Source organism: Lactuca virosa, chromosome 6, assembly GCF_052849685.1.
Source record: "Lactuca virosa cultivar CGN04683 chromosome 6, Lactuca_virosa_CGN04683_v6, whole genome shotgun sequence".
Taxonomy (NCBI): domain Eukaryota; kingdom Viridiplantae; phylum Streptophyta; class Magnoliopsida; order Asterales; family Asteraceae; genus Lactuca; species Lactuca virosa.
Genome location: NC_136431.1, coordinates 23,219,154 through 23,291,242, shown reverse-complemented (window position 1 = coordinate 23,291,242; position 72,089 = coordinate 23,219,154). Strand labels below are relative to the sequence as shown.

At 36.5% G+C, this 72,089-nt stretch overlaps 2 protein-coding genes and 2 long non-coding RNA genes across 5 annotated transcripts; 2 read left to right on the top strand and 2 right to left on the bottom strand.

The window, feature by feature from the left end:
• The first annotated feature begins 14,561 nt into the window (after positions 1–14,561).
• On the top strand, positions 14,562–17,866 carry LOC145119924 (C3H4 type zinc finger protein). 2 transcript variants are annotated; one of them, XM_079055691.1, is made up of 5 exons: positions 14,562–14,833; positions 15,356–16,174; positions 16,266–16,391; positions 16,514–16,796; positions 17,559–17,866. In XM_079055691.1, exons 2-5 carry the CDS (start codon positions 15,516–15,518, stop codon positions 17,760–17,762), a joined length of 1,272 nt encoding a protein of 423 aa, XP_078911817.1. In that variant the 5' UTR covers positions 14,562–14,833; positions 15,356–15,515; the 3' UTR covers positions 17,763–17,866. The 2 variants fall into 2 exon arrangements, with proteins under 2 accessions (XP_078911817.1, XP_078911818.1); XM_079055692.1 differs by having other exon boundaries at positions 15,339–16,174.
• Positions 17,867–29,722: 11,856 nt separating this feature from the next.
• LOC145120710 (uncharacterized) lies at positions 29,723–31,112 on the top strand. Its single transcript, XR_013714318.1, has 2 exons — positions 29,723–30,269; positions 30,737–31,112. It is a non-coding gene; the product is annotated as an uncharacterized LOC145120710 (long non-coding RNA).
• Positions 30,773–33,986, bottom strand: LOC145120709 (uncharacterized). Its single transcript, XM_079056511.1, has 10 exons — positions 33,767–33,986; positions 33,423–33,613; positions 32,934–33,101; positions 32,607–32,721; positions 32,329–32,457; positions 32,005–32,160; positions 31,626–31,805; positions 31,336–31,539; positions 31,178–31,249; positions 30,773–30,952 (listed from the first exon to the last, which is right to left on the bottom strand). Exons 2-10 carry the CDS (start codon positions 33,497–33,499, stop codon positions 30,773–30,775), a joined length of 1,281 nt encoding a protein of 426 aa, XP_078912637.1. The 5' UTR covers positions 33,500–33,613; positions 33,767–33,986.
• Positions 33,987–34,103: 117 nt separating this feature from the next.
• LOC145120711 (uncharacterized) lies at positions 34,104–34,811 on the bottom strand. Its single transcript, XR_013714319.1, has 3 exons — positions 34,603–34,811; positions 34,277–34,440; positions 34,104–34,189 (listed from the first exon to the last, which is right to left on the bottom strand). It is a non-coding gene; the product is annotated as an uncharacterized LOC145120711 (long non-coding RNA).
• Between the last annotated feature and the right edge of the window lie 37,278 nt (positions 34,812–72,089).

Sequence of the window (72,089 nt, the reverse complement as noted above, 5' to 3'; positions counted from 1 at the left end):
TGAGAAAAAATTTCAAGAGAAACGATTTTTTTCTAAAAACGAGTAAGAGTTCTAAGAGAAAAACGAGAAACAGCGGTGTGTACAATCAGCCTGAGCCCGAACGGTGATTTCCCAAAATACCCTTACTTTCTGTGTTATGAGATATTATGAGATATATTATGCATGCTAGAGAGTAGGCTATGTATTTCATATTTTAGGACTAGAGTGGCCTGATTTGTGATGCCTTAGCCTAGGAGTTACTGCTACCTGTGATTTGCTTTGAGTTCGCGTATGTAGCAGAAATGAGCTTATGAGAGTAGTCGGTGTTCGGCAAGATATAGAGTAATTGCAATATGGAATCCTAGGAGGAGGACTTGGGGTGATTACAGATGCGGTGTGGAAGGTAATATTGGGCCCGTACTACTGGAAGCACCGGGTCAGTGAGTAGTTCAAGTAAGAATCCTTGGGATGCTAAGGAGCAAGTAGGGGGAGTGATCGAGTGTGAGTATACTCGAGCGAGTCTCTGATTATTTTATGTTGTATTACGAGAGATATCATGGTGGGTACGCGCCACAACCCAGGGGGCAGTGGTACCAGTGACGATGAGATTCGGAGGATGATTCATGAGGAGGTGGCCGCAGCCATCCGAGCAGAGATTCCCGAGATGTTTGGGTCTATAAAGACCACCCTGATTGAGACATTTGATGAGCGATACGCTGCTGTCACTGAGGCTGCTGCTGCTGCCGTCACTGCAGGTGTCGCTGCTGCTAGGCCACATGGAGGTGACTTGTTGTTGTTCCGGGAGTTCAGCATCACGAAGCCACCAGAGTTTGATGGGACACATGATCTGATTGCTGCGATGAGATGGATTTCTGATATCGAGGGGTGTTTCTACACTTGTTCATGTCCAGAGCACTTGAGGGTACGGTTCGCGCTGAACCAACTTCGTTTGGGAGCGAAGGACTGGTGGAAGTTTGTGACAGCTCATTTTACTCCTGCAGAGCACACTGCCGTGACTTAGGAGAGGTTTATTGTGATGTTCCGAGACGAGTATGTTCCCCCGGTGGAGAGGGAACGGTTGGCCCAAGAGTTTATGTCCCTCAAGCAGAGGACAGAGTCAGTGACAGTGATTACGAGGATGTTCCACGAGAGACCAATGTTCTGCCCTGAGCACGTGTCTACCGAGCAGGCACGTTGAGCCGGTATTTGAGCATTCTGAGGAGGGATATTCGAGAGTTCGTGGCGAACTCGACTTATCGGTCATTTGTTGAGCTTCAGGCAAATGCCCGAAAGAGGGAGATTGAGCTGGAGACTCAGGCCAAAGAGGAGGTGGAGTCTCAGGGGAGGGATAGGCTACCGGCACAGTCTCAGCCGACAGCCAAGTGGGCTAAGCTCGTAGATTCGAGATCAGGGGGCCAGAAGGGCCGCACTTGTGGGAAGTGCGGCAAGGGTCACGAGGGGATATGTCGAGCGGGGTCTTGCTACAAGTGTGGCAATGAGGGGCACATGGCGAAGGATTGCCCCAAGGGATTTGCAGTCTGCTTTCACTGCAACCAGACCGGCCATCGGAAGGCCGAGTGCCCCCAACTGCTTCAGGGATCTGCACCTGCTACTGTACGAGCTACCGAGAGCCGGCTCGTGAAGGCCGAGGCGCCGAAGGTTCGTGGGAGAGCCTTCTAGCTGACATCGGAGGAGGTCCGCGCAGCATCTGATGTCGTGGCTGGTATGTATTCCATTGTTTATTCTATTCTGAGATATTTGTGCTTATATTGTGATATGCGTAGGTACTTTTCTTGTGAGTTCTGTACCTGCCTTAGTGTTATTTGACTCGGGTGCGAGTCGATTTGTAACGCCCCGTTCGAAAAGTACTTATTTATGAACTTCCGAGATCAAGAGTAATGGCGTTTCGGTCTTTTATGGGCAATGGGTTTTATTCGAGAAGGTTTCGGGTCGGGGAGTGTTGCTAGAAGCATAGGGCTTCTCGCCACCTTTCCGTGGATATAAAGTTCGTCGGAAGCGGACTTAGAATAAAGGAGTTATGACACTTTGAAGATAGTGTCAACAATGGTCCCTAAAGGAAATATCTGGCAAAGGGGTCCTAGGCATGCATGGAGTGCATGTGTGTAATTGGCTGGGTACGCCTAGCGTAAGCTAGGTTACGCCCAGCGTAGAGTGGATAAATGAACGCGAGTGTTGGGGGCGTACGCCCAGCGTACGTCCAGAGTCTTTAAACCCTAATTTGAGGTTGAGCCACTATATATAGAACATAATGGCTTCAACCCTAGCCCCCATATCAGCCTCCCTAACCTCAGAAGAAACCCTAGAACGTTCCAACCTCCATTTTTAGAGATCTTGGCCTTGGAAAGCTCATCTTGGTGGTTTAAGCTTGGAAGAGGAAAAGAGGAAGTTGTCAAGGAAGGAGTTGGGTGGCTGGAGCTCGTGGATCTGGGAAGGCATCATCTTCTGGAGCCCTTTTGAGGTATAAAGTCTCTTGCTTGTCATCTATTTTGTGTAGATCTTGGTGTTATGAAGTTTTGACATCATTTCTTGTCCTAAAACCCCAAAGTGATGCATGATGTGAGTTGGTTGAGATTAGCTGTCCTTTCAGAGCTTAGGAGAGGTCTTGAGTGAGAAAAATGAGGTCCCAAGGGCTTTGGTTGTCTCATGTATGATGTAGGTGGGTCTTAATGGATTAAGACCTTGAGTTAAGAGCTTTATGGACGTCCCAAGTGATAAAATTTGAGACTTTATGGATCCTAGGCATGTTTGGTCGATGGATCTGAAGTTTGGGCTTAAGAGCTTAAGCCATTAAGAACTTGTGAGGACTTTTAGTTCAGCGAGTTTACGCCCCGCGTAAAGTGATGTACGCCCAGCGTACTCACCATTCTGCCTGTACGCTTAGCGTACATGGGGGGTACGCCCTGCGTACTCTGTTTGTATGGATCGTAAGTTTTTGGGCCGTGGTTTGGGGCATGTTTGGGTATTTGGGCCTTAGTGGGCCATCAGAAATCATATTATATGGACCAAGGAATATATTTTGGGCTTAGGGTGAGGCCCATTAAGGGATTTGGCCCAATGCAACAAATTGGGCCATTAGTGGGTCACTAGTGGGCTTGAGAAGCTTACCTAGTGTTGGGCCCTTCATATTATGGTGTTGGGCCTTAGTCATGGACCAGATTGGGTTAAGGGTAAAATGGTCAATTTACCCTTAGAAGGATATTGTTTTGGGCTAAGTGTTTTTGTGGCATTGATAGTTCGGGGAGCTAGAGGAGCAGCAGTGCGGGGATTGTCAGATAGCAGCCAGAAGGGTACCAGCAGTATTTCGGCAGTCGCAAGGTGAGTTATCCTCACTATATCGACAGGGTCTACGGCACCAAGGTCGGCCCTTTAACGGATGGAAATCCGGGTATTGATTGTTATGTGATTGTTTTGCTAGATCTGCATCCTGGTATTTAGGATGGTGTTATGTTAGTGACCTGGTTAAGGTCGGTACCCGAGATATAGGGTAATGTTATGCTAGTGACCGGTTAGGTCGGAATCTTGGTTAGGATGTTGATATGCTATGTGATCTGTTAGACTGTTGTCTGGTTGAGGATTGTTATGTAATTATTTGTTTTATGTGCACATGGTTGTTTGACGGGGGTTGGGTTGAGGCGGGTCCTGCTTAGTGCTGTAGGCCAACATACCCAGGGCGGACCGGACATTCCGAAGGCCCAGCGAGCGGTCCGGATAGGCTGAAGGCCCCGAGAGGGCGGACCAGACGTGCCGAGGCTCGGAGAGTGGACCAGGCCGACTGAAGGCCCGGTGTGGGCGGACCAGTCATACTGTAGACTCAGAGAGTGGACCAGGTGGATTGAAGGCCCGGTGCGGGCGGACCAATCACACTGTAGACTCGATGTACATGGCTAGACTCGGAGGGTGAACCAGGTGGACTGAAGGCCCGGTGCGGGCGGACCAGTCACACAACAGACCCGATATGCGTGGCTGTTCCATTTGTGATATGTTATGAGTATGTTATGTATGGTTGGTATTTTGGGGGTAACTCACTAAGCTTTTGGGCTTACAGTTGTAGTGTTATGTTTCAGGCACTTCAGGAGATCGTGGCAAGGCGAAGGCGTGATCGTACCGCTCCTCATGTTTTACGATTTTTATGATATGGTTCTGGGGATACTCTGATAATAAACTATTTTGAAAACGAGATGTATGAAGTTAATGGTTTTTGAATGAATGAAAATGTTTTAATTTGACTCAATTTTTATGGGTGTTACACGATTGTTCGTATCATTAGCGTTTAGTCACCATATCAGTATCATACGTGAGTCGTTGAGTTGACCTCTGAGAGTTTCTATAGCCGATGAGCGTGCGGTGTTTGACACTGATGTGATCCGGGGATGTGTGCTCGAGATTTTTGGTGTTGAGTTTCCGATAGATCTGGTACCGATCGCGATGGGTGATGTCTGTGTCATTGTGGGCATGGACTGGTTGAGCCGATACGGAGCGGTAATCGACTGTGAGCGTCAGTTGGTGACCATACGAGACCCTAGTGGGGGAATGCTTACAGTATATGGCGAGGGTACCCGATCTGGATCAGCTTTCTGCTTTGCTGCCCGAGCGAGACAGAGTTTGCAGCATCGTTGCATGGGTTTTCAGGCGTATGTGATGGATACGCGGGTTACTGCTGAGAGACCGAGTTCTATCGTTGAGGTTCCGATAGTAAGTGAGTTTCCGGATGTTTTTTCCGAGGAGTTACCGGGTGTGCCTCCCGAGAGGCAGGTGGAGTTCCGGATTGATTTGGTTCCGGGAGCGGCGCCTATTGCCAAGGCACCTTATCGCCTTGCACCGCCCGAGATGCAGGAGTTATCCTCGCAGCTTCAGGAGCTGTTGGGGAAGGGTTTTATCCGACCGAGTAGCTCGCCTTGGGGAGCGCCGATCCTTTTTGTCAAGAAAAGGATGGTTCACACCGGATGTGCATTGATTATCGGGAGTTGAACAAGCTGACGGTCAAGAACCGTTATCCGCTTTCGAGGATCGACGATCTGTTCGATTAGTTCCAGGGTGCATATTGGTTTTCCAAGATTCATTTGAGATCAGGGTATCACCAGATGAGAGTACGCGAGGAGGATAGTCAGAAGACAGCTTTTAGGACTCGTTATGGGCATTACGAGTTTGTGGTGATGCCTTTCGGGCTCACCAACGTACCGGTAGCGTTCATGGACCTCATGAACCGGGTGTGCAGACCCATGTTGGATCGATCGATGATCATGTTCATCGACGATATCCTGGTGTACTCGAGGTCCAGGGAACAGCATGAGGAGCATCTTAGAGAGGTTTTAGGGGTTTTGAGATCGGAGAGGCTATATGCCAAATTCTCCAAGTGTGATTTTTGGTTACGAGAAGTCCAGTTCATAGGGCATCTCGTTAATCAGAATGGGATATTGGTCGACCCGGCCAAGATTGAGGCAGTCATGCGATGGGAGGTGTCGAGATCCCCATCCGAGATCAGGAGTTTTCTGGGATTGGCCGTCTATTATCGGAGATTTATCAGGGATTTCTCCAAGATTGCGGTTCCTCTCATCAGATTGACCCGGAAGGGCGTTACTTTTGTTTGGGGGCCTGAGCAGCAGGCATCATTCGAGACTCTTCGCCAGAGATTGTGCGAAGCTCCGGTACTAGCTCTTCCGGAGGGAGTGAAGGACTTTGTGGTTTATTGTGATGCGTCTATCTCAGGGATGAGTGCAGTGTTGATGCAAAGGGGTCATGTGATAGCATATGCGTCGAGGCAGTTGAAGCCTCACGAGACGAGATATCCCACCCATGATCTAGAGTTAGGGCGGTGGTGTTCGCCCTCAAGATCTAGCGCCACTACTTGTATGGGGTTCGATGTACCATATACACGGACCACAAGAGCCTGAAGTATCTCATGGATCAACCCAACCTGAATATGCGGCAGAGGGGATGGTTGGATGTGGTGAAAGACTATGACTGTGAGATCTTGTATCATCCGGGCAAGGCTAACGTGGTAGCCGACGCCCTGAGCCGTAGAGCGGAGAGTGCCCCGATTCGAGATGTGTGTATGAGGATGACAGTGATGACTCCAGTCTTGGATACCATTCGAGAGGCCCAGTCGGAGGCCGTGAAACCGGAGAACCACAAGAGGGAGCGGGTGATTGGGCAGGTGTCCGAGTTTGTGACGGATAACCGAGGACTTATGACTTTCCGAGGGCGGATTTGGGTGCCCTATACGGGCGGAGCTCGGCGTATACTGATGGAGGAGGCACATAGATCGAGATTCTCGATCCATCCCAGGGCTACTAAGATGTACTTGGACCTGAAGAGGGATTACTGGTGGCACTGTATGAAGCGGGATGTTGCTTGGGTGGTTGAGAGGTGCTTGACCTGCCGTCGGGTCAAGGCAGAGCACAAGCGTCCACATGGTCCATTGCAGCCTCTTAAGATTCCCCAGTGGAAGTGGGAACAGATTTCGATGGACTTTATCACCAAGTTGCCGAGGACTGCACGTGGAGCTGACGCGATTTGGGTGATTGTGGATCGATTGACGAAGAGTGCTCGCTTCCTTGCTATTAGTGAGAGCTCTTCTGCGGAGAGATTGGCCGAGATTTATGTAAGGGAGGTGGTAGCTCGGTATGGAGTGCCAACCTCGATAGTGTCAGATCGAGACGTGCGTTTTACTTCCAGATTCTGGAAGAAGTTTCATGAGGAGTTGGGTACCCGGTTACACTTCAGTACCGCGTACCATCCGCAGATAGACGGGCAAAGCGAGCGAACGATTCAGACGTTGGAGGACATGCTGTGTGCATGTGTGATGGATTTCGGAGGAAGTTGGGACACTTACTTACCATTGGCTGAGTTTTTTACAACAACAGTCACCATTCCAACATTGGTATGCCTCCTTTCGAGCTCCTTTATGGGAGAAGGTGTCAGACTCCTATTTGTTGGGGAGAGGTGGGACAGCGAGTGATGAGTAGCACTGAGATAGTGCTCAAGACGACCGAGCAGATTTAGCAGGTCAGGCAGAGGCTACTGACGGCCCAGAGTCTTCAGAAGAGTTACGCAGACAGGCGACGATCCGAGCTTGAGTTTCAGGTTGGAGATTTTTTGCTTCTGAAGGTATCCCCTTGGAAAGGAGTGATCCGATTCAGGAAACGGGTCAAGCTTGGGCCCCTCGTTCAGGTCCAGTGGCAGCATCGGAGAGGGTCCGATTTGACTTGGGAGTCGGAGTCAGAGATGCGGGAGCAGCATCCAGAGTTATTTGCGGAGCATGACTTCGAGGGCGAAGTCTGATTCTAGTGGGGGGGGGGAGGAATTGTAACATCCGGATTCCCAGGTATATTATTTTAATTATTTATTTTTGAGGTTCATTGATCTACTCGACGAGTTGGTGCCATAACTCGCCGAGTAGAAGCGGGTGTGTCCACGTGAGTTTAATGATCTACTCGACGAGTCCGAGAGTAGACTTGCCGAGTAGGCGCTGTGAGTGGAAACCCTAGATCCCCAGGTTTGGGGCCTATTTAAGGGCACTTATAGCCTCATTTGCGGCCACACCTCACTGAGAAGAAACCCAAATCGCCCCCTTGAGCTTTTGAGAGAGTTTTGAGCCTTACTTGAGATTTGTGAGTGCATTTTGGTAGAGAAAAGGAGGATTCCAAGCAAGGTTTGTGAAGAGGCTGTTAGATCTGCTGCTTATACGTCCAAGAGCTTCTGTTAGATGTATCAAGTTCGAACCTTTCTCTTTTGTTTGAGTAGATCTCTCATTTTGAAGATTAGGGCTTCTTTCCTTTATATTTTGGGACTTTGAGGATTTGGGGTTCATGAGGAGGCTTGAACTCCAGATCTGGACCTTAGGAGGTCCCTAGCATCTAAAGGTTCCTGCTTTATTCAACCTTGATGGAAGTTATGAGTGAATAACCCATTTAGATCGTGTTCTTGGCATTTCATGCCCAAAATGGCATGCATGGACGTAAAGTCTATGCCTTTACATGATAAATGAGCCCTGAGAGTATGGATATGGAGTTTGGGAAATTATACTGCCTTAAAGTCGTTTGAATGCAATTTGAGTCTGAATGGACTCGCCGAGTTGATGAGCTGACTCGGCGATTAGATTAGGGTTGTCCCGATTAGCTGTATCGGGCGAAAGCTCGGTGAGTTAGGGGTTAACTCGACGGGCTGGACCTTCATGAGATTGTCGAGAATCGATGGGACTCGACGAGTCGCACGAGTGCACTCGGCGAGTCTGGTCAATTTGGGTTGTTGACTGGAATTGACTTCTGTTGACTTTAGGGTTGGTCAAAGGAGTGATGGAGGCCAGGAATGGGTAAAATGGTCTTTTACCAATTTCTAAGGCTAGAGTGTAAGAGAGATCAACGTTTGGTGCATTTGAGTGTAAGGAGAGTATTAATTAGAGATATTATCCTTGTGATAGGCAGAGACTAGATCGAGGATTTCCGAGCATGAGAATTTTACTTGCTAGCTTACGAGGTGAGTCTTCTCACTATACTTTACCTAGAGTGGTATTTATGTGTGACCAGAGGGTCTTATGTGTTTATTGAGTACTGTGATATTACTGCATTATGTCTGTGTGATTTATGCTATGTTTTATTCAAAGTTTACTGCATTATACTGTGATATTATTGCATTATGTATGTGTTATGTGTTTCAGGTACTTCCGATGATCGCGGAAAGGCCCCGACTTGATTATACACGCACTCGCTTGGAGATATATTTTGGAGGATCCTGGTTTATGTGATAACCAACTTTTGATCAATAAATTGTATTAATGTTAACACTTGAGATTTTTGGGAAAACATGACATATGGTTTTATGTTGAAATGAAAATTTTGGTTGAAAAATTTACGTCGTTACAGTAAAAATGTATTTCTCAAACATTAGAGTAAATCAAAAGTAATCAGTGTGGAAAAGTCTTCAGGAGACATGGTGCAGTCAAGCCGGACCCTTCCCTTTGGAACTGAAAGTACCTGAAAATGTTTAAACCACAAACTGTAAACACAAAGCTTAGTGAGTTCCCCAAAATATCATATATCATTCAATGGGCCCAACCCAACATACAAATGGTCCCATCCCAACATATCCATGAGCCCAGCCCAACATACAAATGGGCTTAAATTAATGTGCATACCAATAGGACCAACCCAACATATCAATAGGCCCAACCCAATACACAATGAAAGAGTTAAAAAAACTGCTAGCATCCTACACAGTATAGTAAGAAGACTCGCCTGACTCACGAAATCAGCTAAACCGCAGCTCAATGCCCTGCAACAGATGCTACAACACTCCTATCAAAACATACAAGGTCCAACATTAGTCTACACATTGAATCCAACAATCTTGACCAAAAGTCAATCCAGGTCAACAAGTCAACGGTCAAAATCAAAGGCAACAACCAACAATATCAACCATTAAGCCTCATGTCGTGACCAGCCCTTGGTCACGTCGTGAGAACATACTCAGCCCAATTCCAACTCATCTTTCCCTAACTCAGTCAACTCGGTCACGGACAAGCCACTCAGCAAGCATCACGTCGTGAACCCTCCTTGGTCACGTTGTGAGCACAACAAGACAAGATAATTGCAGAAACTTCAATCGTCACGTCGCGACATCCTCAATGTCACGTCGTGACCACATTCTTAGACAACAACTTAATGGTTTGAGTCCTTAATCCATTAAGTCTTCAAGTCCCACTTTCCAGAAAGCTTTAAGGGACTCCATAGGTTCATAAAAATGACAACTTTATGGACATGCATGCTCCATGCATATCCTCTACGCAACCTAGGTTAAAATCCAAGAAAATGACCCAAAACTCATGCAAGGCTCATAATTCATAACAAATCCTTAGATACATAAGATATGATGCTCTAGGGACTCAGAAGGACCATAAAGTTGCCAACTTTATTCCATCTATTTACTTAAATCAAAACCATGAACCAAAAAGAACCAAAACAACTTAGATCTAAGAGAATAAACCATAAAAGTATAGGCTTGAATCCTTAAAAATGGTCCCAAAGGAGATATCAAAGATGAGAAGATGATGCTTGCTTGATCCTTGCCCCAATTCTCCTTCTACTTCCTTTAAAGAGTACCAAAACCACCAAAGATGAGTCAAAACCACCAAGAGAGATTAAGGTTAGGGTTTTTTGAGGTTTGAGGGTGATGAAGGCTGACAATGAACCCTAAAATCGAGTTAATGGGGTTTAAATATGAAGTAAACCCCAAAAGACCATGGGCTTAACCTTCCTCACGTCGTGACCACATATGTGTCATATCGTGACCACAGTCCAGATAAACGTTCTTCATTTTGGCTTGTCACGTCATGACCTCCTTATATTCACTCCGTGTGTGACAACCGTGTTCCAGGTACTTTTCATTTTTGGAATTTAGTATAAAATCCTTGCAAAAACAGTCCTTACATGAGGCGTACCTTATGGGTACGTCGTGTGTAGCTCGTTAAATGAATTCGTGGATTCCCCACCGTACGTTGGGCGTACATATGAGTACGCTGGGCATACTCACGCATGTCCCAAACCCTAATTTTTAGGGTTTGTACCCTATTTAAAGGACTTTATGGTCTCAAACCCTCCCTTACCTCCAGCCCCCATCCCTCTTAGCCCTCATCTCGAAACCCTAATTCTTGTGTGTGACTTTTGAAGCTTTTTAGTGATATTTTGGTGTTCTTGGTGGTGAAGTAAGACCTTTAAAGTTGTGGTGTTGCACTCAAGCTCTTGGATCCAAAATCTACACACCTTTGTGCATCTTCAGTAGGTATAAAGTTCAAATCTTGAGGCTTGCTTTGATATATCTTGTTAGGATTGCTAGTTAATGACCTTTTGTCCCAAAAACCTTAGTCTAATGAGTATGGTATACTCCAAACCTTTTGAACTGTCCTTTCATATGATTTTGGGTGTTTGGAGACATAAAAATGGAAGCTTAGGCCTTTGTATTCATCCATGCTAGAGTTATGGGGTTTTAGATGTTAATACAAGTTAGGCTTTTAGTTTTGAACTCCTTGTAGCCATGCAAAGGCATAAATGTTGCAACTCTATGATTTTATACATTCATTAGGTTTAGATCTGAAGTTTGGGCGTTAAGTCTTTAAGCATTTAGACCTGGGCTTCTAAAGGGTACGTTGGGCGTAACCCTGAGTACGCTGGGCGTAGGGAGTTGTTGCCCTGTAATCCTTCCAAACCAAAGTTGTATGATGGGCGTAATAGGGAGTATGTAGGGTGTACTCCCAAAAAACTCATTTGGGGCATTTTGTTAGGCCTTGGGTCGTTAAGGTTTTGGGCCTCGTATTTTGGGTCATGTGTGGAAGGGGCAAAATGGTCTTTTGCCCATAGTAAGATAAAATATGATTTAGACATTTGATTATGGGTTAAAACCTTGATTATTAATTAGGGTTGTCTTTAGGTTTTGATTAGTGTGAGGAGCCATGATAGCAACAGCTTGAGTGTGTGATTCAGTTATCTTCAGTTAGAGGTGAGTATTCTCATTGTGATTGTGTGTCGAAGGCACCAATGCATGCCCACCAAATTGCTTATGTAGAATGTTATCTGTTATGTGGCTCTTAGATGTTTATATGATTGAGTTGAAAGAGACCCGAGGGCTAGGCACATTATTGTATTATTGGGTTGAAATAAACCCTAAGGTTGGGCCCCATGGCTGGGCCCATGAGTGTACGATGCGTTGAAAGAAACCCTAGGGTTGGGCCCCAGGGTTGGGCCCATGATTGTATATTGGGTTGGAATATACCCCAGGGCTAGGCCCAGTTGTATGTTTGGTATGTGGTACTTTGGGGAACTCACTAAGCCTTACGCTTACAGTATATGTTTATGGTTTCAGTACTTCCGGTACGAAAAGGAAGGGCCCGACGTGATGACACAACATCCCCCTCATAATTTTGCACTTGTTTTCATCCGTACTTTGATGTTTTGTTGACCAATTGTTTTGTGGTTGATCTTACGATACCTTATGTATGAAACTATTGGTTTTTAAAATGAAAAATTTTATCATTGTTTTTGGGTTGTTACATCGTGACACATGATTTTCCCCAAAAACCATGCTTTGGACTCCTTAATGCCCTAAACTGATCCATTCCGGAAAATGGGTGTTACACTTTAACAGCTAAATGTAAAAATTAGTAATATTCTCTCGTATTGGTAGCAATAATGTTATATAGGAGGAACCAGAGCAGTTATCATCCATGTAAAAATTAGTAACAACTAAATATAAAAACTAGTAACATTCACTTGTACATACCAGTTGAATAAATAGTGTGCTAAGGTAATCCATAAACAACATATATTACAACTGACAAAAACGATTACACCATATGATCAAAACTTGAACATGTCAATTCCTTATATGTATAATATAATCACGAATTCATGATCCATTGCATTATAAACACCAGATAGTAGCATCATTTATAAAACACACACACACACACACACTCTCTCTCTCTCTCTCTCTCCCTAGGAAAAATCATATTACAAATTCATACCAAATAGCCTAAAAAGACCTATTTGTCTTTATCTGAGAAATCTCAACTTGAACTACAAAACTGGAAAGGCACCAACAATGAAAAAAAAGTCCATAACCTCTTATTCAATAATGAGAGTCGATCAATGAAGACAAAAGAGAAATGTTGCAACAACTTGTCGTCATACTTTACAATACCAAACAATGTATATTACAAATCTATCTAACTAATTCAATAAGTAGAGATAAACAACATCTAACTGTGTTGAAAAAGGTAATAGAGGTTCTTGATGCAAACAACAAAGATATATAATAAGTTAGTGTTCATTAAGAGGATCAAATATATTTAACAATAACTTTGTCTTCTAAAAATATATTTATGTATGTAGTTTGAAATTAATATGCAAATATTTTCATTATTTGAAAATCAATATATATTTTTTCGATATATGTATCAACACAATTTTTGTTGCCTATTTTATTAAATGTCAAAGAACCTAATATCATAAAATATTATTTAAAAAATACAAATATGTAACATGAATAAAAAATGGTTATATTCTACAAATAGCAATTAATGACAAATAAAATAAACAAAATTACATAAATGGTCCCCGTGGTTTATTAAATATCACAGCTTTAGTCTCTACTAATTTCTTTTGATACGAATGGTCTTTGTGGTTTCTAAAACTTACAAGGTTGGTCCTAAACCATATGAAATGAAATTTTTACCCTTTTTAATTTCCTTTATATTTTTCTTATATAATTTCTAATTAGTTTTAATTAAAAAAAATGAAGTAAGATTGGGCCTACCAAACCCACTTCTCTTTTAACCTTTACCCCATTCCTGTTTTTCTCTCTTTTCACTATCTCTTTTCTTTCTTTCTGGATCGAAGAACAAGCATACACGGACCCCCGATGCTTGATATTTCCACTTCCCTATCTCTTATAGAAAATCTAATTTCAGTTTTGATTTTAACAGCAAGGTGATGGTGTTGGCCTCTGGAAAATACGAACGACAACTGCCAACTACCACTTGGGAATTCCCAACCCTTTCCGATGAGCGATGAATCAAGTGACGACGATTGGGTTTAACTGGTCTTCATCCATTGTAGGAGAGGTTTCATCAATGACATAGGTGGCGTTGGTTTGTGAAATTGTAGGTTGGTTAACAACAGTTAGAGAAGAAAGGAGATGAGGGAGGTGGAGGGTCGATGAACTGAAATCTGAGAACAAAAGGGGCAATGAGTTTTATGTAGGAGAACAAGCTTCATGTCAGAATAGTAACAAGATTGCATTCCAACTTGCTAATTTACCATTGAATGTTGATGGATTTAGATCAAACCTGCAACAACATTTTTTCCTGGAGCAAATCAAGCTTTCTTATGGAGCCCCCATGGCAACGATTCCACCCAACAAGCATATCAAGAATGTTGTCATGGGTCTTTTCTGATCAACTGATGAACGATAATCTTATTTCAAATGGAATGATGGGGGAATGGCCGGAGGACTTTTTTGTTTCTGTAGGATATTTGGAAGTTTCATATGATAGAATTGGAAAGAGAGATGATGTAGGTTGATGTGGTGTAATAGGAAATAGAGAGATGAAAGTGAGGATGGATTGTCAACAAATGCTAAAAGGCAGCGATTATTGACGGTTTAGACATGTTATATTCAAATGGGGTTACCGGCAAGAATGGCAGTTGGTGGATAAGAATGAAAGAAAGAAACGTGAGGAAAGAGATGCAGGATTAGGGTAATTGTTTATTTTTCTTTATAAATAAATTTTGTTTAAAGAAAAGATAAAAATAAATTAAAAATGGAAAAGGGTCATTTCATGTGGCTTAAGGACTAACCACGTAAGATTTAGAAACCATAAGGACCAATCACGCAAGTTTTAGAAACCATAAGGACCATGTTCATCAAAAAATTAACAGGAGGCCAAAATTGTAACATATTGTAAATCGCAGGGACCAGTTATGTAATTTTGTCAATAAAATATATTGTTCATGTTAATAACTATATATAAATAGATGCTACTAAAAATAAATATATACATGTTAAGAAAAAAATAATATAAAGTTAGGATTTTTTCCCCAAAATTGGACACAAGGACGATGCTACAGTGTCCAGATGGACTGTCACAATGGAGGGTCAAACTCAAAGGTGACGTTAAATAGATAATCGGTATATCCATCGCCAACAAAAAAACAAGAACAAAGATCATTTCAAACAATCAAAAAAGTTGATCACTCTGTGAATCAAATCAATTGATCCGTCGACTTTCGCCACTGCAACGAGATTTCTCCGATTTTGTTCTAATTTAATCGCCGACTCACTGGTTAGTGTTCCTTCTTCTACACTAATGCTACTTATTATGTTTTTATTTCGAGAAAACCAGCTGAAATTCGCAAGAATTTTAGTTGTTGTTTTACTGGGGTTTTAAATGTGCGATTTGATGCGAATCGATTCATTTGTGGATCCGATTGCTGAGTTTGTAGGTATAATAACGTTTTCATAAGTTTATGCAAGTGCCGTGTTGAGTTCTATTACTTCGTTACTATCGATAGACAACGAATGGTCAACTTTGTGATGCTAGATGTGGTGTATTAATCGATTTAATGATGCGATTCTTGGCCAATTTCGATCACTGCACATTTTTAAGAGATATTTAGTTTTCTTGAACAATTGTAAAGCACCGAGTCTATTTCGTGGTTTCGCCTAATTGGACTACACTGAACAATTTTCTATAGATGTTGAATTTGTTCGTTTCTTAGCGCATAATTTTGATTCCTTTTGTTCATTAATTAAGAGAACTGATTCATTTGTAACATAATCTTCATTAGATTTCGCATCTTTTCAGGTGCTCCTTTGAGTTTGATACTTCATTTTGAGTGGGTGACTGCAAAAGTCACAGGTGAGCAGTTCTTATGAGTATGATTGTGTGATTGGTTTCACAAGTGTGTGTTTGATATCTCGCCATCCCATGTTTTCTCTACTCTGTGATTTGCTGGAGCATCTAGATGGGTGTTCCTGTTCCCACACCAGGGCTACATCGTAAAATTCAAACAAGCAAAGTGCCACTACTAATGGAGAGAACAGAAAGCAATACCGAATGTGAGCATGTGATTAATATAACAACAAATAGCAATGAAGCTTCATCATCTAGCTCAACTCTCAATGGGTCAAACTTAAGACAGAATGAAGATCTCCCTTCAACAAATCCACAATCTCCAGTCTTGCAACATTCTTTATCTACTACAAATGCAAGGAATACATCATTTGCTAGGAGGGGGAATGGGAATGGAAGGCGTAGGAGTCCATTGAATTCCGGTTACTGGATATCAGTGGAATTAGTGATTACAGTGAGCCAAATTATAGCAGCCATTGTTGTTCTATCTTTGTCAAGGGATGAACACCCTCATGCTCCATTGTTCACATGGGTTATTGGTTATGCTTCTGGATGTGTTGTAACACTTCCTCTTCTCTTTTGGCGTTTTCATAACCGAAATGCTTCAACTCAAGAAGTATCACAGGCTCGCCAAAATGCGACACCTGGCAATCTGTCTGCCATTGCAAGTTCTTTCACTTCATCTTCAAATGGAAGGATTTTGGAAGGGGACAATCGGAACACTGCTGTGACATCTACAAGAAGACTCACAATGGGAGCATTGAGTTCAAGGTACGCAACTTTCTTTCTTTCTTTCCATCTTTTTATGCTTTATTTTGTGATTTTATGATACACCAAAACCCTAAATGGGACTTGTTTGCAGAGTGAAAGTGCTTGTTGAATATTTCAAAATGGGATTGGATTGCTTCTTTGCAGTCTGGTTTGTGGTTGGAAATGTGTGGATCTTTGGAGGCCATTCTTCCTCTTCTGAAGCTCCCAACTTGTACAGGTGCCAATTAATCAGTTAAATATATATATATATATATATATATATATATATATATATTTAATTTTGCCAAATCAATGAAACTACATTGCTGACTGTTGGTTGTTATATGATATAACAAACAGGTTGTGTATAGTGTTTCTTACCTTTAGTTGTATCGGGTATGCAATGCCATTCATCTTGTGCACCACAATCTGCTGTTGTCTCCCTTGTATAATATCTGTGTTGGGATTCAGAGAAGATCTTGCACAAAATAGAGGAGCCACTACAGAGTCCATTAATTCTCTTCCCACTTACAAATTCAAGAAAAATAAAAATGATAAAGAGAACAACTCTAGTAGCACCTCTGAAGGTGGGATTGTGGCTGCTGGAACTGAAAAGGAACGTGCCATATCAGGAGAAGATGCGGTTAGTCACTTAATTAATTCTTCTCCGTACATAAGTTTACAAGGGCATTTATGTCTTTTGCACTCACAAAAAGTTGCAATCTTTCTCCCATTGATATCGGTCTTAATCAAACCCTAAACCTTATTGCATGCCAAACGCAATATAATGTGGCTAAATCTGAATAAATGACCAATTTACCCTTCTGTTTAGAAATAATATTTAATAAAACGTGATTTCCATTTTTAAATAAATCACAGTTTATTTTCTATAAACAGTAATACACATGTAATATTATTTAACCACAATATGATTAATTTAAATCTTTTTTGTCATAATTATTCATAAGAATACACATAAATTTAATGTTCATTGAATTGAAAAAAAAATCCAGGAATTTGTTGTTGCACCGGTTAACTCATATATGCTTTTGCAATATTCTAATATTATTATGATTAAAAAGTTATAATATTGTATACTTTTTGTGATACATGTAAAAGATATTTATAAACTTTCAAGTGAGTACAAAGGTTTTAACTTGTAAGCAAGTAGAAATAATAATTTTTATACGCCTATAAATGTATTAAGAAGTTCATAATTATATCTATGTAGAAATAATTAAAAAAAAAAAACACGTGAGATAATAGGTAAAGGGTTAGCATCTTAATCTAAGTCAGGTTTTTTTGGCTTAATGAGTTAAGTCATTCTGTTCAGATTAAGCCCATTAAGTGAGAAAGCAAGAAACCTAACAAAGTATATAATAGTATATATTAACTTACTCAACAGGTGTGTTGCATATGTTTGGCTAAGTATGCAAATGATGATGAATTGAGGGAGTTGCCTTGTTGTCATTTCTTCCACGTGGAGTGTGTTGACAAATGGTTGAAGATTAATGCCACGTGTCCACTTTGCAAGAGTGAAGTCGGTGAGACCATTTTGAGTTCGTTAACAGAAGCAACTGCTAGTTTGAGAAGAAGCACTGTGTATTAGATTTTAAAAAGTTTTTTGTATATGTTAATATGGAAGTCTGTGTTGTTTGATAAGTGAATAGATGTATTACCACAAGCCTATATCTATCCTCTCCTTAATCCTTATTTTGTGGTGTTTTTCTTTTTTATTTTGGTAGAAACTACAGTATATATTATATCATATGGTTTTCAGCCAAGAAATTTGTTCATCTTTTTCGGCTTCTGAAATACTAGTTTACTTGTTTTAGTTAATACACCAAATCCTTTATTTTTCATAGATCCATGCCTTATAACATATTAAAATGTAATTTAGGTAGCCATTTAATATAAATACTTATTTTCGGTATGTATTAAAATGTATTTTAGGTACTATTTAATAATATAAATTAGGCCAAAAAAAAAAAAAAAAAAAACAGATTGCTCACTTTTTCATCTTCATTTTCGGTTTTGATATGAAACCATATCCCCTTCTGGGATCGGCTCCGGCCACCATACACAGCCCCAAATCGACACCAGAGGTACTACTCCCTCTTCTCTTCTCTTCTCCATTTATTTCTTTTTTACTTACTCAACAACAGAAGGTTGTAAAAAAAATTATAACCTAGTTTTCACTTTTTAATTTTTATTTTATAAACCCTAAAACTCTAATTATACGATGTTATTCATCTGAATTTGTAAACCTTAAAATTCTGATATGATGTTGTAGGGAAAAAAAAAGAAAAGAAAAATAACCTAGTTTTTTAGGTAGTCAATTGTTTCAATATGTGATTTTGTAATTTGTAGTATGTTACTGTAATTTAATTGTGTTGTGAATTGTGGGTAGGTTATGTGATTTTTATAGTTCATTGTTTATGCACTTTTGTAAAACTAATTTATTGATTTTTTATTTTTGTGCATACTAGATTCGACTTAATGTTTGTTACTTCACAAAATCGTCCGTCTTTCATATTTCACAAAATGTTCTACGTGTTTCAAAAAAACTGCAGAAATGGTCCCTATGGTTCATAAAGCTACATAAACGGTCTCTGTGTTAATAAAATTAAAGAAATGGTCCTGCCTAATAGCAAAATTACAGAAATGGTCCTTTTGTCACAGTTACAGAAATAGTCCATTCCTAAAAGTGAAAGAACATAATGGTTTCTACCTAAAAGCAAATTTGCAGAAATTGTCCATGTGTTTCACAGAAATTATATAAATGGTCCCCATGTAAGAGAACATTACAAAAACAGTGTTGATAATATATGATTAATAAGCCCGATGCAACCCTTGGGCTATCCCACTAGTTTTTATTAAATTTTGGGTTTGGATTACTTTTGTGTATAATTTATTTGGAAATCAATAAAGAGATTTACAGCAAGAATAAACATACACTTGAATTTTGTGTGCTTTAGCTTTGTATTAAGGGAGGTTCTGGGCATCTATATGTAAGTTTTTTTTTATATTTTCAAACCCTGGTGTAGTTTTTTTTGTAAAAAAAATTAACAATATATTTTTTTGGAAAAGATGCAAGCCTCATGAAAACTTAACAGTATGAGGAACTTGAGATCAGTACGTTCTGCTTCTAGACCACTGATATACAGCGTGCTCACATGATATCCTTGACTCCTTACGTACTTGATCATAGCCTCAATCTGGTGATACAATCCATTTCTATAGTCAGATCAAGCAAACCAAAATCAGTTACTTTACTGGATTTTTGGCTGTCAATACTCTGAATTGTCAAATAATGTGACATGTAGCAATTTTTGTTTTTACTAGAAGTATTATACACTAGTTAGTAGCTCCAAGAAAATCTGGTAAAAGGTAATAACATATTTGTTAGGATTTTAGAATGTAAAAATTTTGCTTATGCCTACGTACGTACATCACATTGTTGATCCAAAATAAAAACACATGAAGTTTGTTATGGATTAGTCTCGTTTTCAACAAAAATAAGTACACACAAAATTCATGCATGTACCCTTGTGCATATATAGTACGTTGTTTCTTCATCATGTGTTTTGGAACAGCAGAAGTCGATGGAGATAGCAATGAAAGAATCTGAAGATGAAGAGAGAAAGAAGGTTGACTGGTTTTACTTGCTTCCAGATGACATCCATTTAGAAATCCTCAAAAGGGTTCCTGATGCTTTCCTTCGTTATAAGGTTAAGTATGTCTGTAGACTATGGTTCGATATAATCTCCAACAGGATCTTGCAAGACCATGCTTCTTTTATCCTCCAGAATCTGCAAAACATACCTCCCTATCGACTTGTGGATATAAGAGAAGAACAACACGGGATACAAGTGAAAGAACAATATCTTGAAATAGATTCACTGTTGGTCAAGGATTGACCTGGTAATTAGGAAAAATAAAAATGTGGGCAGTCATGACCGTTAGAAAATGAACTGACCCTAGTATTTCTCTTTTCTGTTAAATCTAGTAGTATAAATAGAGTAGTTCAGTGATCACAATTCATCAGTCGAAATTTCATTTGTAAAGCAACTCAATCATTAGGTTGCTAGTAAGTTTCATTCAATAAGAAAATTATTCGGCTGCCAATTCCAGTTTTACCCCTGTTACCCCTGTTCTTGCTTACTGTTATATTGCTTGATCTCCAACATTTGGTATCAGAGCAAAACAGATCCTGATCAATTGTATGCCCAAGTATCCTCGATTCAACAAGATGACAGCCCCATCATCATCCAATCAGCCCAAAGATAATCCTTTTACTCTTCAATGTCCAATGCTAACCTCACTAAATTACAACACCTGGTCAATTAAGATGGAAGCCATCATGGATGCCCATGGGTTATGGGATGCCATTGAGCCACCAACCGGAGTGGTCGTGGATGAGAAGAAGAGCAAGCAGGCTCGAGCTTTCATCTTCCAATCTATACCAGAGGAGATTCTTGCACAGGCTGCCAAGAAGAAGACAGCCAAGGAAGTTTGGGACTCTCTAAAGTCACGGTATGTGGGTGCAGAGAGGGTCAAAAAGGCAAGGCTAAGGGTACTCAAGAGTGAGTTTGAAGCACTTCAAATGAAGGAGTCTGAAACCATAGATGATTATGCAGGAAAGATATCAGCCATGATTTCAAAGTTTGGGAGTGCAGGGGCAATATTGGAAGATGAAGAATTGGTGAGAAAACTGTTCGACACAGTTCCGGAGAGGTTTATAAACCTGGTGGCATCAATTGAACAAAGCTGTGATATGGAATCGATGCCATTTGAAGAAGCAATTGGGCATTTGAAGGCTTATGAGGACAGGCTCAGGCTCCGGCTCCGGAAGGCAAGCACACAGGGAGATAATGCCCTGCTGCTTGCCAAGGCAGAAGGCTCGTCAATCCACCGGAGTCCAAGCAAGCAAAATTCAACAGGTGGTCGAGGAAGGGGCGGAAATAATAATCGGGGCGGAAGAGGCAGCACACGAGGGCGAGGCTCGTCTCGTGGCAGAGGTGGGCGCTGGGGTGGTGACTCACGACAGGAGGCGAACAACACAAACAAAAAGCCACGAGACAAGAGCAACATCAGATGCTATGAATGCCAAGAGCTTGGTCATTATGCATCGGAGTGCAAGGGAAAGAAGCAGCAGGACCAAGAAGTAAACTTGGCTGCTGATGAAGAAGAACCAACCCTATTGCTAGCTGTTTGTGGTGAAGAGAATAGCGAAGTAGTCCTATTGAATGAAGAAAAAGTCTACCCAAACCAATTCAAAGAAAACAATGAAGAGAACATATGGTATCTAGACAATGGAGCTAGTAACCATATGACTGGATGCAAGGCCTTGTTTGCTGAGCTTGACGAGAAAGTAACGGGGCAGGTTCGATTCGGTGACGGGGCCAGGGTTCCGATCAAAGGAAAAGGTGCTCTCCTATTTGATTGCAAAAATGGTGATCAATTTGTCATCCCAGATGTGTATTATATTCCTGCCCTGCACAGTAATATAATAAGTCTGGGACAAATGACCGAAGAGGGGTATGATATAGGGATGAAGAAGGAGTTCCTAAGAATGTATGATGAAGCAGGAAGCTTGGTTATGAAGGTGCAGAGATCCAAGAACAGACTTTATAAAATTAAGCCTACACCTGGGAAGCCTGTGTGCTTAGCCATGAGTATAGACGATGACTCATGGTTATGGCACGCACGCATGGGACACACTAACTTCAGAACACTCGAGGAGATGACACGTAAGAATATGGTATTAGGCATGCCCCAGGTGACTCATCCATCACAGGTGTGTGAAGGATGTATGCTGGCCAAGCAACCAAGACAAGCTTTTCCAAAGGAAGCCACGTGGAGAGCTAAAGAGCCACTACAGCTAGTGCACGCAGACTTATGCGGACCCATCACCCCAGCAACTAAAGGAGGGAATCAATATTTCCTCTTAATCGTGGATGACTACTCACGGTATATGTGGGTATACCTTATCAAAACAAAAGATGAAGCGTTGAGCATGTTTCAGAAGTTCAAATTGCAAGTTGAGAAAGAAAGCAGCCACAAAGTCAAGATGATAAGAACTGACCGTGGAGGTGAGTTCAATTCGAATCAATTCCAGTTCCTTTGTGAGCAGGCGGGAATCAAGCGACAATTGACAACACCACACACCCCACAGCAAAATGGGGTTGTGGAACGTCGAAATAGGACGATCTTGGAGATGACTAGGGCACTACTCAAGGCTATGGGGATACCGGATCAATTTTGGGGAGAGGCCGTGAGACATTCAGTGTATTTGTTGAACAGAACAAGCACAAAAGCGCTCAAAGACGTAACCCCATACGAATCACTGAAAGCTTCTAAACCCTCGATCGCACACTTGAAGATCTTCGGTTGCGTGGGATTTGTGAAGAAATTGCGAGGCCTGAGCAAACTAACTGATCGAAGCGAGCCAATGGTGTACCTGGGAACAGAAGAAGGAACAAAAGGGTACCGTATGTTTAACCCCAGCAGTCGACGGATAGTGATAACTCGAGACGTGATCTTTGACGAAGGAAGGCCTTGGGCTTGGAATAATGAAACGGGAGCCACTTTCAACGCCTTACTGGACCAATGTTATTGTCCATGAAGGAGCCCAATCCCAGCCGGCCCAAGATCCTGATCAGTCAATTAACACTAACGAAGACCCTGTGACGCCGTTAAACGATCTCTACGGAAACATTGGACTGGATGACTCACGACTTGAAGACTCGACACAGTCGTATGTACCTGGTACCAACTCGACACCTCCCAGTCGAGTATCGACGATCCAATCAAGAAGCGGGTCTGTAGCTTCATATGACGACACACCAACAAGGGGCTTTCGCTCAATCAACGACTTATATGAAAATACGACAAGACTGGAGGAGGAGCAGATACGGGATCTGTATGAAAGTAATCAAGAATTAATGTTGGTTGATGATGAACCCACAACCTACGAAGAAGCATCAAGTGAAGAAGGGTGGAAACGAGCCATGGAAACGGTAGTGAAGTCAATTGAGAAAAACAATACCTGGACTTTAACTAGGCTACCCCCAAATCGCAAGGCGATAGGGGTAAAGTGGGTATTTAAGGCAAAAAAGAATGCAGCCGGGGAAGTAATCAAGCACAAGGCTCGTTTGGTCGCCAAGGGTTACGTTCAACAAAGGGGTGTCGACTTTGACGACGCATTTGCACCGGTGGCCAGGCTGGGGACGATAAGACTGATCCTCTCGGTAGCGACGAAGGAAAATTGGCTTGTACATCACCTGGATGTCAAGTCAGCATTCCTACACGGTGATCTTAAGGAGGAAGTCTACGTAAGTCAACCCATTGGATTCATAGTCAAAGGCAAGGAAGACTGGGTATATCGCCTTCACAAGGCCCTGTATGGGTTGCGACAGGCACCAAGGGCATGGAATACAAAACTTGACCAGTCACTCAAGTCACTCGGATAGTTGGAGTATATGTAGATGCGTTCAAGAACAGGCTGTCTACAAGGTACACAAACCCAACTTGACTCTCATAGTTGGAGTATATGTAGATGATCTCATAGTCACTGGGTCAAGTGAGAAGGGAATCCAAGTATTCAAAGATAGAATGAAATGTTTGTTTGATATGAGTGATCTGGGATTGTTATCATATTACCTGGGAATTGAAGTAGTACAGGGTAAGGATGGTACAATGCTCACACAGAAGGGGTACGCTGAAAGGATCTTAAAGACTTCAGGTATGGAAGGCTGCAATAGTTCCCAGTACCCAATGGAGCCAAAACTCCAGTTAACCAAAGATGAAGATGGTGAACCAGTAAATGCAACAATGTACAGAAGGCTTGTTGGGAGTTTGAGATACCTGGTCCACACAAGACCAGACCTCAATTACAGTGTTGGAGTGGTGAGCAAGTTTATGCAAATTCCCAAACAAAGTCACTATGCTGCTATAAAACATATCTTGAGATATGTGAAGGGAACAACCCAGTATGGGCTAAAGTATCACAGGGGAGGCGATGGAAGACTTGTGGGATACAGTGACAGTAGTTACAACAGTGATTGTGAAGATAGAAGGGGAACCACTGGAGTAGCTTTCTACTACTCAGGAAATCTCATAACATGGGCATCGCAGAAACAGAAAACAGTGGCACTTAGCTCATGTGAAGCCGAGTATATGGCTGCAACTGCAGCAGCATGTCAAGGACTGTGGTTAAGAAATTTGTTCAGTGAGCTGATGGGAAAGAAAGCACAGAAGGTGAAGCTGCTAATCGACAACCAATCCACCATTGCACTCATAAGAAATCCGGTGTCTCACGGTAGAAGCAAGCACATAGACACAAAGTTCCACTTTATTCGTATGTGTGTTGAAAGGGAACAGATTCAAGTGGAACATGTGAGTGGAGATCAACAGAAGGCTGATGTTCTAACAAAGGCAATGCCAAGGATAAAGTTTGCTGAGATGAGAGCACTAATTGGCATAGAAGATCTGAAGAAGAAAGGTCAACCTTGAGGGGGAGAAATGTTGGTCAAGGATTGACCTGGTAATTAGGAAAAATAAAAATGTGGGCAGTCATGACCGTTAGAAAATGAACTGACCCTAGTATTTCTCTTTTCTGTTAAATCTAGTAGTATAAATAGAGTAGTTCAGTGATCACAATTCATCAGTCGAAATTTCATTTGTAAAGCAACTCAATCATTAGGTTGCTAGAAAGTTTCATTCAATAAGAAAATTATTCGGCTGCCAATTCCAGTTTTACCCCTGTTACCCTTGTTCTTGCTTACTGTTATATTGCTTGATCTCCAACATTCACCAGGCGGGATACGTCATTGGTGTAACGAGTTTCTTCTGATATCAATTCCCTTGTCAAAAGTGTATTTGTATGTTTTAAATCTAACCACCAATGAAGGATCATATCTTCCCAATTCGGAAATATCTTGTGCAGGCCACTATGGTTTTAATCCAATCAGCAAGGAAGGATCACATCTTCCCCGGCGTCCAACATCTTCTGCAGTCTATGGTAACACATGTGGAATAGCACTTTCTTTCAACAGGTTTGAGGGAATATTCAAGGTTGTTCACGTGGTAATGGGCCCACCAGTCGAATGTGAAATTCTTGTCTTGGGAAGAGATATAGGTATTGTCTCAAAGTGGAAAAAGATCCAAGTGCCTTATATGGATTTAGGGGAGCATATTTGGGGTGACACAGTTTCAGTTGAAGGCAGGTATATGCATTGGAGAATCCAAGGTACGAATGACCTGGTTTCTGTGGATATGGTAAAAGAGGAAGTTTTCCGAATCAACCTACCTGTATCTAGTGATTGTGGTAGAGATGTCTATTCTTTTTTCGAAATGGATGGTTTCCTCACTTTCTTCGATGGAGTTACTACTAAGAATAAAGCTGTGATATGGGTTCTTAAAGATTTTCATAGGGTGAAGTGGGAAAAGTTGCAGTCGATAACTGTCGATAATTCTTACTTTGAAAGGTATCCTCGTAAGCTTTGTATGTATCGCTTCTGTTGCATGATAAGAAAGAGATATATTATTATGGAATCTATAACCAGAGCCGAAGATGGTATGTATAGTTATGATATGAAACATGGGGTCATGAAAAAACTAGACATCCACGTCAGCTTCTGTGATAAACGTCGTGTGGTTCATTCACTGGTACCAAGTTTTTCATAATTCATGCTGCAGATGGAAGTGGGAGAAGTTCTGGTCGAAGAAGGGTTCATAAATGGAGATGATTAGACTCTTAATTTCTTCCTGTTCATCATATGAATTTAACAAAATTCTATGATGGTTGTTTGGGATTTGCTTGTTTAAAGTAATTTATGTTTTTTTTAATATAGAAATTGGAAGAAGGTTCAGTAATGTTTTTATATTTTCACATCATATTGAGTTAAAGTTATAATATTTTATTTTTTAGCAATTATATAAACCCAAAACACCCTCAATTGTTTAAATTAAGATTTTAATCCGGTAAACAAGTTATCAACCGAATATGAAAGACTTTTTACAAATATAAGCAAAATTTAAGGGTTTTTTAAAATTATTTATATATTTTATATTATTATTTTAGTATTTTAGTATTTTTTTTATGTATTAACGGATTGTATTATCTTAATTTACTTTTATGGTATTCACTTCGTCTAACAGAGAATATCCATTCTAAAAATAATTGTTTTTTTTATAATTTTCTAACAAAGGATATCATTAAAGGTTGTCAAGATCGGGATACTATGAGTATGTTTGGCAAAATTAGCCCGATAACGGTTAGCAAGTAGCGGTTAATTGGTAGCGTTTTGTTAAATATTACATGAGATAGCTTTTAGATTTGAAGTATTTTGGAGCGTTTTGTTTAAACTAAACGCTAAAAGTTGTAGTGTCAAACGATGATTTTGGTTCAAAACAAAGCGCTTTGTCAAACGCTAGAAGCTACAATCTCTCAAACGCTCTCTGCCAAACATGTCCTATATATGATCATTTTACGCTTTGCAAAATTGTGATCGTAAGATTGAATCGGATCACTAGATCTTACCAAAAGCATTTTAAAACATAAAAAATATATTTTCATCCATCATAGTTAATAATAAATAATTTAAAACATGACATATCCAATGCATCATTTAACAATAACAATTTTAAGGGTTTTTAGGGTTCTTACTCGATGCAATTAGTTAGTCCAAAACAAAATATTAGAAATTTTTTTAAAAAAATAAATAATAACGATTTTACGAAGATTGTATAAGATCGTTACTATTTTTTTTTTTAAATTCTAATGTTTTTTCTCGGACTAACTAAATGCATCGAATATGAATCGTAGAAAACTCTTTTGATTTTTTTTTTGTTAAATGATGCATTGAAGATGTATTTTTCATGTTCTAAAGTAGTTATTGTTGAATAAATGGTTAACTATGACGAATATATATATATATATATATATATATATATATATATATATATATATATATATATATATATATATATATATATATATATATATATATATATAGGGTCCGACTCGTGATAACACCTTAAAAAAACTGAAAAAAAAAATACAAATCATAAAATTGAATATAGTACTATGTTGAAGAGAAAAAAAATTGTAATTTTTTTTTTGTACTACATAAGCACGATTTATAAGTTTAGAATGTTATACCAAAAGGCTTATGATGTAAGTATGTACAATTCTTGCAAATGCGTATCAAGAGTTAATGAGGTTGATGGTTTAAGTCATTTTAGAAACAAATATGTAGAATTAGAGGTGCGTAAGTTAGTTGTTAAAAAAAGTTTAGAATATTTTTAATATTAAACAAAAAGAAAAAAGAAATAGAACTTATAAATCTATATGTAAAGTGTTTGTAAATGTACTGGTAACATGAAAAAAAAAATTAGAGTGTCATTTAGGGTTTAGTATTCAAGTTTTATGTTTTATTTAGATTTTCAAATGTTTTAGATAATAATTATAAAGATATGACTAAAAATATAGAATATATAGAAAAGTACTCATTTAAACTAATTAGTTGATGACCTAAAATTAAACACTCATGCAAAAAACGTTATAATATCCTTTTCAAGGACCAAAAATGATAAATACAAAATAGAACTTAATTGGTAAGTTTCAGCATTCCACGGGGTGAAAACTTCTAGTTCTTTGTAAACATAAGGGTTGGCTAAAAAGACATTTTATTTTACCACATGGACACTCTACCTAGTTTTTGGAGTATTTTTACTAAATAGTTAATTATAGGTTGACTTTTGATAAAGGTTTTTAAGGGGTGTCCATTTAGTAGCACCCAAACATAATGGTATTTAATATGAATAATAATTACTAGATAACCATCCCATAAATTGATCGGTGGCAAAGGAACTTTGGGATAAAACACTTAAAAGAAGTTATCACGTATTTTGATTCCCACAAGCTAACTCTTGTCGCTTGGGTGACCAACATGCCTCCCTTTGATGTTGAGGATGTTTGTCCGATCTATGCGGTTTATAGCGATACACGAGCTCAAGGTTTCACATAGGTCTAAAGAAAATACTTACTTTTTTTTTTAAACGGCAAACTATCCTACTCCTAATCTAATCCTAAACACCACATATGTGTCCTAGTGAGACTTGAACCCATGATCTCTCATTTGAGAGAGTCACTCCTTACCGCTAGACCAAAGGCTCTTTGGTAAATACTTACTACAATGTAGTTATGTAATTTTGTATTATTATTTTCTAATCTTTTTATTTATTATAATTCATAATAAACTGTTATTATGTCTTTTTTTTGTGAATAGAATTTATGATGGACCGTTTAATCTGAAGTCGAATAAGCGACTTTGGGTGGGATTAATAGGTTGAGTTAACATTTGTCAACTCAATCAAAAGATATTGTAGATGCTTTATCTCATTACCAGAAAAATTACAAGTCCACCAAAAGAATTCAGTTTCAGAAAATAAGGAACACGTTAAATGTATAATTCAGAAACGTGATGTGAATTGAACTGACATATCTGGAAAAATTAACAAGAGACGTGTGAATTGACATATCATAATAAATCGGGTGAATCTTCCAAGCACTAGTTTTGGGGAAGAATATAATAATTTTACACTTTGGTCCCCAGAGTTTCTAAAATGTTGCAGCTTTGGTCATGTGATTTAAACCATAGCTGGTAAAGAGCAACTGCAAAACAAATTTAAAGCATAGGGGCCATTCATGTAATTTAAAAAACTATTTAATGGATGAATGGTTAAAAACTAACGATAATGACCTAATTAACATGTACAATAACAATTAAATGACCTATTGTGCCAAAAAATAAATAATAATAATAATAATAAAATAATAAATAACTTATCAAATCGGACAAAACACATATGTTAATTGTGCTACAGTGACATTTTCTCTGGAAAAAAATCACTTTGTTCTTTTTAGTTCACAGCCCATGCAAGCTCCAGTCTGTAGCATCTGAAATAAAAGTTTTGTATCTTACTATCGATTGGCAATGTTAACACTGCGAAAACATTGCAAGAAACAAAAGGGTAGTAGTCAGGGGCGGAGCTTGAACGTATAGTTTGGGGGGCCGAAAGTAATAGAAACTAAAATTAACGTTACCTAATTTCAGCAATTAAACATCAAAATACCTAAAATTACCGTGATTGTATCTATAAAAATCAAAATGGAGGAAAAATTCATTCAAAATCAGCCCTCTAACTTAAATCAAATTTAGGACAATAAAACTCAAATATTAGATAAACAAAAGCAATGCTCATCACTCGTCAGCTCAATTTAGACAAAACATTAGCAGATTTCTACAAAAGAGAACATTTAACGGTGTGTGAAATCCTAATTAGTTGATTCCTAAATTCCAATAACAAGCAAAAGGAGGAACAATTCATATTACTCATCAATCAAATCATTCTAGACAAACATTAGCAATTTTCTGCAAAAGTCCATTTAAGGGGGTGTTTGATTTGTCTTTTTGAGAGACAAAAGTCCTTTTTGAAAAAGTTACAAAAAGTCAGGTTTTCCAACTTTTCCAAAAAGTCAGTTTTCCTTCTGTCTAAAATAACTTTTAAAATGTTTTTATCAAACATTTTTGCCCTTTATCTTTTACAAAAATGACTTTTCCAAACACCCCTAAATGTGTGTGAAATCATAATTCGTTGTATACCAAATCCCAACAACAAGCAAAGTAGCGAAGAGGAGGAAACAAATTCAATACTCAAGTTTCAATACTCAATAGATTGGCTGCTAATTTCCAGTAGAATTGGAAAAGAGAGAAGACATAACAGCCGAACGGGAGATCACTCACGAGCATACCTGATTTTCTTCAGTTCCGTGAACAAGAAAGAACAGCTAAGTCAAAAACATAAACTAACTCAGGATATGAGAATTGAGATTTCAGATTTGTAAATTCTAATTCCTAATTCTACTATTCCAATTTCAAGAATAGATGAATCTGAGAGATTGAGAAAATGGGAGAACAGGAGCATTACATACCTGATTTCCGGTGACCGGTGATGACAGCTGCTGCGGTGGTGAATGGCGAGACCGACGGGGAGCGACTGAGTGGGGTACGGAGGTAGCGACTAGCGACGATGGGGGAGGAACTGGGTAAGATCCGAATCCGATTTTGAGTTCTTGTCGCTTGGTTTGGAAATCGGACTGAAATCGGGAGGGGCCACAGCCCAATTTTTACACTAACAGGCCTATAATTAAATTTTTTGAATATATATATATATATATATATATATATATATATATATATATATATGCTATTTCTAACCCAAATATCGGGGGGGGGGGGGGGGGGGGGGGGAAGCCCCTCCTGGCCCTATACATAATCCGCCCATGGTAGTAGTGTTGAAAGTAAATCATGTGTGCATGAACCCAATTATAAAAACATTGCAAGAAACAAAAGGGTAGTAGTGTTGAAAGTAATATATTCATGGTCGGATCGTGTAGTTGGTATTAAGTAAGTTAGTTATAAGTAGAAGGTTGTTAGTGCTAATATTTACGCATATATACAACTGTGTTACAATCAATCAATAACATTCTATTTTGCACAACTTCATCTGAAGAAAAAAAACACGTGTTTGGGCTTGGTTGACCAGCAGTCAACAGACTCCATGAGCAATGTATTGTTGTATGTAGAAAGTATGGTTGGTGTAGGTGACAGCGTCATGGCAGAGCATTGACCGCACATCAACAATGGATCCTGGCGGTTCAACATCCTTTTCTTGAAGTGTGTTTCCGAGTAATTGTCGCATTTGTGATGCAAATGTGTCATCCAAAATCTGCATATTTATTTATTATGATACAAGTTGTTAAAAGTCGGCAATCAATCCTTCACAAATTTCAATTATCAGACAAATTGACGGGTGTTTTGTATTTGCATCTTATTACTTCTTTCATTTCGAGTGTTTGACAAATAGAAAGTAATCTTGGATTCCTGAATTTACAATAACCATTTTAATAATGTCATTGTGTTAGCAAATTTGATGAGAGGGAGAGCCACTTACAGAAACGATAACTTTTGAAGATTTGTATAGCAAAGGATTCTCTTTTCCATCCCCAAGAAGACTCCAAACATCCTGAAAAAACAAACATGTTTTAGCATGAAAGAAAAAGAAGAAAAGATTGTTGATTTTGTTAAGATGGTGTTAATATAAAGACTCACTTGTCCCAAACGATCCCAATATCCTCGACACGTTGCAATGAAAACACGGGGCTCAAAGACATTGTGGAGATGATTTATGGTATCCGTAAGTTGTTCTGTTAGCGGTTGCATTCTAGAACCAATCTCAGATTCTGCCACGTTTCCGTTTCCCCCCTTGCAATCTTGAACAATTTTCTTCAGTTTTGTATTGTTGTGTAATCTTGTCTGCACAAGAAAATAAAAAGACGTAAATACCCTCGTCACGAACAAATATACATGCCTAGTAAATAAATAAAGGCGCGCTCACTCACGTTCTCTACAAGCTTCTCAACAACTGCTTGAATGTAAGCCCGGAGTTTAGATCTTAGCATTGAGGTGACTTCACTAAATTGTTCTCCAGCTCCTATGTTTCCCCATGACTTCAATTGGAGTTCAATCTTAGGGCGCAAAACATCCAACATTATCCTTATTGAGTTCAACAAAACACCAAGCTGAATAATTCACTCACAAAACTTTAGAATTTAAATCAAAAAAATCATTTGTTTATTCATTGTAACATTGCACTTTCATAAATCTATCCAAACAATGTCACTCAAATACAAAGCAATTGGGTAAATTTTTAGCTTTAGCCTGGTTATGTTATATATTTTATTGGTGACGGGTAAAAAGGTAAAATTATGTGCTACAAACCTCAGGAGAAGGCCTGTAAAGATTGTAAAGATTTGGGGTGAGCTTTGTGAGCTTTTGGACATACTTGAGCCCAATGTTCTCTTTCAAAGGCGCTACTACGTTTGCATATCGGTTGTTTAGGGTTTTCATCATCGCCTTCTTAATGCCAACAATGGCCTATTTCATTCAAAACAAATAATAGTATTACAAGATATATATATATATATATATATATATATATATATATATATATATATATATATATATATATCAAATCATATTTTACCATTTTGTGCCATTTCTCATTAATATAATCATCATACAAGTGCAAAAGAAATAAGATACCTTCTCCAAAGCAAAGGTATACTCAGGCCAACGGCTCATAATGACCCCATAATCATTCAAACTCTCTTCAAGATGATTATACATTTCACTTACAAACTCTTGTGTCCTCCTCATTCCCCCCAATTTCACCTGCAAAAAAGCATCACCAATATTGTGAATTTTTATATATATATATATATATATATATATATATATATATATATATATATATATATATATATATATATTTAATTTAATTTTTTGTAAAGGAAATCAATATAAAAAGCAAATACTAGTACCTTATCCAGCTGATTACATGTCTTGAGGAGTGATGAACTTTTATCTTGAATCCAGTTGATGATATGCAAATGAAACAATTCTTTTGCATCCAACCCATCATTCACATTGACAGGACTGACAAAGAAAAGAATTGAATAATTAATATGTACATTGCAAATTCAACAAGGGAATTTGTTACTTTTATGCATTTATAGAATAGGGTTTTGTTGTATCTTATGTTACTTTTATGTATTTCCTGTTTTAGTATTCACTTTGTATATAAATTGAGGGTTACTATCAAATACAAGATATAATTTCCATAAATCTGATTTAATCAATAAAATTACTTGATATTCCAAGAAGCATGATCCTTTTGGAAGTCTGCAGTTGCAATTACAAGCTCTGTAACATGAGGGCAAGGACCAGTTGGAGGGAAGGCAACAAGAAAGGCTCGTAATCTTCTCGACACTTCTGCAATGTATATTTCTGTTGAAAGATTCGGTAGGTCTACAAAACTGCAAAACAAAGTCAAAAATATTTCAACTACCTGTTTTTTTTTTCTTTTTCAAGTTTAATATATATTTGGAGAAATGGGAAAATTTGGAATGCAAAACAAAGTCACAAAACCATTAGAGTTTTGTATATTGAGTAGATAATGATAATACTGTTGACAAGGGACTCACTCCAATGATGAGATGAAAATGTTATTTATACATTAAATTGCTAGAGAGGCTAAACTTGATGGAAAAAAAACAGGGCTAAAAGCTACTCATATTGAGGTTGTCAAATAGAACAAATTTAATCTGTAATAGTCAGAGTGAAGAGAAAGCACACACCTTGGAAGTATATTGCAATTGTGGATCTGTATATCTGTAAAAATCTCATGCCTTATGTTTAGGCAAAGAGATGTCATTTTCTGATAAGCCAAAGAAACAGCAACAGGATCCCTTAAAATGCCTTCACCAATCCCACTCACATATTCATCAGTTTCAGTCAAGTGTCGTCTCCATCTTTTCTTCACAGCAGCCTAACACAATCAATCACACCATTTTTAACTAAAATGAGCATTCGTTCAATAAAGAAATGACAAAGGGTAAATAGGTAACTATTATAATGTGGTCCCATGAAACATCCCTAAAAGATAAGTGTTAAAACATAATAATTGTTTAGAATTACAAACCTAGAAGTAGCTATATAATCTATCATGTGACTTGGGAGATGATATATCATGAAGAAGTTTATAAAGTTTTACAGTGGGCTCCAAAACAGGTGGCACCACCCCAGTAGCAGGCATAAAATCATCCATCATGCCACTTAACGATTCTTCATCCAGTGACTTGTAGTTCTTGAAAACAAGATCAAAGATTTGTTCTACTTGCTCTTCAATGTCTCCCAATATTGTAATCTGGTCAAATTCAAAACAACAATTTAGCCAAGGATAAAGTATAACCGGATAATTGGGTGCTTAATTAAAGGCTAGCAGGAGTTAACCTCTTGACTGTTAAGGCTATGCCCATTCATCATAATCGGTAACAATAGCTCATACATGAGAGACACCCAGGTAGTTTTCGGGGTAGCAACATCCATTATGTATGAGAGGTATCTGAAAACATTTTTCTAGAGAGTTAAAATATCATGTACATATATATATTTACAAGGCTTAAGAGAGAGGAAAAAAAGAATATCGAACCTTAACTTCATGTAAACATCAGAAACCTCGTAATATGACGCAAACTCACAGAGTAACCATTTCCATGGTTCTTTCAATACTAAATTTCTATGCTGGGAGTATTGCAGTTTCATAGCAACTTCCAAAACCATGTCATACGCCAATGTTTCAGAAATAGAATCCAACTGTCAAACACCAAGATTTCTTGGTCAATTCAGAATCGATTTTTGGCGTGCATTGGGAATGGGACAAATCTAAAATGGTGGGACAGGCTTTCATTGTGCACATGACAAAAAATAGCCCTAAAAGTCACGTAAAAAAAGGGAAGAACAGTTAACAATTTGCACCTTCATCTCACAAATCAATTTGTCCGATTTTGTGGGTGCTCCTTTCCTAGAAACTTCTGAAGCTGATTGTAGTAAAACTTGTTGTAAACTATAACCAAAAAAGTAGAAAAACATGATGAATCAAGTTGGAAAGATCCAAACATAAGCATATAGACCACTAAACTAGTGTTTGGTTGGTATGTAGAATCAGGGAAGGAATGGGATGGTGTTTCCTCCCGTTTTGTTAATCTTCATTTCTAAGTGAGGGGCTGTTTATATATATATATATATATATATATATATATATATATATATATATATATATATATATATATTTAAGATTTATGGAGTCTTGAACAAATTGACAAGTTTCTAAGAATTCAAGGGCCATAAATGTAACTTGACAAATATTAAACAATTCAATTGTTTAATATTGAATGGAGCGTACATGTCGGCAAATCAATTGTTTATTATTTGGACGCATCTTTTGCATGGTCAAACAATGAATGGCAAGAAATATTAAATTATTAAATAATTGCTTCTTTTTCTCAATTGCGGCAATTTTGTCAATATGAACGGCAAATTTGTGTGAATCAAAAAGTTTACGGCACATCTCATATATATATATATATATATATATATATATATATATATATATATATATATATATATATATATGTGTGTGTGTGTGTGTGTGTGTTGTGTAGCAGAGAGTGTGTGCATCAAATATAACTTGTAGAGTTATAAATTGTAATCTTATAGTGAGTTAATATAAAATCTAGTTGCAGCCCGTGGACGTAGGATTTACACCGAATCCGAACCACGTAAAATCCTTGTGTTCTTTATTGCTTTATTTTCTCGTTTCGTTTGTGAGTGTGTGATAGTGTTTCCGCTGCGTGTACCCGGTCCGATTCCTAACAACTGGTATCAGAGCCTGGTTAGCAAGGTTTGGAGGGTACGATCGTTTTTTTTTTATCACGCACGAGTGTACCTAATTTGTCTCTTGTTTGTCATAATGGCTGAAGACAAGGTTGTAATCGAAAAGTTCAACGGTTCTGATTTTAGCTGGTGGAAAATGCAATTAGAAGCATTGCTATGTCAGAAAGACTTGGACATGGTACTCAGAGACAAACCGGAGAAAATGGAAAAAGCTTTTGAAGATGCGTGGAACTCAAAGGACAAGAAAGCCAAGACGGTTATTACATTGTCATTGACGAAGAGCGTTGCTTTCAACATCATGAATGAAACCACGGCGCGTGGTATGATGGAGGCTCTGTCAAATATGTATGAGAAACCATCGGCGGGTAACAAGGTGTTCTTGATGAAGGAGTTGTTCACTACAAGGATGAATGAGGAAGGCTCAGTTACGGTTCATGATATGGGCTTATTTAGTCATAGAAATCATTCATTATCTTATTAATTATTGTTGATTTTATATTATTTTGTGATCAAAAGGTACTTAATTAGCTTAATATTTCAATTTCAGCAATAAAAGACATGCGCGGGTGGAAAAGGAAGCGGAACTAGCGATTGGAAGCTTGGATCTTGGATTTTGAAGAAAGAAGGATGTTGCTGGACAGCTTGACCCCTCGTCAGTGTTTTGGCCATATCTCATGAACCGTAACTCCGATTGACGAGATTCAAATTGTTCTGAAAACTAGACACAATTTCGGACGACTTTCGTGTTTTGAGAAAATTCTGATTCCAAACGGACTCGGCGAGTAGGGTCGACTACTCGGCGAGTCGTATCGAACTTTCGCGATTCTGGACGCGTTGACTTGCCGTACACGGGTTTTAAGTGACGGACTCGCCGAGTAGGTCACTGGACTCGCCGAGTAGCCTCTGTTTTGTGAAAATCTATATAAAGGGACTTTCAGATCGATAACCTAGCATATAGAGGAACCCTTGGAGGCTAAGATACGATTAAAAGCGCTGGTGAAGCTCTGGAAAGTGAAGAATCAACCCTACATTCGATTTTGAGGAGAATTAAGGCAAAATCAAGTTTACTCTTTACCTAATCTCTTGTTTGAACTATGTTTTTACCAATTGATTTCGTTTTTGAGTGTTTTACTGCCTTAACCATGAGCTAAAACCTTTTAGCTTCTGTTTGGGGAGACAATGTTGAAACTATGGTTTGATTAATGGTAGGATTGATTTAATATTGGTGATTTTGTTGATTCTAGCTTGTTAAAGAACCTTATGTGTGAATGATAACTATTTTTCTGTTAATAGGAAGATAATTAAGCTGCATGAACATCTCTTAATTGCTACCTCATATAATTTATGTGACCACTTTATTATATGACTAGGACTAACGAACGCGAAACTAGAATTAATAAGAAAAATTAGGTAAGTTCATGTGTGAGCTTGTTTGATGACCATCAGCAAGAGGTTAACTAAAGGACCAATTTAGTTAGCTATTACAAGTCTTAATTAACCCGAATAAATAATCTAGTGAATTGAATTAAATTAGACAACTGGCCACTGTTTGAGTTAGTTTGTTCTCTAAGGATTAGTGCAGCGAACGTGAATCTAATCACCTGAATCGGTAGCCAATAGAAAAATCAATCCATTGCACTATTGCCATAATGTCAACCATAGGATCAATTGAGTTGAACTAAACAGAAGTTCCTTTCATTATTGAATTTAGTTGAATCTTTGCTTATCTAGTTTTTAGTTAATTAATCTAAGTATTAGTTAGTAAGTTTCTAGTCTTGTAAAACTAGAGAAAACCTTTTATCAACTTGTTTTATTTAGATAATATTAGCATTTATTTTAATTGTTTACCGTTCCCTGTGTTCGATACCCTACTTGCTTGAACTATATTACTAATCGATAGGTACACTGCCTTTCGTGTGTTTATTTTGTGTCTAAGTTAGTAGGATTAAAACTAGTTCGTTTCACACACATCAAGTTTTTGGCGCCGTTGCCGGGGAACGGTTCTAAATAGTTAATTTTATTTGCTAATTGTTATCATTTTTTTTTGTTTTGTTGATTAATTTTTATTTAGATTAATTTTTATTTTTATTTTTATTTTTATTTATTATGTATTTTCCAAATCTCGATGCTCTTGATGCTTTTCTTGAGGAAGTAGTACATGAAATTGAGCAAGAAGATGAGGAGTATGACTCAGATGAAGATTTGAAGAAATTTGGAAGATGGTTAGATAACATCTTGCCCAACACACAAGGGACATCTGAGTTACAAGAGCTAGAAGATGAGGAATATGACTCAGATGATGATTTGAAGGAATTTGGAAGATGGTTAGATAACATCTTGCCTAATAAACAAGAACAATTTGAGTCACAAGAGCTAAAGTTACAAGATGAAGAATTTAATCCAGAAAGAGATTTGGAGGAGCTGGAAAGGTTGTTAGCAGAGAGGTCGGACGAAGAACAAGAACAAGCTGAATTGCAGGAACCAAGTTGTGGTTTGACTATTACCACGACATGGTCCCATGTTCTTCCGGTTTGTGTTTCGAAGCATGGGGTGACGATTCCAACTTTGGAGAAAGTTCTGAAGCGCGATCCATTTCTAATTAGTACCCGACCGGTCCCAACCCTTGTCAGAATTCTTGGGTTTTATGTATTCAAGCTCGTTTGGCCAATTTTAGAAGAAAAGAGCCAAATTTTACAAATTGGTCCAAAGAAAATATTTAATGCAACAGATGGATTGGCATTGATTTTATTAGAAGTTTATTAAGTTGAGAGTCCAGCTCAAGACTCGCACAAAAAGAAGCGCTTGCGGGAGGCAACCCGTCATTAGAGTTTGCTTTTCTTTTTCTTTTTAAACTTCTAGTTTATTAGGGTAATTTAGGATTTTAATTTTGATGTTTGTTTTCGTTTTTCTATTACTTGTGTGTTGTTTTGATCTTTTCAGTTTGAAGCTTAGGATTGCATGTGAGGGTCTAGAGTCAAGGCTAACGAAGTGAGAAATCGAGTCTAGGCGAGAGAGGAAACGAAGTTTTGAGTCAAGCTATGAGTCCAATTGATAGAAGGGTTATAGAGTGTTTATTCACTGAAGAAAAATGAGGGAAAGTATTAGTTTATATAACCCCCATACATCAGAAACGGACTTGGGCAGAATAAATTTTTTGTTACACAGCGGTCTACTCGCCGAGTGCATCTTATGGACTCGTCGAGTCCATGTGAAAATTTACGATTCTTCTGCCATTTACGCTTCAACTCAGCGAGTCTACATACTTACTCAACGAGTCGCTCATTCTTCTTACTTTTGAGCTGAAGATTTGATGACATTTGATATGGGCATTGGTTCTATTCTTTGAAGATCATTTTCGAGTATTTCCAAGAGTTTTTCCCTTATATCTGGAGCTTTTATAAAGACTGTACCACACGAGATGTTGACACCCACGACATGGAGGAGCTGTTCCCATGTCTAAAGTCAATTGAAGATGGAGCTGAAGATAAGAGATATCAACCTCGCCACTACTATCCCAGGGGAGTTTGTTCCAATTCTCTCCTTATTTTTATTGTTCTTTATCATGCATAATATGCAATGGGGACATTGCATAAATTAAGTATGGGGTAGGGGGTTGGTTACATTTGTTAAAAATTTTACATTAGTTAAAATTTTAGTTAAATTTAGATTAATTTTAAAATTTTGCATAAAATTGCTAGGGCTAATTTAGATATTTTGGTAAAAACAATTAGGGATCATGCTAGTATTATATTTGATGATTCCATGAGGACCCAAATGTTTAGTTGAGCCTATATACGTCCTAGTGCATTTGTGGCCTCCTTTATTCTAGTGAAATCATGGGACAAAAACACAACCTCGCTTAGTTTGAGGGATGCAATATGTTTAGCATCGTGTACCAGAAATGTATCCAGGAAAATTTTTATCTTTAATCAATAAAGGTTGAAGTTTAGCGCCCCTGCTTAAGCATGTAGGTTTTGAGTGAAAAAAAAGTGAGTTACATGTTAAAAAAAAAGAGAGAGAATTACAAGAAAAGTTGTAAGAATTTTGGAGCAGTCAAAGTGAAGATCAAAAGATCAAAGTTCTGAAGAAATTCAAAAAGTTGAAGATACCAAAAAAATCAAACAACAAGGTGGTGAATTCAAAGAAATCAAAGATCAAATAACAAAGAAGTGAAGAATTCCAAATAGCTCCATAGTGGTATCGAAAAGTTGTAATTATCTAGATTATGTATGCTTGGGTTGCTCAACCAAAAATACCTTGAGGCTAGGAGGTTTTCTGCGGATGGATTTAGAGGGATGCATAAAATGAGCATTGTTCAAAAGAAGTGGGCGAGTGTTTATGAGGATTGTGAGCATTTAGAATTGAGGGGGGTCCTTAGGAAAAACTTTAGACACAAATGCATGCGTTGCGGTCTTGGCATAATGGCTGGGTTCGATTGGGATTGTCTTATGTGATATTAGCGTGCTAAAATTCGGTTTTGCTTGGGGGCAAGAAAAAGTCAAGTGTGGGGTATTTTGATATGGACTTATTTAGTCATAGAAATCATTCATTATCTTATTAATTATTGTTGATTTTATATCATTTTGTGATCAAAAGGTAATTAATTAGCTTAATATTTCAATTTCAGCAATAAAAGACATGCTCGGGTGGAAAAGGAAGCGGAACTAGCGATTGGAAGCTTGGATCTTGGATTTTGAAGAAAGAAGGATGTTGCTGGACAGCTTGACCCCTCGTCAGTGTTTTGGCCATATCTCATGAACCATAACTTCGATTGACGAGATTCAAATTGTTCTGAAAACTAGACACAATTTCGGACGACTTTCGTGTTTTGAGAAAATTCTGATTCCAAACGGACTCGGCGAGTAGGGTCGACTACTCGGCGAGTCGTATCGAACTTTCGCGATTCTGGACGCGCTGACTTGCCGTACACGGGTTTTAAGTGACGGACTCGCCGAGTAGGTCACTGGACTCGCCGAGTAGCCTCTGTTTTGTGAAAATCTATATAAAGGGACTTTCAGATCGATAACCTAGCATATAGAGGAACCCTTGGAGGCTAAGATACGATTGAAAGCGCTGGTGAAGCTCTGGAAAGTGAAGAATCAACCCTACATTCGATTTTGAGGAGAATTAAGGAAAAATCAAGTTTACTCTTTACCTAATCTCTTGTTTGAACTATGTTTTTACCAATTGATTTCGTTTTTGAGTGTTTTACTGCCTTAACCATGAGCTAAAACCTTTTAGCTTCTGTTTGGGGAGACAATGTTGAAACTATGGTTTGATTAATGGTAGGATTGATTTAATATTGGTGATTTTGTTGATTCTAGCTTGTTAAAGAACCTTATGTGTGAATGATAACTATTTTTCTGTTAATAGGAAGATAATTAAGCTGCATGAACATCTCTTAATTGCTACCTCATATAATTTATGTGACCACTTTATTATATGACTAGGACTAACGAACGCGAAACTAGAATTAATAAGAAAAATTAGGTAAGTTCATGTGTGAGCTTGTTTGATGACCATCAGCAAGAGGTTAACTAAAGGACCAATTTAGTTAGCTATTACAAGTCTTAATTAACCCGAATAAATAATCTAGTGAATTGAATTAAATTAGACAACTGGCCACTGTTTGAGTTAGTTTGTTCTCTAAGGATTAGTGCAGCGAACGTGAATCTAATCACATGAATCGGTAGCCAGTAGAAAAATCAATCCATTGCACTATTGCCATAATGTCAACCATAGGATCAATTGAGTTGAACTAAACAGAAGTTCCTTTCATTATTGAATTTAGTTGAATCTTTGCTTATCTAGTTTTTAGTTAATTAATCTAAGTATTAGTTAGTAAGTTTCTAGTCTTGTAAAACTAGAGAAAACCTTTTATCAACTTGTTTTATTTAGATAATATTAGCATTTATTTTAATTGTTTACCGTTCCCTGTGTTCGATACCCTACTTGCTTGAACTATATTACTAATCGATAGGTATACTGCCTTTCGTGTGTTTATTTTGTGTCTAAGTTAGTAGGATTAAAACTAGTTCGTTTCACACACATCAGTTCACATTAATAATCTAAATTCAATTCTGTCCATATTATCATCTGTGGGAATTAAATTTGATAATGAGACTCAAGCTTCGCTGCTACTAGCTTCTCTACCTGATAGCTGGTCCGGAACAGTTACTGCTGTTACGAGTTCCGTGGGGACCAGTGGTATGACTTTTGAAGGGGTTAGAGATTTGGTTCTAGGCGAGGATATCAGACGCAAGAATCAAGGTGGATCTTCCTCTTCTGATTTATTAAATATCGGAAGAGGAAGAGGGAATAGCAGGAGCAGTGGTAGTCGGGGAAAAAGTTCTTCTAGAACTTTGAAGAATGTGAAGTGCTGGAACTGTCAAGAAGTGGGACATGTTAAGAGTCAATGTCCAAAGAAAGAATTGAACATTGCTGGTGCTGAGAGTGTGTCTGAGGATGATGCATTGATACTCAGTATGGAAAGTTCTGTAGACTCTTGGGTCATGGATTCAGGGGCTTCGTTTCACGCCATGGACAACGGGGAAACGATGGTGAATCTAAAAGAAGGAGATTTTGGGAAGGTACGGTTGGCAAATGACGAGATGCTTCAGGTAACGGGCATGGGAGATATTGATCTGGTTACTTCATTGGGAACTACATGGAACCTGAAAAATGTCAAGGTGATTCCGGAGCTGAAAAAGAAATTGATTTCTGTTGGTCAGCTGGATAAACAAGGACTGGAAGTAAGGTTTGGTGGTGGTAAATGGATGGTGGTCAATGGTAATTCGGTGATTGCTCATGGTATGAAGTGTGGGTCATTGTATATGGTTGAGGTACCTGCTGAGGGAAGTATGACCGTCCCTGTTAAGCAAGACAAAATCTGGTTCGCTAAATCTAGTGCTAAGAGACTTCATTTTGCAAACATGAAGTCTGAAGCCAAAGGGATGTTAGCTGAACGAGTTCGAAAGTCTAAACCATTCAGGGGATTCTGTGACAGTGGGAGCACGGGACGTGTTTCGGGTACAGTTACAAAGAGCCGTTGGGTTTTGAAGACTAAGACTGAAAAATTCTCTCCTGTTGAATGTTTGCAAAGTTGGGAGAGTGTTAGTGGTCCTCGGTGTATCTCTGGATCTGGTGGAGTGTCCAAACCAGTTGGGACAGAGGATGAGTCGATGGTGGGATTAGTCACGGCTGAGTTGGAGCTAGTGGGAGCTTCAACTGGCCCTTCTAGTAATTGATGATGAGGGGCGGCTGCAACTAGAGAAATCAGACTAAGTTTTAGCTTGTTCATTGGAACTGGAAGCCTAAAAGGACTTGGTTGTTTTTTAAGATTACTGGAATAATTGAGAGTTGAATGGCGGAGAAAAGCTAAAGTTGTTCAAGCCTCCAAGTGGGAGATTGTTAAGATTTATGGAGTCTTGAACAAATTGACAAGTTCCTAAGAATTCAATGGCCATAAATGTAACTTGACAAATATTAAACAATTCAATTGTTTAATATTGAATCGACGTACATGTCGGCAAATCAATTGTTTATTATTTGGACGCATCTTTTGCATGGTCAAACAATGGACGACAAGAAATATTAAATTATTAAATGATGGCTCCTTTTTCTCAATTGCGGCAATTTTGTCAATATGGACGGCAAATTTGTGTGAATCAAGAAAAGTTTACGGCACATCTCCTATATATATATATATATATATATATATATATATATATATATATATATATATATATATATATATATATATATATGTGTGTGTGTGTGTGTGTGTGTGTGTTGTGTAGCAGAGAGTGTGTGCATCAAATATAACGTGTAGAGTTATAAATTGTAATCTTATAGTGAGTTAATATAAAATCTAGTTGCAGCCCGTGGACGTAGGATTTACACCGAATCCGAACCACGTAAAATCCTTGTGTTCTTTATTGCTTTATTTTCTCGTTTCGTTTGTGAGTGTGTGATAGTGTTTCCGCTGCGTGTACCCGGTCCGATTCCTAACATATATATATATATATATATATATATATATATATATATTGCAATCCATCTTGGAATGTAATGAAAAATACCATTTTTATGACACAATCTTCTTTTACAAGAATATTACGGTTTTGTAAATAAAGATTTCATCAGTCATACTTAAATGATGTATAAAGTAAAGCTAAAACCAGAAATTGTATTTTACATAGAATATAAACAAATTCACTCAATTTTTTAGGCCAAAAAAACATGATCTAAAAGAATAAACTCACCCAAATGCAGTTTTTAATAAAGCACAATCACTTTCCAAAAACTGGTTTCCTGCGTATAACCCTTGGTCAAGGCATGTAGGCAAAGCCGAACACATGCATCATATGCAATCAAAGAATGGCAAACCCCAAGTGAGCTGAGTTTACAAAGAAAACAAAGTATAAGGTCTTTAGGCATAATGTTAAAGCCTAAAATAGACAGCTTTTAGTTATAACATATGCAATGTACCTTGCATGAAATGTGGGAAGTCGAGTTGGGATCGGGACCGAGCCTGAAGTTGATGCACCACATATGTTTCTAGCAACTGACTCCTGCAATGGTTCACCTTAATATATAACTAAACACACATACATACATCCATCCATATACACATATTACATCTAGACATTATATGTTTCCAAGAAACTTAAATACAATATATCAAACATTTAACTGCCTTTGTCATTAGATCAATATATGAGTGATTAATCTTAATTGAGTTAATGTTGAATGAAAAAATAAAAATGCAGGGAATCCTCCGATCGCAGGGGACAGGGCAGAGTTTTGAGAAAGATGAGATTTATGCCTTCATCCTTGAGTTCTAATTCTCATAGATTATTGAGTGCATGCGTTGATTCATGGCATAAAAAGGTTTTCAGAGTTAAAAACTGTGTCACTGCCATTGATCCCGAGAGGGAGAAGGAGCAAAAAGAGAAGGTCAGATCAATCAAAACACATAGTTTTCTTTGCATCCAAAATAAGGGGTTTAACTGTAATTTGAACTTTTGAAGTATCGGTTTTTTCTAGGCTGAAAGTCAAACAATTAGGGCCAATGAACTTCTTAGCTAGAAGAAGGAAAAGGTCAACCGGAAATAAACAGATAGTGTGCGCAGGGAGCAATCGATTAAAAACTCATAACTTTATTGGGAAAACAAAGAATGAGGGGAATGTACCTCCAATGGCAGAAACAGTGTGCTTATGCAGAGGTGTGAAAAAGGATTGTTTTCTAATGGTTAGTAGAGCATGAGGAAGAGGAAGATTTGAGATCATGATCAGCAGAACTAGAGAGATATTGCTTGATGTGGTCGTTACGCCCCTTTGTGAATGATGAAATAATGCACTAAGCTTGGAGACTATTACAATGTAAAGAGAAATTGATCATGTTTTGAATCGTTCCAATGTAATGAGAAAATCATGATGTTTTTGGCTTTTAATTCAAAGATTGTTTGGATAAAGTTAATTAATCATAACAAAAGTTAAAGCTGTTAGGATCGAGACACTAACACGAAACTCTCTCTCTCAGCTCACAAATTATAGAAAAACAAGAACACAATGATTTATAGTGGTTCGGTCGAATTTCTGACCTACGTCCACTCTTGGTAACTAGGAATATATTCTATTGATCTTGGTACACAGTTTACAAATACATATGATTACTATATATAGAGATTGAAATTGCAAGTTGTCAAAAGTAGCTGCTAATCATGATCCGTGAAACATGGTGCCATGATTTCTTGCATGTTTTCTGCCTTTACTTTTGTCTGTCACTAAACAAGTGGCTTCACCACTCAACAATCTCCCACTTGAAGCCACGGAACAATTTTCACCTGTGCTTCAACTGTGCATCTGTATTTCTGTAAAACGATTTTGACCTTGACTCCATCCTAATTACCCGACCTTCTCTTCAATTATCCTGAAGGCCAGTTGAAGCTTCCGTTAGCTCCAACACATCAGTCATGGCTAAGTCTGCCACTGACCTGTTCTCTGTCTCCACCGGCTCCCACTGAAATGAACTGCCCGATCCTGGAACATCTTGAGAACAAACGACACTCTCCATATGAAGCAGATAATCTGGAGAGACTTTTACAGATTGAATATTGGTTCTCTTAACCCACTGTGTTATGGGTATTCTAGCTGAAGCACAACCCTTGCTCCCACTGCTATGAATGCCCTTGACTGGTTTTTCTGAACCGTTCCAAACACGTTCAACCTGAATCTGACCTGTGACTCTGGGTTTGCCATCTGCAAAGCAAACCTTCTTCTGTCCACGAGACTCTATGAACCGGATTTTGTTTTTCTTCTGAACTGGGACGGTTACTCCCTCAGATGGTAATCTGACCATATATAATGAACCCTTCTTATGTCCACGAGCTATCACAAGATTTCCTTTGACAACCTTCCACTGCCCATTCCTGAACTTAACCTCGTGTCCCTGTTCATCCAACTGCCCAACAGAAATCAATTGTTTCTTCAGACTTGGAATTACCCGGACATCCTTCAAAGTCCATGGACCAACTGGAGTCTTCAAAACTAAGTCACCTATGCTCGTCACATCAAGAACCTCATCGTTCGCCAGTCTTACCTTACCAAAATCTCATTCTTTTAGATTCTGCAGTGCTTCACGGCTGTGGGTAGCGTGAAATGAAGCACCCGAATCCATAACCCAGGAATCCACATTGCTCTCCACACTACAGATCAAAACATTATCATCTGAATGGTCTACTGCAGCGTTAACTTCTTTCTTGTCTTTTGGACATTGATTCCTGAAATGTCCAACCTCTTTACAGTTCCAACAAGTCACATCATTTCGAGTCCTCGACTGACTCCTTCTCCTGTTCCCGCTCCCACTACCTCTGTTATTTTTTCTACCTCTGACCGCATTCAATTGTTCACTTGATGATTCCCCGGAATTTCTTCGTTTGACGTCTTCGCCTAGAATTAAATCCCGAATTCCCTCAAAAGTGAGCTCTTTCGATCCTGAGGAACTAGTAACGGCTGTAACTGTTCCGGACCAACTATCAGGTAATGATGATAACAGTAGTAAAGCTTGAACTTCGTCCTCAAATTTTATTCCCACTGACCCAAGTCTGGATAAAATCGAGTTCAAATTGTTGATGTGTACTGTAACTGAACTTCCTTCCCTCATCCTCGTGTTGACTAGCTCCCGAATCAGGAAGACTTTATTTGCTGCCGACGGCTTCTCGTACATATTAGACAATGCCTCCATTATTCCCTTTGCCGAGGTCTCCTTCAAAATATTGAAGGCAACATCCTTTGACAACGTCAGTCTAATAAATGCCTTGGCCTTCTTATCAAAAATCTCCCAGTTTGCCTGTGTTATCGCCTCCGGTTTTTCACCTAAAACTGCGTCCAAGTCTTTCTGCACGAGCAAATCTTCAATTTGCATCTTCCACCAACCAAAATCTTTCCCATCAAACTTCTCAATCTGAAGCTTACTATTTTCTGCCATTTTCTGAAAGATTAGGGGCTAAACTGCAATTTTCTGAAAGTTCAGGGGCTAAACTGCAATTTTCTGAAAGTTCAGGGGCTAAACTGTAATTTTTCAAATCTGCTACAGTGTTGCTACAGTGCCTGCTGACGTCATCGCTGACATCGTGCTACAGTGCTTGCTACAGTTTCTGTTGACGTCACCGCTGACGTCGTGCTACTGTGCCTGCTACAGTGTCGTCTTCTCCGGCAGAACTCCGGTGCTACAGTGTCGTCTTCTCCGGCGGAACTTCGGTGCTACAGTGTCGTCTTCTCCGGCGGAACTTCGGTGCTACAGTGTCGTCTTCTCCGGCGAAACTGGTTTTTCCGGTAACTATTCTGGCAACCTTTGACCGGCGATTTGGACGTCTTCCGGTGGTCAAAAAATTCAGAAAAAAATATTTTCGGAATCTTCGGAACGAGACCTTTCCAACGGTATACACCAAAATCGTTTTTGACGAAAACAAATTTCGACCAAAAAACTGAAAATCACCTTCTGGAGCTAAACCAACGCTCTGATACCACTTGTTAGGATCGAGACACTAACACGAAACTCTCTCTCTCAGCTCACAAATTATAGAAAAACAAGAACACAATGATTTATAGTGGTTCGGTCGAATTTCTGACCTACGTCCACTCTTGGTAACTAGGAATATATTCTATTGATCTTGGTACACAGTTTACAAATACATATGATTACTATATATAGAGATTGAAATTGCAAGTTGTCAAAAGTAGCTGCTAATCATGATCCGTGAAACATGGTGCCATGATTTCTTGCATGTTTTCTGCCTTTACTTTTGTCTGCCACTAAACAAGTGGCTTCACCACTCAACAAAAGCCTCTCTAATTTCAGTCACAAATGCTACCTACACACCTAACTCTATTACAAAACATACAAACTTGAAACTTCTATCAAGGCTTTTTCAAGACCAAGCAAACAATGATCAGATGACTAGAAACCCTCAAAGAGAAACCAAAGATCAAGAAGCATGCACTAAAGTCTGCCAGTGAACTGCAGTTGATCCCCAGAACATCAAGCCTTGATCCCTATTAATTCCAAATGAAGCAATTTAATGCAGTGAAAAGGAATAGAAAACTAGCAAGTTACAGTATGAACTGAATGCAAAAGAATTAACAACTGCTGAGGTGCTTGGGATGGATTATAATTTATAAGTCAACACTGAAGCTATTACAAGTAAAAGGGAGTGAATGTCCTAGAAGCTTTTACAAGTGCACTCATCCAAATTGTAATGTCAAGAAGAAGCTGGAGCATTAAGGTCACATCACTGAGATCATATAGGTTCAGTTGTAATAGAACAGGGAAGGCATTCATCTCAGAAACTATTGTTCAGAAATCGGAAACCATAAGCATACAATTCGATGGTATTATTAAGAAACTAGGGTTTAGTAGAAGTTTAATGTTAAAGTGTATACCATAAAGCAGCGAATCGGCAATAGTAGTAGAACAACAACAATCACAAACACGAATTGACGTAAAAGCAACCACGACAATAACGACTCCGAGAGTGGTGAACAGTGTGAGGCAGCGACTGGTGACGACACTGACAACACCGGTGGAGATCGTGGAGTAACCCTATTCGACGTTAGCTCTTGTTTCCCCGGGTGGAGGGGGGTCGGTGATTTTGAACGAACAGGACATGGCGCCTTTGAGGGGACATAAAAAATAAAAAATAAATTAAGTTACTTTAATTGTTGTTTGTTTTTTTTTTTTGTCTGCAGATCTTTTTGGCCTCTTCTGTCTGCGTCACGCAGATCATGCGCAGACATCAGCCTTTGCAGACTGTTTGTTTTTTCGAAGACTGCAGACCTAAAAAGGTCTGCGCGCGTCCTATTCTTGGCGCAGATGTGGACCATAGTCTTCTAACCTCTTCAGAGATCTCCTAGCCTAAAAAAAACACATATATATCTTTGTTTTTTTTTTTTAGTTTTTTTTTTAAAACTTATATTTATTCCAACTTTATCTTTATCTTTACTATTATATAAAACATATTCATCATTTCTTGAATATTAAGAGGTACAAAAACATAATACAACATTTACAATCATTTTATGCTTGATGTTTACTACGCATAAAACTTGTAACGCTTGCAACTTATAAAGTTTCCTTCTAATTAAATAAAAAATCAATGTATACGTTTCATTAATTGAGAAAAATTCTCATTTCTTTGTAACATCACATTTTCTCTCAATTCAATATCCATAAACCCTAAACGTCCTCATTTCTCTACACCATCATCGCATTCAACCGCCATCTCCAGCATCTCTCTTCTATCGCATCGATTTTCAGGCAACGAACACCCACCCGAATCCATACATGCCTCTCTCTAACCTGACTTACGATCCAACCCCGGGCCACTCCACCACTCATAAACCCTAAACGATCCAATAACCATAAACCCTACACGGAGAGCTGTCGTCACTGATTTCACCCTCATTTCTCTGACGCCATCATCGCTCCCTCCACACCCACAAGACAGAAAGAGAGTGCGTTTTTACTCATTACCCTTGCCTCCTTTGCTCCCATTGGTAATCATAATTTCTATCACACACTCTGAATGTGTTTTTTACCTCAATTCATTCAAAAAATTTATGTATATATACGCTTCCAATCGCATTGCGCTTGAAAACTGAACAACTGAAACCACGCATACATGTTGATGGTGTGCATGAAGTTAGGATCTAAATCAGTGGTTTTTCATCTCGATCAGGACGAAAAAACCTGGTTAGTCGTTCTTCTGTTTTTTCGTTCGTTATGTGTTTAAATATCACATCAATCGTAAATATTGATTCATAATTTTGATCGATATCCACATTTGGAATTCTTCGATTTCGATAGTTTCTTTTTGTCCCCAATAATGAAATCTCGACGCCCTTTTACTGGGGTTTTTGATTCTAGGATGTAAATTGTTTTTTGGGTTTCTTTTGATACCCACATTCGTAACTGAATCCTGACTATTAACTAATCTGTTTGAAGGGTTTTGCTTTGATTTCGTGATGAATGTTTAAGCATCGTTCTCGATGTTTTTTAGATGTGGATCTAATATTAATACTTTGTGTGATCGAATAAAAATGCAGTAAATTAGAACATCTGGGAAAATTTCATTAATGGAAGAAGTTACTGCCCTAATTTTAAAAGAATACCTACATTTTGAAATCCAAGAGTCAAAACAAGTACTTTTGGACGTTGAAATTAATATGGAATTCTCTCATATATTTAGTAAAATTTTGTGAACTGCATTAAGCTTATAAGAATCATCATGCGTAGTAAGAAAGTTTGTGTCAAGTTCATAACAAAATTTCACATTAATATTTGCAGGACTTGTTCTTCTGGCCTTCCGAGTGATGTTACCATTGAAGTTGGAGACATTTCATTCCATCTTCACAAGGTAGGTCGTCACTTGATTTATTAGTATCAATATCATATACACAGTTTGTGCCTTTTAATGTATCTATTTGTGTATTTTTGTATGTATATGTGTATATGTATGTAAATGTTTTTGTTTATTTATCTATGTGTGTATGTGTATTTTTTATGACCATTTGTGTGTATATATGTATATTTGACTATCTATGTCACTATGTATATGTGTATTTTTCTATGACTATTGTATGCCACTTTTTTTTCATAGATGCGAAAATTATTGGTGGGAATCCTCAAATGGCTTTCATGATGTAAAAATTTTCATGGTGACACATATTTAATATCCATATGACATGATTGTTGTTTTCTGTAATCTTAATTGTTGGTTTATATATGTAGGGGTAGAATGAAGGTGAATGGCAGTTTTAATGCAACCCAATAGTTCACTCATGATATATTTCTTAAACATGTCTTCCATTTTGACAAAGGATACTTTAAAGTATGATTATGCTAATGTTTGATAATGTATTTTGTTTAGGGCTTGTGGTTGATTCCTCCTTTAGACTTTCATTAGGCGGGTAAGGTATATATTGAGAGATTACTAATAATTTCAAATGTTAACAAAAACTTATTAGTTTTTTTGCTTCTTTGTGACCCTTTCTAGGTTCTTCCATTCAACAGTAAACCATGTGATGTGACAAATGATTTTTGAAGTTTCTTCCCAAAAAACCATTTTACATGTCATTCCCACTTCTTCCTCGACACGATTATAAGCCCTGCTCTTACTATTCAAAAGCTAACAGCTTAGCTGCTTCGGTGCTGATGTGAGATGGTATGAATGATTATTTGATTGATAATGTAAAATTATTAGAATGACTATTAGATATAAATTCAAATCATATTCATCTTTAACTGTATATAATTCTTCCTTTTAAACTACTAATTTTATGGTTTTTTAGTAATTCTTCCTTTAGTAATTTGATGTGATAATGTATCATTTTTTTTGTCTTGCTACTGACTCTTCTCATGTTTGACTGGTTCCTGAGTTGTATACAAATATTTTTGTACATTTGTATCTATAGGTCTGTCGATTTTCAGTATTTGAGTGTATCTGCAAGTAGTTGGATGGCTATCTGTCTGTGTAGATGTGTATGTATGTTTTTATTTGTATCTGTGTGTGTATGTGTCTGTTTATCTGTATATCTATTTGATTGTTTATGTGTATATACCTAATTATGCATGAATGAATTTGTGTGTGATTTAGTAAGATTATTAAACAAACTGTACCTTGATTTATTGTTGAAAATTTGAAATTGTCGAAGTTGCTTTTGCCGATGTCCTTTGTTTTTTGAGTTTACCAAGAAAATACTAGAATATTTGTACAACCCACTATTAGATGAATTAACGTGTCAATATGATTACAGGAACGGAGTGTCAATTGGGGAAAATGTCACTTTTGGTTGCTATTGGTCTTCTTTATGATGCAAGTGTGCATGGTTTTACCAGCCTGATGAACATAGCCGATATATATACTGCTTGGAATCAGAGTGAACATGTGGTTATAAGTATGTTGGGTAATTACATCTTCTCATCTACATTTAAACCTTATTTGATTAAAAATCCCAATAAGAATTAAAAGGTACATTATAAACAAAAATAAATGTTTAATCGTTTATGGTGTCATCTTTGTAAAAGTTGATTGTAAACCATGGCAAGGATGCTATTGGATGCTCAAAACTTTTCTTCTTGATAAGAACTTGCTTAAATTAGTGTCAACTTTAGTTTTTCTTTAAGATAACCGGTGGCCGAGATTATAAGTTGTTATTGCTCATTTCTCTTTTTCATTTATTCATTTTAACAGAGATTTTGCCGATGATAGGTAGAGAAAATACTTTGTTATTTCCGACAAACAATAATGTTGGGAAACACAAGAGTTTCTATCAGGGGTTTACCGGACCTAGGATATGGACGACCGTAGTTGATAATTTGATAAAGAACAATCGTTAGATGTGAACGCAGAGACCTCATTTGTTACTAGAATTTCATATTTTTTAGAATGAATGTTGATTATTGTGTCTCTGTGTGTGTTTATTATTCGGGAATGGCGATTGTATTATTCGTTAAGTGAGGTTTTTAGGTCTGTAAATCACAATATATTTTAACTATTTTGGAATTGATGACATGATTACACTTGTGATTTGTAAATGATAAGAATCCAAATTAGTATGTATTTTGGTGGCTGTACCGTAAGTATCTTTAGAACTTCATTTTATTTTATATTATAAAAATATATATAACTTGGTGGCTGTATATTAGTAGCATCCATATTGATGTGTATGTTTTAACCGACAACAAGTTTTTCGTATATATTTTTTTAATAGTTTTTGGCTTTAGTATCTCTAAAATAATTTGTATGTTTAGCAAACAATGTGTGCCGAGTATCAAATAAATTATGTCATCCATTCAAAGTGAAAACTTGAATATAAGGTAAAAGAAATTTTTATTATATGTTTTATAGTTACGTAATAACTATATGTTAATATTGAATTATAATACATACAATTATTTTGTCTTATTTCAGCTAATTTACTATTTTAGCTAACAAGTTCTAGCCTATCATCTTTAGTCATTTTTTAAATGTACGAAACGTTTAAATAACAATTTAACACTTTTAAGTTTGAACTTTTTGATTTATTATATTAGTATAATAACTGAAGCTATAAATATACCATAAATGTTTTTGGAAAAAAAGATAGTCTATATTTTTCATGGTAACAAAATTTTAGAAAAATATTCTCTTGGTAGACAAAATAATATTTTTTGATAAAAATTTCAGCTTTTTTTAATTAAAAATTTGAGATTTAACATTGCATAGCGATGTCAAAAGGGTCATGACATGAAAATACAATTGACATGAGGTTACATACTCTTCAACAAAATTTTGATTTTATTCCAAAATAGCAATACATTTTTATTTTTATACCCAAAATATTTTTACACCGAAATAGAATGCCGAAAGCAAAGTTTTCAATGAAAGATAAAAATTTACTGTCCACTAAAAGAAAACAAAGCAGCTTCCGATCAATACTCACCACTCCCTGGTAAAACAAAAAAGAAGACTAATGGTTGCTTGTAAATAATTCATCAAATGAAACAAATCGTCACGGTAACATTGCACACCCCTAATTATATAAGATCGTCGGTTTCCCAATACAAATTGTTATTTTGATAAAAAAAAAAAAAATCGCGTCCCGTGCAGCTACCCACCTAGATAGATGCTATTCACCGAAAGGAACTATTTGACAAAAAAACAATCTGGAAAAAGGCTAATAGGAACCATCCGAAAGGAAAACGAAACTAATCGTAGCATGGAATCTACCCGCTGAAAGAAATTATCTAGCGTCGCCGCATCGCGTGGGTACCCCACTAGTTAATGATAAACACATGTATCTTTGTTTTTTTTTTAACTTATATTTATTCCAACTTTATTAATGATAAACACATATATCCTAATTTTTTTTTTAGTTTTTTTTTAACTTATATTTATTCCAACTTTATTAATGATAAACAATTTGGAAAAAAAGTTACAATACTTTAAGAAAAATGTTCGATGACACAAACATGACATTTTTGACAAATCTATAAATAAAGATTTATTATAATATCGGTCGTTGAAGCTGTTTATATAAATATGAAAAAAATCATAATATTGTCTTATATTTTTTGTGCCAAAATTTATAAAACATTATTTAATGCAGTATCATCAATTTCTTGGGAAAAATATTTATGGTACGTTTTTAATTGGTTTAATTGAAAAAGTAAAATGAAAATTTTAATTTTAAAATCGAAGTTTATTTCCATCTATTTTATGTATTAAATTCTTTGATCTCTAATTACAATGTTTAGGTATAACTTTACGACCAAAATTGTTGTTTTTATCAAATATATACGTTAATTCATACCATTTTGTTTTCACTTTTTATATAATAATACATAAAAGTTTATCTATATTTGTTAATTATTTATAATAAAGTCATTAAAATATTAAAAACCCAATTTGAAGTTAAAAAAATCAATTTATTTAGATTGTAGTTTATTTTAGTAGTCTGCAGATGTTAAAAAAACAAGCAGTCTTCTTAATTCAGACTGCAGACGGTTGGTCCACATCTTTTACTGCAGAGGTCTACAGATGTGGTCCGCAGACTGCAGACATTTTGCCCTAGAAAAAACAAACAACACCTAAGTTACGACAAAATTACAAAAATAATTAAAATTATATGGTTTGGATATCTTGTGCGTTTTTTGTTCAAAAATGTTAACTTTAACAACTTATATGTTAACTTTTTTAAAATAACAATTTTACCATCAAGAACCATTTCTGCAACCAAATCACAATGATTATTTCTGCATATTTTCTTTCTAAATTTATTCAATTATTATACATTAATTCTTTTAATTAATTTTTTTAATTTCTTTTTATTGGATTACTTTTTTATTGTGTTATTATATATTAATAAATATTATTGTTAATATATAATATTTATATATAAGTACATATTATTTTATTGGATTTTCAATTTCTTTTTAATATATTATTTCTTTATTATTGAATTATTTTATATTAATAAATATTATTTTAAGTATATAATATTTATATGTTAAAAAATATTATTTTATTGGATTATTAATATCTTTTGATTTTTTTTATTAGATTAAATTTTTTTATTGGATTATAATTTATTAATACTTATTGTTTTTAATATATAGTATTTATATATTAATAAATATATTTTATTGGATTACTATTTTATTTTAATTTTTTATTTCTTTTAATTGTTTCCATTATTAATTTAAATAAAAATAACAAAAAATCTCACCCACCCCACATCTCCAAATTTATTTTAAATACTTGGAAGATGACATATTTTGGACAACACCACCACTATCATCCAGTCCGACAGTGGTGGGATGCGTGAGATTTGTTTAAAATAAATTTGCATGGTGATGGTGTTATCCAAAAAAAAATTAACCCAATAAAAATGAAATTAAAAAAAAACAAAAAGAAATTAATAGTCTAAATAAAACAACTCATTTTCATCACATCTTTCTTCAAAATCTTTCTTTTCTTCGTCTTCCTCCCCATATCCCTCATTCTCGTCATTGGATATTTGGCCATACATATTTGTAGTTGAGGCTAGGCACAGTCAGTGCACACGAGTTATAGTAAGGGGTGACTCAAACCATTCTTCAACCTGGAAGATTTTATCTGCTTCCGTTTCAGCTTCGGTGACTTCAATCACCCATCTTGGTTTTGTCTTAATAACCGTCCATTTATATTTCTTCTCCTTTGTCACTGAAGGGTATAGTGTATAAACATTTGTTCTGTTTGTGAAGCTAAACAAAAGGGTCGTCAGTTTGAAGTCGATAGTTGGGTTTGGCATCAATCAACTTGTTTTTGTTGACTATTATATCATCTTTGTTATCAAACCAAATACAATTAAATAGCACAACAGTTGATGACCCATTGCTATAATATTCAATCTCTAAGATCCCTTGCAATATGTCGTAGTAATCCGACTCTTGTTCAACATTATATTTCTCCCTCATCACACATACTCTAAGGTTATTCGTCGCACGACTTTCGCCATATTGTTTGGATTAATTCTTTTTTCGGACAACACAACCATCCTAATTTATTTATAAAAAAAACCGCACACATCCCACCACTGCCGGAACTGGGTGACTGTCGGAACTGGGTGATTGTGGTGGTGGTGTCCAAAATATGTTATCTTCCAAATATTTAAAATAAAATATGAGATATGGGTGGTGAGATTTGTTTTTCGGGTTTTTTGATTTAAAATAATAAAAAAAACAGTTAAAAGAAATTAAAAACAATTAAAAGATAGTAATCCAGTTAAGTAATATTTATTAATATATAAATATTATATATATAAAATAATATTCATTAATAGATTATAATCCAATAGAAAATAATTAATCTAATAAAAAATTAAAAGAAATTAATAATCCAATAAAGTAATATCTTTTAATATATAGATGTTATATACTAAAAATAATATCTATTAATATATAATAATCCAATAAAAATCAATAATCTACAAAAAATAATTAAGTATAATTAATAATCCAATAAAGTAATATTTATTAATATATAAATATTTAATATTAAAAATAATATTTATTGATATGTAACAATAAAATAAAAAGGTAATCCAATAAAAGGAAATTAAAAAAATAACGTATAGCAATTTAATAAAATTAAAAATAAAAGATGTAGAAATGGTTGTTGTATTTTTGTTACAGAAATAGTCCCTAAGGGTAAAATTGTCATTTTAAAAAAGTTAACAGTCAAATTGTTAAAGTTAATACTTTTGGACCAAAAATGCACAAGGTATCCAAAATTGGACCACTTTTGCACCAAAAAACATTTTTGACCAAAACCACATAATTTGACAACCATGGGGACCATTTTTGCAATTTTGAACTGTTTTTTTTTATTTCCAGTTTACACTAGATATAATTGCAAAAATGGTCCATGTGGTTGGCAAAATTCTATGGTTTTGATCCAAAAAGTTTTAGTGGCGCACCACTAGTCATCGGTTCATAATTATAATTATATGTGCCTTACGGCACATTGGATCGACGGGTTTTAGAAAAAAAATACTTAATTTTTGTCCAATAGAGAACCATAGGGATGATACCATTAGGAGTCTTGTATATGAATATATAAGAGAGTAGGGCATTAATAATGTATTTACTATCACAGTGGATAACGCGTCTTCTAATGATGGAGCTATCCGATTTTTAGAAGGATGTTAAAAGGACCAACGATATTTTGGGTTGTAAATATTTGCACCTACGTTGTTGTGCACATATCATCAATCTCGTGGTTCGAGATGGCTTGGAAGAAGAATTTGATTCTATTACTGGAATTTGAGGCACCGTGACGTACGTAAGATCATCACCGGCTAGATATAAAACATTTAATGATTGTGTTGCTCGTGCAGCTATTGAATGTAAACAAAATCCATGTCTGGATGTTGATACGAGATGGAATTCAACATATTTAATGTTGGAAACAGCAGTGAACTATGAACAATCCTTTGACATGTATATTTGTCTATTATTTATTTATATTATTTTGTTTCTTTAACTAATAAAACTAATATCCAGTGTGTATTTTATTTTCTCAATAGGCTTTACACGATAGATTCAAATTATGGAGCTCATTTTCGAAGTGAAGTCACTGATGATTGTGAAGGGAGCACAAGAAAAAGGAAAATAAAAGTTAAAGTCATTAGTGTTCCGAGTAAATCTGAGTGGGAGACTGCAAGGTATGATTCACTTTTTAAAGTTATTATTTTTAATAATTATTTGGATATTTATATATCGTTATTTGTATTTAATATAGGAATATGATTGAGTACTTGAATTTTTTTCCGGATGTTACAACCAAGATATCCGGTACAAAGTATGTAACTTCGAATACGTTTTTTTTCCAAATTTGTGAAAATGCAAGCCACAATCACTCGAATGTGCTTGAGTACGGATGAAAAAATGAAAAATATGGCAAAGTCAATGAAAACTAAATTTGATAAATATTGGGAAGACATAGATCACATGAATTTTTTTGTGGTATGTTGCGGTTGTCTTAGATCCACACTTCAAACTTCGATATATTAGTTGTTGCATTGAAACAATTTATGGTAAAATTTCTGAGAAGGGCAAACAAATATTAGAAAATGTAGAGAAGACTCTTCAAGAATTGTTTAACTACTATAAGGATAAATTAGAGAAAAAAAAGTACAAAACAAACAAGGTGGTGTTTCTAGTGACATGCCAAGTAGTTTTGGTGACACAACTATTGACTTGGAGATCGAGTTTGATAAGTTTGATAGTGCAGATCAAGAGACAAAGAGTGAAGTGGATATATATTTAGCAGATGGAAAAGAAAAAAGAGACGATAGTTTTGATATCTTGGGGTGGTGGAAAGCAAACGCAGTCAAATTTCCTATAATGTCTAAACTAGCTAGACATGTTTTGGCAATGCCGATCTCCACAGTTGCATCAGAGTCGCCATTCAGTACCAGTGGTTGTGTGATAGATAAGTATAGAAGTTCGCTTAACACCGTGACCGTTAAAGCCTTAATATGTACACAAGATTGGCTAAGGTCTACACCGGCAGATCTTTAGCTAATTGGTACTATGTCGAGTAAACACATAGATGAATTGAATGAGAAGTTGGCGGCCGTAGAAATTAGCCCTGTCGCAAATACCCGATACCCGAATTACCCGCCCGATTTTTTCGGGTATCGGGTAAATCGGGTGTCGGGTAAATTTTTTCGGGTAATCGGGTAACCTGATTTTTTTCGGGTCGGGTAAAGGGTACGTTTGTTGGGTTTCAGGTATACCCGAATTACCCGAATTATTTTAAATTTTTTTTTTCGTAGAGCTTGTACATTGTAGCAGGTATTTGATCACGCTTAAACTAACTATCATTATTGTAAAACATGAATCTCTTTTATTATGACAATATGACACTAGCAATATTAAAAGTAATTGTTTATATATCATCATGTTCTTTAAAACTTAACTGTTTTCTAGATTATAGTTTTTTATTGCAACTAACAAACTCATTATCTTGACGAAACTTCAGAACATGGCAAAACTTATTGCTACAATTATCTTAAACATTTTAAACTTTTAAATTAAGATCTTTAAGTATTTGTTTATTTAACATCTTATTAGATTAAGATTAAGTTGTTAAAAAATTACTTGATATCTCATGTATTATTGACTAAAAAATCTCAATATTCAAAGCTTGAGTAACTTTGTTTATGCCTCGTTTGTTTATATAAACAAGACTAATAAAGCACGACGTATTTATTTCATTAAATTTATTTTCAGGTGAAATTAAAAAAAAAATTATATATTTCGGGTAATACCCGAATTACCCATACCCGACCCGACACCCGAATTACCCAAACCCGAATTACCCGAATTTAATTTGGGTCGGGTAACGGATATTTTTTTAACATGAAAAACCCGAATTACCCGACCCGAATTACCCGAAACCCGAAAAAATTACCCGACCAACACCCCTAATAGAAATCAGTAAACTTTTCTCCGTAATCTGTATGCTTTCAATTTTAACTTCATATTTCAAATACATACTAATATCATCATATTTTTCTATGTATATACACTTTCAAAACGAAAAATAATCTTCCAATGATTTTCAAAAAGATATGGATTGACATGCTAGCACGTAAGTAACATATCATGTTTTGCCATATTTTTTTTTGTTATCGTGGTTTTTTATTTGCCTTTTTGCCTTGACTTTTTTATGTTTTTTTCATATTTATGATTTAAGATGATCAAGCTTCAAGTGGAAAATGGAAAAAAGACATTCAATGGATTTTTATGATAATTTAAATTTAGCTTTTTCTTTGGTGATAAAAACAAGTTTAGTGGAAATCATATTCGTTTGTACTTTGTGTTTGTGTAAGACTATGTGGGCTGCAAAATGAATTGCATATCTGGTGGTTGTCGAGGCCAACAAAATTAATAACCCTAAATATTTTACACTAAAATAGTGTATAATGGTAAAGGGGTCGAATCCACGGAGATTGGTTCAATTTTATAACTCTATGAAAATCTCTTTGTAAACATACTTGTAAAATGACAATAAAAGTAAAAATGAGAGTTTTGGTCTTTTGAAATACTTGAAATAAACTAGAATTAAACTAAGATTTAAATAGACAATTTCAACAAAAACAAGGGTTTGATGTAAAATCAATAAGAGAAAGATGCTTGACTTAAGATTTCTTCACTTGAACATTTGGTGAACATATCATTAGAATCCAATGGTGCAATACTTGTTTTAAACATTTAATTTGGCTATAGTAATCCAAGAAGCTTGAGATTACATAGACTTTTCTTAGTTGTTAAACTGGTTAGAGAAGCTCATAACAATTTCCTTAGTCAAAGTCACAATTTTCATTAAGCATGTAATTAGTGAAAGTCAACTAGCATTAAGAACCAAAAAGTCACCAAATCTAAGAGGAGTCAAATGCTTTCACTGCTATGTTGGAGAAAAAAAATTTATGATTGTGTGAAGCAAAACTAACACACAAATCATTTGTTGCTTGCTAATTTGAGGATCCTTTACTTAACCAAGAAATTAGCCAACTAATCACCACAAACACATTTAAACTCATGAATAAAAACATACAAGTAGTGATAAGATGTTAAAACATAAAACATTCCCATAAAGATTCAAGAACAAGTTCATGGAGTCTTCAACATTCAACAAACATTCAAAGAATTTCACCAAAGTCAACCAAGTTTTGTTTAGCCTAGCATGGCTAAACTCAAGAAACTTAAGCTAAAGTAAAATGTACCAAACATGAAGCAAGATTTAGAGATGAAATGATGATGTTCTTCAAGTGTTCTTGGCCTTCAAAGTCTCCAAAATCTCCAAAGAAAAGGCTCCAAAGTCGGATGTGCAAGTCTCCCAAAAGAATCCCACAAAACTTCCTCAAATAGAAGCCAAAAGTAAAATCACGAATTTGCCCCTGCAGAAACTCACGCGGGCCGCATGGAAATCTTACGCGGGCCGCGTGAACTGGTGGAGAATGGGCATTTTTCATTTTTTGGGCCTACACTGCTTAGTCCACTAGCCCAGTTTGAGTCCGATCAGCTTTTAGCCCGTTTTTCTTCAAGTTTTCTTCAACTTGAGCCTAATTTGCCTTTTCCAAATCCTCCAAAGCTCTCGAAATTGCCCGCTCATTAATTCCCGCACGCTTGAAAAAATCTTCCATCTTCGTTTAATTAATAGACCATTTTCTTCCATGCTCCATCCATCTAAATCCCATTTTATGCATCATCTCCACTAGATATTAAGCCCAAGATTCTTGTTGTCCTTCAAGTCCAACCGCTTTCCATAAGTCCCGAACATTCCCGCTCCGCTAGTCTCCAAAAACCTGCAATTATGCTCAAGAAACTAGAGAGCATCCAAAATAGACACAAAATAACAAAAAGGGAAAATATACATGAGAATTAACTAAATTATGAATGAAATAAACTATAAAAAGAAATAAATAATATGAAACTATTAATATCATTAGGACATTAGCCACACTTACTAATCTAATGTGTCTTATAAGATTATAACAAATTCAAATTCAAACAAAGTTCAATTATTAATTTATTAGTTTGTGAGAGTAGGTACAGATGTATTGTTGTTTTTTAAGCCACTTACAAATTTTGCTTATGTACTTTTGTTTTGGGCTAAAATGAATGGTTTAAAAAATGAAAAAAAGTGACACCATACAAGCTTAAATGCACATTGTTTTTAGTTTTCAAGGTTTCAAAAAACACCACACCATTAAACATAAAAAAACTGCACCAAAGGCTAGACACGGTTTAAAACCAAAAACCGCACCGATACAAACCGAAACCGCATTTAAAAACCGCAAAACTGAACCATTGAAAAACTGCACCCAGCGGTTTTAAGAATGCAAAAACCGCACCATGCAGTTTGCGGTTCGGATTTCCCTTAAAACCTCACCAAAACGCACCATGCTCGCCCCTATTGAAAATGAACCAAAAATATATCAGAAATGCCATAATTATACTTTTCTAACCATCACAGCACGGCTAAACCCTCAAGGTTTGTGACTTCCTTGCTACGCGTACGGGTCATGTGCTTCCAGTAGTACGGGCCCATACTACCTTCCATACCTACCCATATTTGTCTCAATGTATCATCACAAACTACCTTAAAACAAACCCACAACTAGGATACACATTCATCCTATATTCACTCTCTCGAGAGTGGTTAACCATTCCTCAAATGGCCTGCTACACCCATACTCACTCATGAAACTTCCACCTGTTGGATTAATGTCTAAGTCCATAACTATATTTGGTATGTACTTGACCCGACCCGGCATGGTCCATTTGGGTTGCACTTCACCGGCACAATTTATATGGATAGTCTTTTGAGAATAGTATATTTATGATTTATATTAATATATTATAAGTTCTAATATATTAATATGGAATCATATTATTTAATTAGTATTGATCAAGAATTAATTTTGAATTAATTAAGTGATCAAAAAGAACTAATTAAATATGGACTCTTATATATATGGAATGGGCCAAGTTCATTTAGGTTGGGCTAAGCTTTCATGGATGGTCCATGGAGCTTTTAACCCATGGATCCTATGTAAATGAAAGGTCATGGGTATTAGGGTTTACATGGATGTAACCCTAATCCTCCATAATATATAAAGGGGTCTTCGGCTCACAAAATTGGCACAAGTGTGTGAAAATAAGAGTGGGCCGATATTAGTGTGCATACATATTCTCTCAAGTTCTTCCAAGGTGTTTTGGTGATTTGTGATTCCATTTGAGGCTTCCACACTATTGGGGCTAAGCTCTTAAAGCTTGAAGACATCAAGCTACATCAAAAGGTATGTCAACTAACTAGAACTTTGTAGTATAGGTGCTTCATAATATGCTAGTTAGGATGAAACCTTGGAATAGTTAATATTTGCATGTATAATAGAGAAAACAGAGATCCAAGGTTTATAGGGTTGCATGTACACCATAGGAGTGTTAGAATGCTCAAAACCCAACAGTGGTATCAAAGCCATGGGTTGTTTTCTGTTATATTGATGCAAATGTTTTATTTTCAAGTTGGAAAAAAAAGGAAAAAAAAACATGACGTTTGTCAAATTTTAAGATAATTACTTGTTTTGTGAAAAACGAATTATTTGTAAAATTTGAACCATTTGTTATATGAGTTGAATTAGGTCAAATTTAGTAAAAGATAAAATGATATGATTATTTTATTAATTTTAAAAGTTTGATCTAAATGTTTTAAAGAGTTACATATTTTGTCATAAAATTTTGGAGCTCAAAAGTTTTTTTTTTAAAGTTGTGATCTTAAGGGTTTTTGAAACTTCCATAAGTTATGGATATGAAAGTTTTTTTTTTAAAAAAAAATTTGATTCAAAGTTTTTATGGAGTTACAAAATTTGGTGTTAATGTTTTAAAGAATTCCATAACTTGTTCTTAAGTTATGGAACATGGAAAGTTTCATCATAAAACACCATTAATTCCATTAGTTATGGAATCCAAAGGTTTTCAAGAATTACAAAATTTGCCCTCAAGTTTTGGAATTTGAGAAAAGTTTTTTATGAAAAAAAGAATTGAATTCTAAAACTCTTGGGTTCATAACTTAAACAATTAATTAAATGGTTTTAATTTTGAGTTTAATAATTGGAATTATGATGTTTTGTTGAATAGTTCAAATTAACTCTTATGGACTTTATTAATAGTTAATTAAAGCGTTTAATTAAAAGAGTATTATTAATCCATAAATATATGGTTTGAGTTTAATTAAATTAAAAGTCTAGTTTAATTAATAGATTAAACCACCAAGTATTTTAAATGTCTAAAATACACCCTTATACTATTATAATATTAAAAGTTTAATATATTATATGTATAAGAGCAAGTCGTCTTACCATTAGTAGGCCTCATTCACGAAGTCGGTCTATAAGAGGGGTATAAGGTTACTGCCTATAAAATGACAGTTTAATGGGTGTCCACTCTCACTCACCGCTTCCTTGACCGGTGGAGGGTCGTTAGCCGAACAGGTAGGACAAGGACTATAATTCTCCCTTCATTATAAGTATAATGATAAATACTAAGTAACTAAACACTTATAAATTCCCAATCTTAGTTTCTTAGGAAAATGTGAATAAGGCGCTAATCCATGAAATTACACTTTGCACTTTGTTTAAGCTGTTAGTGGAGCGTGTGTGGTTAACCGGCACACTAACCTGGACTTAACAAGGTAGGCAAAGGGTAACTTAATGTTTATCATAGTATCGTTGGAGCGTGTGTGGTTAACCGGCACATCGATTGAGGGGTAAATATTAAGGGTACCAAGTATATTTGCATGGTTACTTCACACCTTGTTTTGTGATCCTTGGCATCCCATTCACAAAACCTGAAGGGCACACTCGAGATTGAAACATGCCATTGAAAAGTTCAATGAATCTCAAAAGAATCTAGGAGTTTCAAAACCAATTAAAACCTAATAACACATTTCGTTTATCTTGGTGGAAATTGGTGAATCGTCATTCACCTACCTTCAGATATTTTATAGCTTGGATTACGGCATCCCTCTTCCAAGTTATAAAATAGTTTGTTGGGTCCTAGCCTTAATATATCATATTGGGTTTTATATTAAGGACTTAAATCAACTTTACGTGAATTTCTCCCATTGTTGATGTCTGGTTTAGACAACAATGATCTTCCCAAACCAAGCTTTCCTAATGAATATGACTTCCCGAGTTTGGCTCATGGAAGTCATACTTCTCTTCCTCCACCTCCTCCAATTATTCTCCCTAACCCACAAGTTCAAGGTCACTCAAGCCCTAATGACAAGCAAGGTCTATGTGTGATCACATCTTAGAGATGAAGTCACATATTGACAAGCCGGGAGAGTTGGGTGTCAAAGTCTTGAGAAAGTTGGATGTCCAATCACTTTCTAAGTCACATAGTGAGTTCCTTTGGGACTACTATGAAACAGACTATGACATGAACCTTAATGATCATATCTATTTGCTTGGTGCTGCTGAATCAGCAATGATTTGGAACGATAGTAAAGCAAATTTGATTAGAAGATCAACTTCCCAAAAACTTTATGGACAATGACAATGGTGACACTGGAAATCCAGAAAAAGCATTCTCTTCCCAATGGAAAGGGATTGGCCATAGTCAACCCGGTTGACCAAATGGTAAAGAGAAAGGCTAAGTCTGAGATAGTCCCATTACCAAAGGGTACATATGTTTATTTTGCCAAAGGAAGGAGCGTTGATTGCAAAGCTGCCAAATTTACCTAAGGATGTTAAAGTCAATAAGTTTGACTCTACATCAGGTAGAGCCCATTATCTCACTCTGTTAAGTTCTATTCTGAGATCCTCATTACATGATGTGCCTGGGTCACATGATGATGTTTTAAGAATCAAAGAATAGAGAAAAATCTTAAATGAAGTATATGTTGATTCTGATCGCGAAGGTGGATTTCGATCGCATCAGAATTTTGAGCAGTTGCTTAAGAAGTTATGATATATTGCTAAGGAATAGATAACAACAATTTTCCATGTGGATTGTAAGGATAAGTTTTTCCGCAAAGTTTTAAAATAAAAGAAAATTGTTTAATTTTATTTATTTGAAGTATCCTTACAATGGCATTTGTGGAAAATTGTTGCTTATATGATTCCACTGACAGCAATATTGGAAAACGGATTTGATTCTTTCATTTGTGGTAGTGTCTAAATTTACCAAATCAGGAAAGTTCCTCATCGCCCAAGTTTCAATTGGACCGAAACTTGGAATCATGCAAGTTGAATAGTATGATGAATGAGAACTTTCAAGCATTGGAAAATCAAGACTAATTACTTGTTCACATGGATGTGTGAGTCAAGTGAAGGACTAAAGGGATCGAGTATACATTCTTGTGCACTGGTCATGTCCACCACAAAGCTCGTTAAGACTATTTGATTTACTAAAGTTTAGTAAATATGGTTATACTTACAAGTTTAAGTATAATTCTGAAACATTGGAAAAGTCTCAATGTATGGAAGAACGAATGGGAAGAATCAAATTAGGCAGAAAGATAAAAGTTTCTCAAATCTGAAAAGATGGGAGAGTACTTTAGTATCATGTTTGTGATCATCTTAATGATTTAGAAATCATATCACAATTAGTCCTCTAAAGGTCGTCTTAGTGCATTCTTATGACTAAGAAGAGGAGTCATGAATTGTTGAAATGGTTAGATCAGGAAGATGAGTCATACTTCGTTCCAAAACAATTCTTAGAGTCATACTCCAAGATTGTAACTTGAGTGACATATCTTAAAGAAAGGTTTAAAACACTTGTCAAATGTAAGAGTAAAAGTGTCCTACTCTTGTACATTTGAAATTGGTAAGTTGTGATGTTTTGGATAAAACAAAGACCAACTAAGGCCAATTGTGTGAAGTGTTTGTCTTGATAAAGAATCCGCACTATCTCTTGAATATTTGGCAAGATAGTCTTATATGTCAAGAGGACAGTGGGAGTCTTAAAGATCCTAAAAAGAATTTCAAGAACTAATCAAGAATAAAACCTGAGGTTCTTCACTAGCATACGACTTGAGGTTTATAACCTATCGTGTTGACATATTCTGTGCCCATTCCAGTTAAAGTTGGCTTTTCATAGGAGTTCTAAAAGTTCTCAATTGGTTGCATAACAATTGGAAGCAATGGCAGGCCCTGTACTGCCAGGTGGCAAGAAGTTAAGATTGCATAAGTTCAGTCCATATGAGTTTGGATTTGTCATTATCCTTGTCTTGTGACTATGGTTTTGACGATTCACATGGATAAGAACACATACACCATAAAATCTAAGGGTCATAAGGTTTCTCTCCGATTCATGAAAATGATGGTGAGGAAACACTTCCACCAAGTAGATTTGAAGCAGATGGCAAAAGGTCTAAACAATTGAGACTATGATTACGACATCCATTTTCATAGTTCTGAAATTGTTTAGACACACATGCATGCTACCTAAGGAAAGGTGTATGATTTTGATAAAGTTTTATCAAAGCATCTCGTATCAGAAATCTGAACTTTGGTAAGAAAGTCAATAAAGTATTGATTTCTAGAAGTCCAGCTGATTTCCGAGTACATGTCAAAGCTAGTGGGAGCATAAGTGTTATGCTAATAATCATCATGTTAGTGGGAGCATGATAATTATTGTTAGTGTTGCAAGTTAGCAATGTTAATTATAGAAAACAAAAGTTTCAATTCGTGAGGTTGCAGGGATTGAAAAAGTTGTTTTGCTATAATTAAGGGAGAGGATATACTTCATTTCAGTTCTAAAGGCTTAGATTGAGACCTTAATCATCTTTAGTCAAGAATATATATATATATATATATGAATTTCATGTTGGATTGGTTCAACTTAAGGAAATTCTATATATTGCGTTCTCAAAATTCGATTATGATTACGGCATCCCTCTTCATAGTCAAATTTTGAAAACATGGCAAATAAAAATATTGTAGCAAAAGACTGGTCTAGAATCATGTCTTTATGTGAGACATCATGAATCGTGTACCATTTGCTTTGGGTACAGGATCGATTGCATGTGCTATAATATTTTTCATTTCTAAATTTTTCCAAATGCCCAGAGGCATTAAGAAGGGAAAAGGTCTAGAATTGGATATGACTAAAATGATTAAGCAATTGTCGAGGACAATCTGAGGTTTACCAAAGATTGGTTGCTCAGGGACAGTTGGAAGTATATTGCTAATTTTGGAAGGACCATATTGACAAGAGGCATCTCTTATTCAGAAGTGATAGTCAAAATGAGAATATGGAGTTGTCTCCATAGGTGGAAGTTATCTGTGTAAGATTAGAAAACTTAATGCAAGAAGCATGTCCAAAGCAATGTACTTTGAATATGAGACTTAGTTTCCATGGAGTTGATCTCCATTATAATACCTTATAATGACTGTTGACAAGTCTTTGTGACTTTGTACATATTCATTACAGGAGGGTCAGTGCATATAAGTTTAAAATCTAAACAGATTTCGATAAATGATAGGAATTTGAAATTCTCATATTTTTCGATAAGGATTTGGGAGTGTGAAATTAGAATCATTGAAATTATGTTCAATTGGTTTATTTCACAAAGTAAGGATCATAGACAAACATAAAGTGCATACTTGGTGTATGGCAAAGCTATTGTTTAAGAAAAACATAGTGTACACGCTTGGAGCATGGGACAACTAGTGTTTTTAATTCAAGTATAAAGTTGATAAAACCGAAACAATGAATAATGAGTAATCAGTATGGTGATAAATAAAAGTGTTTATTTATATTCATAGGGTTTGATACCATATTTGATTCATTTATTCTTGTGTTTCACTTTGCATGTTTTGACTTCCATAATAACTAAGTCGCTCTTCCTGAATGATTAAGTTATTCAAACCATCCACAGTCAGTCATATGTTGGAAGTAGATATGAATCAAGACTGTCATGGGTTGGTTTGTAGAGGTCCAAGTTGGTGGACAAAGTGGTGCTACAACACTCATGAGTGCTCATAAGTTCTGAGTATTGGATTCAACCCGCGCTCATTTGAATCACTTCATGGATTTTATCACGAGTGATCATGAGACGATAATATCTTATATTCTTCAAACCTAGAGATATGAGTTGTTACTATGAGTTGGTTATACATTGATTGCACGAAAACGCATTTGGTAACTCGAGGTTATAAAACGTGCCTTTGTGTATGATTCAACAAGTAGTAGAACAAGCCATATGAGTCGAAGTTTATCCATTCCTTTTACCTTCGGGATAAAAGCGATATCTGTGGGCCCCTCGATGATTTAGCGATGACACATGTGAGTGCTTGGCCAAGCCAGGACTGATTTGATTTGTTCAATCAGTCAGTCATCATAAATCGAAAATCGGGAAACAACAAATGGACAGAGAGAATGATTATAATCCATGTCTCAGTCCATATGATATCTAGAATGGAGGAATATATGATCCCTTATCTAATGGACAAGTCATTGACAAGGTCAGAGTTCGACAGCGGCTTTAAGAGCTACGATTGCCAGTTTGGTTTTGAAGTCATACTCAATAATAGTTTTAGACTTATCCAAGTGGGAGACTGTTGGATTAATGTCTAAGTCCATAACTATATTTGGTATGTACTTGACCCGACCCGGCATGGTCCATTTGGGTTGCACTTCACCTGCACAATTTATATGGATAATCTTTTGAGAATAGTATATTTATGATGTATATTAATATATTATAAGTTCTAATATATTAATATGGAATCATATTATTTAATTAGTATTGATCAAGAATTAATTTTGAATTAATTAAGTGATCAAAAAGAACTAATTAAATATGGACTCTTATATATATGGAATGGGCCAAGTTCATTTAGGTTGGGATAAGCTTTCATGGATGGTCCATGGAGCTTTTAACCCATGGATCCTATGTAAATGAAAGGTCATGGGTATTAGGGTTTACATGGATGTAACCCTAATCCTCCATAATATATAAAGGGGTCATTGGCTCACAAAATTGGCACAAGTGTGTGAAAATAAGAGTGAGCCGATTTTAGTGTGCATACATATTCTCTCAAGTTCTTCCAAGGTGTTTTGGTGATTTGTGATTCCATTTGAGGCTTCCACACTATTGGGGCTAAGCTCTTAAAGCTTGAAGACATCAAGCTACATCAAAAGGTATGTCATCTAACTAGAACTTTGTAGTATAGGTGCTTCATAATATGCTAGTTAGGATGAAACCTTGGAATAGTTAATATTTGCATGTATAATAGAGAAAACAGAGATCCAAGGTTTATAGGGTTGCATGTACACCATAGGAGTGTTAGAATGCTCAAAACCCAACACCACCATCCATGTAGCCGCTCGTACATGCTAATCATACATAATGTTGGATCCTATAGACATTCGAATACTTGATTCTACCCTAAGCCCACAACCAAACAGGGAACAGGAAACAAGGCTAAACCAAACATTCTCAGGCTATAGAATCTTAGTTATGTACAACTATGATGCATACACTAAACAATTATAGTAATGATGTCAATTTCATCTAGCATATAAGAAGTTCTCCTAGGCTATCATGCATCATACATTAGACATTTTTATCATGCAATTACTGAAGATCCCTAGCCTATCACTAGCATTCAGTTCTATCATAATCATCATAAACAAATAACAGTGTAGGTAACTTGGGGTATACTTTCTTGTTCCAGCTGATCGTACACATCTCATCCTTCCTCAGTTACTTTTGAAAACAATTTAAAAACCATTTTTGGAAAAATCATTTTGAAATTCCTAACATATCCTTAGTTTGAGTCTGGATTCACATGAATGATCATCCAATTCTCTCAAACTAGGGCTTTGATACCAACTAGTAACATTCCAAAATCACAATAAAAAATTTAATTTTCAACTAAAGAGAAATCATTGTTTTCAATCAAACCCAAGTCATAAGAACCCATGATCAAGTACAAATGTTCCAAAATCAATGTATCATAACATCTCCAAAACATATAACCAAAGGATGTGTAAAATCATGCCTTTGCTTTCCCCCTGATCATCTGAAGTACCTGCAACATAAAAGTTAAATTGTAAGTCATAGCTTAGTGAGTTCACCCAAAGTACCACACATAATCGATACAGATAACATCATGCATATATGAGCCTTCAGCCTGATTGGAGCACCTCACAGGGCCTACAACCTATCTGGACCGCTCTTCGGGGCTTCGACCTGACTGGACCGCCTTGCATGCCTTCAGTTTATTCAGACTGCCCCAGGTATCTTGGCATTCAGCACAAAGCAGGACCGTCTCAACCCAACAAACCATAACATTTCAACATATACAATAACAATCAATAACCAGCAACATAGGTAATCATACAGATCTACCAATCTAATGCATACCCAGTGAATACAGGTAATCATACAGATCTACCTAGGGATGCAAATGGGGGCGGATATTGACGGATATTACATTCTCCATCCCCGAACCCGAACTTCATACCCTAAACCCATCCCCGCCCCCGACCCGCCTAATCCCCGACGGGTTCGGGTGCAAAAATCACCGTCGGGTACGGGGAATCCATCGGGTACCCATTTTCTATTTAAAAAAATAAGAAAACACTCTAACAAGCATTTTCCAAAAATATTTAAAATTACAAGTTTTCATATCATCAAATAGCAAAGGCTAAAAGAAAATAGAAAACTTAAAATCAACTTTAGGGCCTGTTTAATTTATAGTGAGATCCATACCATCCATTTGTTTTAACAAGCAATGTGGGACTAAGATACAAACACAACCGTGAGTGTAAGACCTCTTCCCTTTATATACATGTTTCCATTCCTTTCACTTATTCACTCAACCAATGTGGGACTAGTATCAACACCTTTTTACCTCCTCAAAAAAATTGTTGAATGAAAGATAAGGCTGCAATATTTATTTAAAACAAAAACCTTTGGTACTCTTTCAGAAAACTCTTACAACGAAACAAAAAAAACACTCTATTAGACAACTTCTATAGCACTTCAATCAATTATAAGATTCTAATTCTAGTTTTATATATTTTTTAGAAACACTTCATGAGAAAAATACAACATAGAAAAATGTTCAGTTTTCAAATGGATAGAAAAGAAGTGTTTTTCTAGCCGCTTTTATTTATCAATCAGGTTGATAATCTTTATTAAGTTATATGTCGGTTATTGAAACTTTCATTAATATCAATAAAAAAATATTTTTTTCAAAAATAGTTTATGACATATAAAGAAAATATTTGACATAAAATACAAATAATATATATGGGTGGGATTAAATTCATCCCATATTGTCCGTACACAAAACACATCAAGATCGGCCATCTTTATAAAATGGATTCTAAGGCTTTGAATTTTCTGAAGTTTATATATATATATATATATATATATATATATATATATATATATATATATATATATATATATATACGGGTATAAGACGGGCGGTGAATGCCATACCCACACCCG

Excerpts from the sequence above, each read along its gene's own strand:
- LOC145119924 (XM_079055691.1), top strand. The coding sequence starts at position 15,516 with ATGGGTGTTCCTGTTCCCACACCAGGGCTACATCGTAAAATTCAAACA. Across the intron at positions 16,392-16,513 it reads GAAGCTCCCAACTTGTACAG|GTTGTGTATAGTGTTTCTTA; the intron begins GTGCCAATTAAT and ends TATAACAAACAG. Across the intron at positions 16,797-17,558 it reads CCATATCAGGAGAAGATGCG|GTGTGTTGCATATGTTTGGC; the intron begins GTTAGTCACTTA and ends CTTACTCAACAG.
- LOC145120709 (XM_079056511.1), bottom strand. The coding sequence starts at position 33,499 with ATGACATCTCTTTGCCTAAACATAAGGCATGAGATTTTTACAGATATA. Across the intron at positions 32,161-32,328 it reads ATACCTTTGCTTTGGAGAAG|GCCATTGTTGGCATTAAGAA; the intron begins GTATCTTATTTC and ends TGAATGAAATAG. Across the intron at positions 30,953-31,177 it reads CTTCAAAAGTTATCGTTTCT|ATTTTGGATGACACATTTGC; the intron begins GTAAGTGGCTCT and ends ATAAATATGCAG.